Below are 61995 nucleotides of genomic sequence, written 5' to 3'. Positions count from 1 at the left end.
TGCCATAATCGTGTGTTTGATCTTGTGTAAATAAATCCATTGGTTTTTAATGACTCTATACCCTTATACTGCCCTCAGGAAATATTTTTAGCTCTGAGAATAGCTGAATCATCACATCAAAACATTTAATTGTGTAGGTGCTGCACACAAAAACTCATACTAATTGTTTTTAATTAATATTGTGTGTTATTGAGCCAGGATCAATGCATGTGGTTTGTTGAAAAATAATGTGTTATACCTCCAGATATACACAACTGACACTAAACTCTTAGCTCATCGATTTGCCTGTCCCTCCCCCTACATGCTGTCCCCAGAATAGATGGATTTCTGCAGGGAGGAGTTGACAGCCGTTCTATTTTAAAACACACACTGTAAGAGTCAGTGTAATGTGAGCCTTCCTGGCTCTGTTAGTGGTACCAAAACAGTTTCCCACATCCTCTGTCAATTCTCACCTCTACATGCATCAAGAAAGAGGTTGGTGACAGGAACCTCTGATATACCTCCTAAACTAAGCTTAAAGACGTGATTATAGTGAATAAATATACTTATTATACTCTTTTTGGCCACTGTTGTGATGCCGGTGACGCAGACAACACAAAAGCTGGTTGCATTTTTGGGAAGGTCTTTATACGTGTGTGTGTAATAAGAAAAGCAGGGCAGAAGACTGAATGAGCAAAGGTCAGTCTCTGCAGTGTGTCAGTGTTTTTAATATCAACATGTAATTTATAGATGGAAGTCATAGCATGCATGATGTTGGCAACAAATGTTGGCAACAAATCCCAGCCCTGCACACTCAATAAAAAGGAGAATTAACCTTAAAGCCTTGTAGAGAATCAAATGTACAGTAATCAGCAAAGTTTGAGAACAAGTTCCCATGAAGTTCTGAATACTGATTAGATCGTGGCAGTGAGAAACAGCTGAGCTGCAAAGAGTTAAGGACAGAATGAGCGAAGAGACCAAACTGAAATGAGGAGTGCAAAGTGGTTGAAAGTGGAGATGAGCTCAGACATACCAGAGACATTTCTTCTATCTTAGTTTGGCCCGTGGTTGTCGCTGCAGTGACCCATTTATACCTCAACCGTTAATTTTCTTATTCCCGTATTGTAATGAAAAAAAACCCTCAACTCAGTTCAGTTTTATTTATATTGCACTGAATCACAACAACAGCTGCCTCGATGCGTTTCAGTTATAAGACTGGAAAACACACGTTGGACACTTCTTCCACAGAATGAGGCAGAGAGCACATACCGATCCAACAGGTCTTGGTAAAGGAAAAAAAAGGTGTTATTGGAGGTGTTGGGCAGGGAATAGCAGTGAATTAGAGAGGTGACAGCTAATACACTTCTTCTGCTCATTAATCACCTAGATATGACATTCCCCAGCTGGATTGATTTTCCTCTATGAATTTAGTCCAGTGCCAAATTCATCCCAAGCTCTTTCCATGTAAGGACTGTCTAAAGAAGGAAATCGGTTTCCATGATACAGTTACTGAAGGGGAGTGGTGCATGTGTATGTGGGTGTACGAGCGAAAGCTAAAATATTCAACTTAACACTTTAAAGCCTGAACTGTGAAATTAATTGACAGAACATTAAAATGTTTTGGAGAGGGAGTAATTATGGATCCTCACATTCAAATGACGTATCAGTGTCATCATTTATTCATTTATAGATTACATTTTTGCCAGTCATCTTTATAATTCTTGACCAATAGAAGGAAAATAGGAAAAAAGTGATATTTTTGAAGCAACTGGTATATAATGCGTGTATCTGAAGAACAGCATAGGACACTTCCCTGCAACTGTGCAACTGTCAAAAAATGAGCATTGCTTAAAGGAGTGAATAAATCTGGAGAAATGTGATGTTTATAGACTGCTATCCTCAGAGACTGGCTGAGACATTTTCTTCTCAAAGGTAAAAAACGTCTTAGATGCTACGAAAAATCTGTGACGGCCCTAGGAAGCCAGGTTCCTCCCTGACATGACATTTTGTTTAGTTTTGCTGAGTTCATTCTTTGTTTAAGCCATGTGTAGTTTAAAGTTACACATCTACACAGAGAGAAAAGAGAAAGCACAAAGCAGACGATGACGACCCCAGTTTAAACTACATATGTTTCCAGCCCGTTCTCACTCCCGAGGCGTAATATAATGACGATTTGTCACCTAGCTAAAAATGTTACGCTTTAGGAGTGAGAACGTGTTGAGGTTTCTGTTTTGCATTTGTGCACAGAAACATTTCCATTTTCATTCTTGGAGGCACAATGTTGTTTTCTCGCCGGAGAATATGATATGATACTGAAAGCAATATTTGCAGTCACGTGCTACATGTTTTAAAAGTTTCTCCTTAGCTAGCTAAGTGTAGACCTAATGCTAAATCTTTATTTAATGTGCAAGTCTCTTAACATGATGTTGTTCTGTGTTGTTTGGTGTCTTTCTTACATTCACTTCTATTTCAGCAGCTTAAAAAATCCCTTAACACATCATTCACTATGGCTTGTAAAACAGCAGGGCTGCTCGTTAACCCAAAAGGCGCTACCAAGTACTTGAAGTGACCAAGAGGCGTGTCGTATGCAGTTTAACACTCGTCCTCTTCGTGAATGTGGACGAGGTGGTAAGCAATGTGAAGATCAAGTTTGTGAACATGGTGGCGTAGTGGATGGGTTCAAAAGCTGAGTTTATTAGTGTCAAAGGATATATATGTTTTTACAGTGATGTCGTTTAGGCCTAGATAATCAATACATCCTTCTTCCCTAAGAACAAGAATTCAGCCTCAACTGGAGAAGAAGATAGCCAAATGATTCCTGCCACGAGAGACTCCCAAATGTAATCTCCAGTGCGGCCAGCATTCAGGTGAGCAAAAGGCAAACTGCAAACGTTGAGTATGATGAATCCGAAGAGATACTAGGAGCACAAGGAAAACAAGGTGAGGAAAAAGAAACAAAGCATGGAGAGTTAAGGCGGCCTATACTAACAGAGGTTATTGGACGAACTGGTGAAGAATAGTTGACAACCCTGGCCTTAAATACCACTGGTTGATTACCAGCGGTATTTAAGGTCACCCACTCACCCAGCCCATGACAGGTGGTGGTGGTGAAGATGAAGCCTGAACCTTGAACAGAGCTCTAGCTAAGGTGCCTGAGGTGGAGATGGGGAGGAGGTAGGTTACATGAAGGACGGAGAGCACAGATTTACAGTGGGGCAAAAAAGTATTTAGTCAGCCACCGATTGTGCAAGTTCCCCCACCTAAAATGATGACAGAGGTCAGTAATTTGCACCAGAGGTACACTTCAACTGTGAGAGACAGAATGTGAAAAAAAAATCCATGAATCCACATGGTAGGATTTGTAAAGAATTTATTCGTAAATCAGGGTGGAAAATAAGTATTTGGTCATTAACAAAAATACAACTCAATACTTTGTAACATAACCTTTGTTGGCAATAACAGAGGTCAGTGCATATGAGAGCATGAGGGTGGGAATGGATGTTTGTATATGTGTGTGCCTGTATGTCTGTGTCTATATGTCAGGTTGGGTGTCAGACGCCACCTCTCTGGGGACATCTCAGGCCCTCCAAGGTTTGGAGGTCTATCTCCTCCCACCACCACTCCCCCTGCCAGTGGCGGACTCCCTCAGACATCGGTGCGTTGGTGGTTCTTTGTGTCCGGGGATGGGCGTCCAGTTACACACCGGCTCACTCCTTGGCGGCCGCTTATCGGGGCCTGGAGCCTGGGGCTCGCTCGGGCCACTTCGGAGGTGGGGTGCCCCCGGCCTCTCGGCCTGGGGCTCGGTCACTCAGGCACGGCTGGCTGCCGGCGGAGCTCACGGGCGCGTCACTGCAACTCCCCCTGGCTTCTGCTCCGCGGCTGCTGAGTGAGCCCTCATCTGGGACTCTCCTCAGCTCTTTCTGGGACAGTGGCGCGGCTGCCCCTCTGTTGGTCTTCCTTGGTCTCTTGTGTTCTGGGGGCCTCTGGATGTCTGGAGTTTTGATCTCCTCCATACCTGCTTCATGCCCTGGAGGACGGGGCTGTGGCCCCCCCACACCCTCTAGCAGATCATTACATGAAGGAACCTTTTAAAAACAAGCGCGTCCATGTTCACAGGTGTACACACTAGAGATGGACCGATCCGATATTACGTATCGGTATCGGTCCGATACTGACCTAAATTACTGGATCGGATATCGGAGAAAAATAAAAAATGTAATCCGATCCATTAAATATCACGAAAGCACCTCACAAAACTTGCAACACGCCGTAACTCACCTCAGAACGTTAGCACGTCGGAGCAGTGTGGTCACGTGATAGAGCGGCTGTGGCATGCGGGACCTGTGGTCTGGATAGCATTTGGAGCTTCGCTAGCAACCCGGCATTTCATCTCCGACAAAGTTATCCCGAGAGAAGTAAAGCAAGTGTGTAAGTCCATCTCTGAATGTTTGTAAAGCATTCCTGCGTTAATCTTAACAAGCGACTGCCTCTCGCTCTCCGGCTGCTACTTCAATCGTGAAACTGCTTAACGATCAGCTGATCGGCTTTTCTGTCGCGAGTCCGTGTCTCTGGTTTGCTTTTGGCCCACTTTGCACCAGAAAGAGGAAACCAGTGGCTGAACAACAGCAGCACGTTTAAGCTTGATCAGCTGTTGTTAGAATGTATTTAATATTACTTTCTACTCGAGGATCTTTTTCTACGTAGCTGACGCTGGTAACTGTGCAGGGGCGGATCTAGCAAAGTTTAGCCAGGGGGGCCGATAGGGCATTAACAGGGAAAAGGGGCACAAAGACATACTTTTCTTTCTTATTCTCATTTAAAATGTCGAGCTTTTAATAAATAATTATCTGACACCCAAAGTTTTAATTTGATGTAAAATGAATAGAAGTCAATTACTGTATATAGTGACTATTAAGTCTAATATATACCCTAGTAAGCTATAGTACTTTTTCCTTTGGGAAGGTACCATCTGTGCAGTCTGCAATTTTGTTGAAGAAAGATGTTGAATCTATTTAATATTTCTTGAAAAATAATTGATTTCTGTGCATTTTTTTCACACTGCATCAAATTAAGGTTGATTACGTCGATTAAGCATCATGAGGTGGAGCGTGAGGGGTGGTTCCCTATTTTTTATTTATTTATTTTTGTTGTTGCTGGGAGTTGGAACCCTATTAGTTAGGTTGCTTAATATTTACGCTAAGTACTCTTTAAAATACCAGAATAGGGAGGATGGTGTAGGTTTAAGTTTATTAGATTGATCAGTATTGCTGAACTATGAAATATTTTTTTTGTATACAGGTATAACAGAATAGCTTTAGTGTAGTTGTTGTTTTAAACTTGAGTATGAACTTGCAGACTTGCAAAATGCAGCAAGATATTTTAAAAAACAGTTTTGTTGATTAAAAAACACTATATCGGATTCATATCGGTATCGGCAGATATCCAAATTTATGATATCGGTATCGGTATCGGACATAAAAAAGTGGTATCGTGCCATCTCTAGTACACACGGGTGATCACACCCACAAACTACACCCTTTTTGGCTCCTACCTCAAAGCACACTGTGTTCTGTCGATCTTACGTGCTGCACAATAATGTTTAATATTTAGTATTTACTGTCATATTCCCATATATCATTGTGATGTTGTTTATTCTGTTACTCTTGTTCTCTTCTGCTTGTTTTCTTTTTTCTTTCTCAGCAGGTGATCCAGGTGATCGATATATGCATTTTTTTTCTCTGCCCGTTCTGTTGGTTTTTGTCTTTTGCCCTTCTCCCCCGTCCCTCTTCTCAGCTGTTTCTCTTTCCCTCTTTCTTTCTCCCCTTCTTTCCCCCAGTCAAGTCTGTCCCGTATTCAGTAAGTGAAAATAAAATAAACAATAAAAGGTGAATCAAATGGACCATTACGGCAAAGCTGGGATGGTCAATTTGGTAAAGTAAATCCGTTGGGCATCTTTCTTTGCCTTTAGACAACAATTCTGATGGCAAAAGAGCCAAACGGGACAGGCAAAAAAATAAATAAAAAAAATAACAGAGGTTAAACGTTTACTATAGGTCTTTACCAGGTTTGCACACACAGTAGCTGGTATTTTGGCCCATTCCTCCATGCAGATCTTCTCGAGAGCAGTGATGTTTTGGGGCTGTCGCCGAGCAACACGGACTTTCAACTCCCGCCACAGATTTTCTATGGGGTTGAGGTCTGGAGACTGGCTAGGCCACTCCAGGACTTTCAAATGCTTCTTACGGAGCCACTCCTTTGTTGCCCGGGCGGTGTGTTTTGGATCATTGTCATGTTGGAAGACCCAGCCTCGTTTCATCTTCAAAGTTCTCACTGATGGAAGGAGGTTTTGGCTCAAAATCTCACGATACATGGCCCCATTCATTCTGTCCTTAACACGGATCAGTCGTCCTGTCCCCTTGGCAGAAAAACAGCCCCATAGCATGATGTTTCCACCCCCATGCTTCACAGTAGGTATGGTGTTCTTGGGATGCAACTCAGTATTCTTCTTCCTCCAAACACGACGAGTTGAGTTTATACCAAAAAGTTCTACTTTGGTTTCATCTGACCACATGACATTCTCCCAATCCTCTGCTGTATCATCCATGTGCTCTCTGGCAAACTTCAGACGGGCCTGGACATGCACTGGCTTCAGCAGCGGAACACGTCTGGCACTGCGGGATTTGATTCCCTGCCGTTGTAGTGTGTTACTGATGGTGACCTTTGTTACTTTGGTCCCAGCTCTCTGCAGGTCATTCACCAGGTCCCCCCGTGTGGTTCTGGGATCTTTGCTCACCGTTCTCATCATCATTTTGACCCCACGGGATGAGATCTTGCGTGGAGCCCCAGATCGAGGGAGATTATCAGTGGTCTTGTATGTCTTCCATTTTCTGATGATTGCTCCCACAGTTGATTTTTTCACACCAAGCTGCTTGCCTATTGTAGATTCACTCTTCCCAGTCTGGTGCAGGTCTACAATACTTTTCCTGGTGTCCTTCGAAAGCTCTTTGGTCTTGGCCATGGCGGAGTTTGGAGTCTGACTGTTTGAGGCTGTGGACAGGTGTCTTTTATACAGATGATGAGTTCAAACAGGTGCCATTCATACAGGTAACGAGTGGGGGACAGAAAAGCTTCTTACAGAAGACGTTACAGGTCTGTGAGAGCCAGAGATTTTCCTTGTTTGAGGTGACCAAATACTTATTTTCCACCCTGATTTACAAATAAATTCTTTACAAATCCTACCATGTGGATTCATGGATTTTTTTTTCACATTCTGTCTCTCACAGTTGAAGTGTACCTCTGGTGCAAATTACTGACCTCTGTCATCATTTTAGGTGGGGGAACTTGCACAATCGGTGGCTGACTAAATACTTTTTTGCCCCACTGTACACCATGCAAAGCTGAGGCTGATTGGCTAGAAGAAGCCAAGCAAAAAGATGACTGGACAAGCGTAATGAAGTCAGTACTGAGACTTACAGCGTGGGTAGACATGTGGTAGACATGTTAAACAAAAAAGCAGATGAACACCAAAGAAAGCAGGCAGATGAGTGATTACCGATCTTCCTTACTGAACTTAGGCATAAGCTAAACAGCCCATGCAACAGCTTGGCCTTCCATGACGTTTCCTCTTCCTCATCATCATCTGTCTTCCACTTCTTGAGGCCCTCTTGGAGGAGATCATCTCTGAGATGCCATCTTCCTGATGTTTTCATGGGTGCTACTTCTTTCCTCCTAGATGGGGCCCCAAATGGCTGCCTCGGTACTTCGCTCTCCCCCACACACAGACCATCAGCATCAGCCTACCACAGGGATGTGTTCTCTCCCCACTGCTCTTCTTCCTCTACACTTCCTCCCCACGTCAGGGGAACCATCTGTAGAACTCCTGAAGTTCGCAGATGACATCACAGTCATTGGTCTGATCCACGAATAACGACCAGTCCGCACACAGAAACTTTGGATGTAAGGCTCTGTGCTCTGTTAGTAGTTTTCATGTTGTTGCATCACTGGCATCTACACTACCACTTAAAAGTTTAGAACACCCCAGTCAAGTCCAACGAATAGCTGGAAATGGTCCAAAAGTAAGGGAAAAAAACTGTCAAACGTGGAGGAGGAAGTGTGATGGTCTGGGGCTGTTTGCTGGATCCAGGGTCGATGACTCGTACACAGTCAGGTAACCTGAACCAAAACAACTATGACAGCATTCTGCAGCACCATGCAGTGCCCTCTGCTTGGTCAGGGGTTCATCCTACCGCAAGATAATGACCCCAAACATAAGTCAGAGTTATGCCAGAACTACCTCGGGAAAAAAGAACAAATGGTGAGCTTGAAAACATGGAGTGTCCAGCACAGTCTCCAGACTTAAACCCCATCGCGCTGGTTTGGGATAAACTGGACAGAAGAGTGAAAGCAAAGCAAACTACAAGGTCCACATTTATGGAACTTCTGCTACAGATATGGGAGAATACTTGATTTCTATTTTAGAAAGAATGCCACGGCTGTGTTCAGCTGTTATATCTGCCAAAGGGGGCGACTTTGATGGGTCAAAGTTTAGAATACATTTTGGTCCATGATTCCATTAATTCTTTTTTAACTCGAGTTTGTTATTTGTACTATGCTTTCATTTCAGATTGCAACAAGACATTAAACTGCATAGTTTTCAATAAAAAACTGGAAAATTGGGGTGTTCTAAAACTTTTGACTGGTAGTGTATGTCCTTCTGTGGCCATTTTATTATCTGTATCTGTATATGACCAGGAGGGCAGATGTATTGATAGCTCATTCCTACTGTTGAGCTGAGTTCTCAGCACCTGTCTTGCCTTCTGGTTATGTGGCTGTGGCTAATGCTTGTGGCCTATGAGAATACCCAGGTAATGGTAGCTATTCTGAGTGGCACCAGATCACCTCCTGGATCACCTTCTCTCACTTTGCAACCAATTGGCTGCATTTTCCAGTCCAAAACTGGAGATAATATCTGAAATTCAGGAAGGAGACCACACCTTCATACACACCCCTTCAAGTTCTCTGTCCATCCCGTCTCTATAGTCTGTTCGTTCTCATCTGTTCGGTCAGGACTTCTGTAAATATTTTTTCCGTTAAGGATTCAGATTGGACTGTAGCCCTTCTACAAAGGGGCACGCAAAAGAGAGTCATTTTATTTCACAGCTATTCTAACTGTATTTAGCTTCTTAAAACTCACATATTCAAACATCATGCAGAAGCAAAGATAGCACCTGAAACAGCAAAGCTACTGCCTACCTTGGAGGTCCACACCCACCAGCACCAGGTAGAAGAGCAGAAGAGCCTCACTCAGGGCAACATAATAAGAAATCTGCCTTCACCCCACAGAGGGTATGTGTGTGTGTGTGTGGCTAGGCCTGGGTCTGGGGCTTACCGGGCCTTGATCCCTCTGGGACATTGTTATTAAGGGGGATTCTTCTCCCTGCTACTCCCCACTGGTTGTACAACACAATCCAGTTCATGTGCTGGTGGGGTTGGGGCAGTCAGTGAAAAGGCAATAGTGGCGGTTCAGAGTTTTGTATGATTAGGGGTTGGGGGGTTCAGAGGGTAGAGATGAATGCAGGTCTGGAGTTGGTGTGTGTGAGAGCAGGGAGTGAATTCAGCATCCTGGCAGCCTGATGGATAAAGCTGTCTCTCAGTCTGCTGGTTCTGGCCCAGAGGCTCTTCAGTCTCCTTCCTGATAGCAGCAAACTGAAGAAGCTGTTGGACGGATGAGTGGAGTCACCTGTAATGCAGAGGGCTTTGGTTAGTGGGGTTTGCAGGGTGTGAGTTCTCCTGAAATCTGTGATGATCTCCTTTGTTTTCTCTACATTCAGGGACAGGTAGTTGTTGCTGCACTACTTGGTCAGATGTTTAGTCTGAGTCTGCAGAGGGTCCCAGTGCTGTGGAAGACGTCATGCGTCATTCCTGTACCAAAGACGCCACGTCCCACGGCCCCCTAGATTACAGGCCTGTGGGACTGATATCCCACGTCATGAAGACTCTGAAAAGACTCATCCTGGAATAGCTCCAACCCATAGTCAGACCACATCAGGTTCTCCTTCAGTTTGCTTACCAGCTCTGCCTCGGAGCTGAGGATGCCACCTGCTCAATCGTATCTACACCCATCTGGACCAGCCGGCGAGCACTGTGAGGGTCATGTTCTCTTACTTTTCCACTGTATTAAACACCATCAGGCCGACCTTCCTGGGTGATAAGCTAACAGTGATGCAAGTGGATGCGTCTCTGGTGTCCTGGATTGTTGATTACCTGACAGGAAGACCACAATACGTGCATCTTCCACAGTGTGTGTCTGAAAAGGTAATCAGCAACACAGGGGCACCACAAGGGACTGTCCTCTCCCCCTTCCTCTTCACTGTCTACACCACAGACTTCAGCCACCGCACAGAGACCTCCATCTTCAGAAGTTTTCTGTTAACTCTCCGGCATAGCCTTAAAACACAAACACTTAATTTGAAATAACAACTCTCCCTGAGCACAATAAACAAAAGAAAACGTTACTATGATGAGGGTAATGAACACGAATAGGGTGAACCACACTACGAGGACAAGATCCTGCGCGATGCGAGCAAAACACACTAAAACTTAACAGTCTGAAACAAGTGAAACAACCAGTTTTACTGAGTACTGGAAGGGGTCCGAGAGGGAGCCTTGGGGCTGTCGCAGTCGGGGAGGAGAACCCGACACTGGGTATGTTCCAGTGCAGGAACTCCGGGGAAGAGGGAAAGAGGTAAGGAAGTGTCACTATGAAGAGCAGGGAGAGAGTACTGATTAGCGGATTGTTCAAGTAAATGTCTACAAACTCACAGGATAATGCCACAGTCTTACTTTAGCATGAGCGGGGCTAAGCCAGAGGGGGGCAGTGGAGTAGCTGGACAGGGAGGCAGGCAGGTGAGCGTGGAAGTGGTAGAAGCGATCCAGCCTAATAATCCAAAAGGTCCTCAGAGAACAAATCCTGCCAGAGAGCTGAGCCAAACCGGCTTCACCTGAGACACATGGGACACCGGATGGACACGTAAGGCAGGCAGCAATGAAAGTTTGAGAGCAGTAGAACTGAGTACCTCTGTGATCTTGAATGGCCCGATGTAATGAGGAGATAGCTTATGAGAAACCGCCTGAAGGGGAATGTCCTTGGCAGTAAGCCAAGCCTCCTGACCAGCGGTGTACACCGGGGCCGGAGTCCGTCGCTGATTGGCGTAGTACTGCTGGCGAACAGGCGTCCTCGTCAACGCCTCCTGAGTCCTACTCCAAGTCCGCCGGCAACGTTGGAGATGGTGTCGCACCGAAGGCACCGCCAGCTCTGCCTCCTGCTCAGGGAACAATGGAGGCTGATATCCCACTGAGGCTTCAAATGGAGACAAACCAGTGGCAGAGGAAGTCAAGGTATTATGTGCGTACTCAAACCAAGGTAAGTAGGAGGCCCAGGTGGATGGAATGTGGGAGGTAACGCAGCGAAGTGTGGATTCTAACTCTTGGTTTAAACACTCAGTCTGTCCATCAGATTGAGGGTGGTAGCCTGAACTCAATGATGGTTTAGCCCCTAGGGCAGTACAAAAAGCCCTCCAAACTTGTGAAGTAAACTGAGGACCTCTGTCTGACACTATATCCGTGGGAATTCCGTGAAGTCTAAAAACATGTTCCACCAAAAGTTTAAAGGTCTCTGACACTGTGGGAAGCTTTTTCAGTGCCACAAAATGGGCTATCTTAGAGAATATGTCTATAATAGTGAGAATTACCGTGTTCCCCGAGGAATCAGGGAGCCCAGTGACAAAGTCCAAGGCGATGTGGGACCATGGACGGTGAGGTGTTAGCAAAGGATGTACAGTGGGGCAAAAAAGTATTTAGTCAGCCACCGATTGTGCAAGTTCCCCCACTTAAAATGATGACAGAGGTCAGTAATTTGCACCAGAGGTACACTTCAACTGTGAGAGACAGAATGTGAAAAAAAATCCATGAATCCACATGGTAGGATTTGTAAAGAATTTATTCGTAAATCAGGGTGGAAAATAAGTATTTGGTCACCTCAAACACGGAAAATCTCTGGCTCTCACAGACCTGTAACGTCTTCTGTAAGAAGCTTTTCTGTCCCCCACTCGTTACCTGTATGAATGGCACCTGTTTGAACTCATCATCTGTATAAAAGACACCTGTCCACAGCCTCAAACAGTCAGACTCCAAACTCCGCCATGGCCAAGACCAAAGAGCTTTCGAAGGACACCAGGAAAAGTATTGTAGACCTGCACCAGACTGGGAAGAGTGAATCTACAATAGGCAAGCAGCTTGGTGATACAGCAGAGGATTGGGAGAATGTCATGTGGTCAGATGAAACCAAAGTAGAACTTTTTGGTATAAACTCAACTCGTCGTGTTTGGTGGAAGAAGAATACTGAGTTGCATCCCAAGAACACCATACCTACTGTGAAGCATGGGGGTGGAAACATCATGCTATGGGGCATTACCATAGCATGAGGTTTAATACTTGTAAATAAACGGTTAATCACACAAATCACTGTAACAGTAATAGTAAACATTGTTTAATGTTAATCCCTGGACCCCTCCTCTTGACTCATGGACACTCCCACGAGTCAACTCATCAAACCTGGATCCCTGTCATAAAGAAAAAGGTTAGCTAGACCATATCCCAGGCAACATCAGGGCATCTCCGCTGGAGTAGCCCCGTAACCCTGCAATAAAAGATGTTAGTGTGTTTTGCATATTAAATTTGCTTAACACCTGGCTCTCCCAGGAGCCTGCACACACACCATCATGGCCTGGAAAGCAAAATCTGGAAGTGAAATCAAACTTCACACTTGTAAACAATTATATCATAAGAGCAATAAGCATTCAACATCAGCAAGACAAGTGTCATGTGCAGATTTTCTCAAATCAGTAAACTACAACTATTACCCTAATTTGCCTCAGACATGGATAATCCCATGTACTCAGTCAACATTAATGTAATCGGTGACTGCTCTTAAGCAAAGTCACTCCGCTCATATATTACTATGGGCTCAAAAGTGGCCAGCTAATGAGCCCATATTCAACTTTTCCATAAACACTGCATCTCCTATTTGTTTTTCTCATGTCACTTGTCCGCTTCTGCCGAATCCTCTACACGCAGTCATAGAAAAACAAACATTAGCAACACACAGTGACCATTGGTGGTCAGACGCAGGTCGACAGGTTCCAGAGGTGCCATAAAAAGACCATAAAGTTAGCCATCCATTGCTGTGGAAAGAAGTGACACTAGTTTCCAACACAGGAAATTTCTCACATGTTATTCACATCATCAAAGTAACCTTCACATTTTCCCAAAAACACAGTGTAACAGCATCACCACTCATAACCTGTAAACACAGTTTCTTCACACACAAACCCAGAAATCCTGTAGTAGGAAAAAACATCAACCAGTTGTCCTGGTATAAATCGCATCATCAATTCACATGAAGAACTGGCATGCTGTAAGAATGTAAAAGAAATGCAAATGTTAGCGTTGCGCAGGCGTATGCATACTTTGTCACAGTTACCTCTGTAAGCAACACAAGGTAGTGAATAACACCCCTGGTAGATGCACAGACACAGAAAGTGGCATTTAACAGGTTAAATCATCACGCAACCTCGAATGTGGCTGTCATCTTTCTGCTCCTGTAAAAGGAAACACACATAGATTCATCTGCACCTTTGTCAAGTGGGGGTTAACTTCGCACAGTCGTGTTACATCAGTAAAGTCTTGTCAACTTTTGTCAGCTTTTACCAGTCAGTCAGTTTTTTTCCTCTTTCATTCATTCATGCATTCATTTTTTCTTTGCTGATAGTGGAACCTGTCGTCGCATTTAGTTTCCACTCTCAGCAAAATGACGTCATTTCAAAAAGAAAAAGAAGAACTTTTAGATCGGATTTCCTCGCTGAATCCTTTTTAGGAAGGGACGCTCATCTAATAATTGTCCCAAATAAGCGGCTTTCTCCTGAGCCCATTTTAATGTGGAGAAACTCACTTGTAACAATTTCCTCGACGACGTGTCGTACAGCACTTTCTGTTCTAATCGTGCAGATCTGCTCAAACGACAGAGATTATCAAACAAAACTTTCAGTACACTGTGAAAGTATCAAAATAAAAAGGCCTTGTTAAGTCATGACACAAAATCATACCAGTAGCATGGTTCATCATACCATCATACTAATTGGCAGGCTCAACTTCACAACTAAAGAAGAATCATCAGTTAGATTCACTCCAAACCAACCATCAGCTGCACAACATAACCCTAATGTCATATTAGCTATGAGTTTAATCACCAGGCCTGTGCTCTTCACTCATTTAGGCCACAGATCTATTTTATTCAGTTTTCCTTTTTTATTTATTTATTTATTAACCTTTATTTAACCAGGAAGATCCCATTGAGATTAAAAACCTCTTTTTCAAGGGAGACCTGGCCAAGATAGGCAGCAGCAGATGTCTCACAGTTACAGAAATTACTCAAACACAGGCAGCAACAACACACATGCAACAATAAGTGAAAGAATACAAATAAAATAAAAATAAAATTCAATAAAATTCAAATAAAATAAAAAGTCAGTTAAAATGACAATCAATCTAATTGAAACAGTTGCATGTTATGGACTTGGCCTCAAGGATTCGTAGTTTAGATTTAAAATCACTTAATGAAATGAATTCAGTCATTTTCCATTCCTTCTGCAGTTTGTTCCAGGCCGAGGGTGCTAAATGGACAAAAGCTCTTTTACCAAGTTCAGTTCGGGCAAATGGAACAGAAAGCAACAAGTAACCATGCGGACGAAGAGAATACCGACCAGCATGTTTCATTACAAGCAGGGAACATATATAAGAAGGCAGCAACCCAAGTATCGCCTTATATATAAAACTGTATAAATGAGAGTTCCTCCGACTTACCAAAGCAGGCCATCCTACCTGAGAGTATAACTCACAGTGGTGAGTCTGAAATTTACAGTTAGTGATGAACCTCAGAGAAGCACGATACACAGAATCAACCATTCGAAGACATTGAGCAGAAGCATTCATATATAGAATATCACCATAATCCAGCACAGGCAAGAATGTTGCAGCAACAAGCCGCTTCTTTGTATTAAAAGAGAAACACAACTTATTTTGAAAATAAAATCTCAGTTTTAACTTCAGGTTTTTCACAAGATTCTCTACATGTGGTTTGAAGGTAAGCGAGTCATCAATTAAGATTCCCAGATATTTATAGGTGTGAACCAACTCTATTTTATTACCTTCAAGAGTGGTTACTGATGGGATTGTTTGGGCTCGTCTCCTTGATTTAGAAAACAACATGAGCTTTGTTTTGTCTGCGTTGAGAACAAGTTTAAGCTGATGTAATGAGTGCTGGACAGCAGAAAAGGCTTTCTGCAAGGAGTCGATGGCTTGGACAAGAGTTGAACCACAGCTGTAAATAACTGTATCATCAGCATAGAAGTGCAAGTTTGCATCTGGCACATGTAGACTAAGATTGTTTACGTAAATGATAAATAGAAGGGGACCTAATACAGAACCCTGTGGCACTCCGCTGTGCACTGTAACAAAGTCAGAACATAGACCGTCAGATTTAATGCACTGAGTCCTGTTACTGAGGTAGTTTGAGAACCATGCCACTGCTCTCTCAGAGAGTCCTGACTGGAAGAGTCTAAGTTTTAAAATACAATGATCAACAGTGTCAAATGCTTTTGACAAATCAATTTCCCTTCATCATAAAACATGTGACATGTTGTCATGCACTTCACAAAAGAAGTTTGTTCTGACGTATTCAGAGTTGTGTATCTAGGTACAGGATTCACTCGCACATCAAAACAGGAAACTCAGTGTTTTAGAGTCTCCACTCAACACACAACAAACTCCAACACATCCCATTCACTCGTGCTAGAATTCAGTCACCTTTCCTTAATCTAAGAACGATCAACGATCAACTAATTTGCATATCAGCTATTAACCCACTAGGATGACAGGACGACAGAAATGCATGTTCAAAATGTTATCACAAAAATAGAATTTCCCTCATACAGTAAATTACTTGCTGCATCAATCAAGCAGGAAGCATCTCTCAATTTACTATATCAACAACTAAATTTATTGTCTGATCACTGGTTGGTCAAACCAGAATCTTTTTTCCCACAAAAGTTAAATTGTTGTCCTGCAACCTAGAGAGTCAATTTTTTGCATTGGATAAATTCAGTATTTGATAACAAGTGTCTGCTAAATTGACACTATTTTAACACTGATGAAAGATAAAAAGCTGATTTTCATTGCATGGGTGTTTGTGTTATTAGGCAGGTCTAATGCATGTCTGTGGAGCTGCATCTCCAGCAGAGCATGTTCTTAAAGCTGCCTTTCCTACACACTTCTCTGCTATTATTTAATCATTTCTTAACTAATGTGCTATGAGTCCACTGGTCTTTGCATCACACTAAGTGACCTGGACAAGATGACAAACAGACTCACATGCTGAAGATGTTGTCTAATCTTCATAAGCTCTCTTGTGTTTGGAAGTGTCAGTAGGGTTAATGCATGTTCTGCTTGTGTGTGTGATATTGTATATGTTTCTATTTTCGCAGTGTTTCAGACTCCTTCACAATTTTCCAACTTAAGCAGTCAGTTTTCTTTTCCCCAGGTTTGCTAACCCAAATTTTGATTTCCCACATTTAATAACAGCATTCCTCTGTGTTTCCACTTACTCTCACTCTGTTGTCCTCTCACTCTGTTGTCCTCTCCCACTTCAACAGTCCAATAGCCGGCAGTTCTCCTTCAGCTTTGTCCCGTGTCTCTCTTTGTCCCACTGTCTCTTTTATTGCCATCTCGCTCCAAACATGGCAAATATCAAACTCAGACAGTCTTCTCAAAAGTCCTTCACACACAGTGAGGTTGCAGCTGGCTGGAAACGCATCTCCATCCATCCAATCTAGATGGTGGTTCTTCTCTTTCTGATGCCGTTTGCCCACAGCGCTGCTGGACCTCTCTGCTCAGGACTCTGGTATTGTCTCTTGGACTCCTGTCCACTGTTGATGTTCATGCTCGTGCTTCTGAAACTGCACTCGGTGTCTTCAGGGAGAGATTAGTTTCCTTGGAGCTTGCTTGTTCAGGATGAGGACGGGAAGCTGCAAAACAATTCAGCCAAAAAAATTCTGGCTGGGTGTTTTCTATTTTTTCTAATGATTTCAACCTATAATTTTCTTCCGACTGCTGCCCGTGGAGAATTGATTCAGGTCTGCTTTTCACCTGAAAGTGACAAACTAAGACATGTTCATTATTATCATCACTGCTTAATCAACACACATCTCTCTCTCTCTCTGTGTGTGTTTGTGAACAATCCTTTCTTAAAAGCAGAAAATAAGATTGTAGTTGTTCTTGGCTGATCAACACAAAACCTTTTTCCTATAATTATTTTCCATCTACAATGTAAATTTTGTCTCTTTTTCACTCTTTTTTTTCTTTTCTTTACAATAGCTGGTGACCTGCAGAATTACCGCTCTCACAATCTGAGGCAATTACTTTTACACAGCGCACAAAAACACTGTGACGTCAAACACATTCACACTCACTTTTTCATCTGCATAAATAAATCATGTGGCTGGTGATATGTGCCATAGTAATCCATATGTCATGGTCCTGGGTCGTTGACCCAGCGTTTTGTGTTTATTCTGATTTGTATTAGTTTAGGGGTTAACCTGAAGTTTGGTGTATTGTCAGCCCTACCTGTGTCTGTCCTTGGTGCTCTGTTCATGTCCCCGTGTAGTGTTGTAAATCAGTCTGTGTTTCCTGTTTTACTTTGAAGGCTCGTGTTCTGGATTTCCTGTTCCATTCTGAAGGTCTGTGTCTGTGTCATTGTGTTCAGCTTGTGTCCTCCAGTCATTACGTGTATTCAGATCAGCTGTTCTTCCCTCCTGTGTGCGATCACCCGATTACCGCGTGTGTGTGTGTATATATATAGTGGGTGTCGGTCTGTGTTCGTTGTCGGCTCGTCTGCGTTCCTCCGTGTGTCTCTGCATTCATCTGCGTTCCATGGTGTCCTGTCTCTGCGTCTCTCTGCCCCGCACCCCTTTTGTATGGTCTCAGGTTTGCTTTTTAGTTTCTCCCAGTTTAGGTTTCCGTTTGTAATTGTTCATGCTGAGTTGCCTGTTTTTGCCACCACCACCTTGTAAATAAACATCACTCTGTCATCAGTTTGCTGCATCTTGGGTCCTCCTTCTTCCAACTCCACACGGCTCGCCTCGGCAGCCGTGACACCATAGGCATGATCACAAGTTTATTTAATTATTTTCGACCCAACAAAACAAATAACAAAAACATGATGCTGATGCTATGAACACTCTACACACATGAGTCAAGATGCAGGAAAACTGCTCACGGAAACGCTGCACATTCCAGTTATCACAGTTATCAGAGCTCTGTTTCCCTTTCTTTGAGTAGTTCTCAGACAGCTCTCGATCTGATAATGTGTAGCTTGCTCATCAGCCCAGAAGAGACTGCAACGCAACATCACACAGTAGTTGCATGCTCTGCCCACAGTGGCAAAGACTTGCACTTCCATATTCAATTCAGCTTCTCCATCATGTACTTTTAGATGTTTCATACAGGGTTCAGCATATTAGTTGTTTTCACAGGTGTGCTCCATATCTCAACAATGGCTCATAATAAGACGACAGTCTTTCACACAGGTCAAGTGCCTCTATGCACTTCATTAGTTTAAATATTTGCCTATATCACTTCTCCTCATATGTCATTGTACTGAATTTGAGCAACCACAAGCTTAATGTAGATTACTTTTAACAACTATCCACCTAAATTACGTCTATGGTCTGGCACACAGGCTGCTGTCGATCAGGACAAGTTAAAGAATAAACATTTTGTGTCAGCAAGGGGTGGGGGGAAAGCCATTCACCACAGCACATCTCAAGTGCTGCTGATAAGATAAGATAAGATAACCTTTATTAGTCCCACACGTGGGAAATTTGTTTTGTCACAGCAGGAAGTGGACAGTGCAAAAGTTATGACGCAAAAATTAGAATACAATAAGAATAAATACAGTACACAGCTGTACAGAATAGAATAAAATAATATACTATATACAGTAGAATAAAATAGAATAAAAATATACAATAAGATAAAAATAGAATACGAATGCTATATACAACTGAGTAAAAATACAACGATGCCAGAAAGGATTATTGCACTTAGTGTTATTGCACATGTGTGGATGTGTGTGCTTGTTCAGTTAAAGTCTTATGTGGCAGGCCTTCTCCACACGGTCTTCAAGGCTGGTGTGTTTCCTGAAAACTTCTAACATAAGCCTGCGATTGACCGCACGGCTCAGGTCCGCGTGAAACCCGCGCGACCGTGCTCACGTGAACGCGCGCAGCTTTTGAGCCGCCGCTCTCTCACATTTTTATTTAAATACTTTGTGCTGCCAGGAGCAAAGTCCAGCACAAACGTCTGTCTCCCTCCGACTCACTCTTGGTTGCTTTGAAACCCATGATAACAACAACAGTCGGTGTCACAGACCACGTGTTCTGCTCCGCACACACTCACACAACAACAACGACGATGACAACAACGACAACAACACAAAATAGGCCTACTCCGGACTCACACCGGACCTCTCGGGACCCTGACCCAGTTGTGGGACGCTCACCCATTTTCAAATTTCAAAACCTCTTTTTCGGGACACTAACCCAGTTCTGCGGTTATAGAGTCGCTCTCTCAACTTACTCGGCGTTGCTTAGCGTGTAATATAGCCTCGAATCCCGCCGATCGTCATTCATCGAGGAGAAAAGATAGACAGTTAATCCACAGGAACTTCCTGGCTGACGTCAGTCTTTCAGCGTGCCCGTTCTCGGTGAATGTTGACTCCAGGGATCCGACATCGAAGGACCAATTAATGATAGGTTTGTAGCTTGAACCTATCCGCTGGAACGTTGAAGACAATATAATTACACAGCAAAGCAAGACACGAGTAGGCAAAGTTCTTCATGTTTCTCGTGCACGGGAGAGACCGGACAAACGCCGTTCTTTCGCTTGACCCCAGTTGCTCTCGTCCGTTCCCCCGTACCACTGCCCTTTTATTGAGGTCACATGAATATGCATCGGTTCATTAACATATGACATCTACATACAAACAAAGAGTACCTTGCGTGTGTGTGTGTGTGTGTGTGTGTGTGTGTGTGGTGTGATTTGTGTGAGGTCAAGATGTGACCCTGTGAAGACTCCCCAAAGCTGGTGCCAGGCGTCTAGCAGATCTATCTAAACAAAAGGCTCTTATACTTAAAGAGATATACGTGTGTTTGCTATACCATATATCAACAAAGAGAAGATAGGACCTCTCTGATGTTCCTAGACTGTGGGTGTGCATTCTAGTGTGGAATACACACCAAGCCTTTGCAGCCTGCTAAAGATCACAGTCCTATCACTACACAATTGATTATACACCTCTAAGCATATATGGTTCAATATTTCTAAGCATAAATGACAATCAACAATACAAAACCTAACATTTTCTCTTAGTATTTAAGTATGAACATGAAGTCAACTGCACAAAACAAAGATGAAAACCAGCACAAAGACAATTCAAAGTGATCGCATCATTGCACACCTGCCTACCGGTTATATATTTACAACAATCTTTAACAGTTATTACTTCTTCTAAGGGGTGCCTTCTTTGTTTATCTGCCCGAGAGCTGCCACCAGTCCCATCTGAAGCCTTCCCCACACCGCAGTCTCAATTCATGCTCAAGCCACCTGACATTATTTACTAGAAATGCTGTCAAACCTAAAATGAAGATGTGGTCCCAGTCTTAGTTATGAGCTGGCTTAGGGGCCTATACAGAGCAGCAATGGACACAGTGCATCACCTTGGTACATACTTGATGGTGACTTGTGTGATTGGCTTGGAGTTGGCCTCCATTGTTGTAATCCACAGTCCCTTTGAGTTCCTGATAAATGCTATTAACATGCTTTTAGCCGTGTACAGTGGACAAGCACTCCACTATCTGTGTCAGGGACATTCGGTCATAGTGGGTTTCTGAGGATGGTCTGCCTGATCTTGGAGTCCCAAACAACATCAGATTTGAATTGACGGTTGCACCAAATGATATACATCAGAGTAACATATGGTTAGATAATATAGGGTTAGGGTATAGGTAAATGACACATCGCCCAATTACCATCCCGAGCTGAAAAGAAGAACACGACTTACTAGAGTAAGTCATCTACTAATCAGGAGGTTGGAGATCCAATCCCCGGCTGCTCCAGTCTCCGGGTTGCATGCCCACTTAGGTATGTTCATTGAAGTATGACTCTGGGGCACTTTGCTTTCTTTCACTTTGAAGATGAATCTAATTCAGGAGTCGGATAAATCGGTTGAAATATAAAGTAGTGAAAAACAGTCAATGAAACCCTGGACCCCAGAGGGTCAATGCACATATTTGTAATTCATCCATTCATTCTGTACTATATAAACAAATTTAGAAGTGCTCAATAAAGCATTACATGTAAAGACCACAAAGGACCTAACAAAGAGGTTTACACTTTAGCTCATTTATTTGTTAAACATATTTACCTTAATCAAAAGTCCAAACAAAACAGGGGATAAAAAGTTACAGTTATTTGATACACCAGAGGTCACTAACAGGCGGACTGCGGTCTGGATCCAGACCCACAAGCTGTCCCATATGGACCTGGACCTGCAGCCAAAACACAAGGTTATGATCTAAGAGCTGAGGGGAGCTTTTAAAGCTGAAATCGATGAATGTGTACGTAAATGATCCCCATTATTCATATTTGGACATATGGATTTAAAATAGCTTTACTCGTGGTCAGATTTATAATAATGGCAGGATATAAAAATAACATTGAAAGTTTTCATTCAGTTTCATCCCCCAAAAATCAAAGTAAGTCCCAAAGAATGAATGAAGTAGATGTTTTTGTATGAAGCATTTAGTCAAACTGGTGATCACCAGCCTGTGCTGAGAGCGAATTGGAGACATTTGCTCCCAGCAAACTTCTGAGCAGGCAAGCTTGCTCAACAGCTATCAGTAGACACACCTACTGTTCTTTCACTCCCTTCAACAATAACACAGTCATATTCTTCACCAGGACACAGTGCACAGCTCCTGTCGTGCAGACAGTCTCATGAGTACAACTCTGAACGCTCTTCTACTACCTGACCACACAGACACAGGGTAAGTAATAATTTCAGCCCTAATTATTTTGTATCAAATCTGAGCAACTTGTTAAGTTTCAGATTGTTTAAACAGAACAAAAGTAGAAGCTGGAATTTAGGTGATATGTTATTGGGCTTAAAACTTTTTCAGTGTAGTCTGTTGTTGTGTATTCAGAAACAAACGCTGACAAGTCTGTCGTTCACCTCCAGATTTGTCTGCATTAGATCTGATAAAGTTGTTATCTCCCAGTCGTTATTCATTCAACTAACTATTAATTACACTAAAGCTATTCCAGAGTCCCTTCTTGAAACCTGATTTCTAATAAAACCCTCAAACAGAGAAAAGTATAAACAACGAACCATTTCTGCTTTATTTAAGAAAACTGTTTCTCAAACAAAGTGTACCCTGTTTTTTCTCTCCCTTTCATCCTGGAACATGCAGCAGCCCATCTTTACAACAACTGTGACAGCAGCAGCATTCCAGCAGTCTGTCTTGCCTCTGTTCAGACATGTCGCTGTACAGTTTTGGACTGGAGCCGCTGTCCTGCCATACCTGGAACAAAGATAGGACCCGTAGGTGAAATACCAGAAAAAATAGTCATGCTCCATTTCCATATATAGAGTAGCTCACACATAAATGCACATATATGGATTGCATTAATGTGGTTCAGAGAAACGTTGGCAATCTTATTATCAGTACAGGAAATTGACTCAGAGAGCTTTAATGCATACATGTATGTATACACCTGGAGGTGATCTGGGCCTTTGAATAACATTGCACTTCACTACCTTTTTTTTAATGTTATATAGAAAGCACTTGGGTGTAGAAGAAATTGCTTGTATGAATGGGTGTGAACAGGTGAATGAGGCATGTTATACAACGATCAAGTACCTGCAGAGGGTCAGGCAAGTCCTGAAGAGTCAGCTGAACGGCAAGTACAAGATCCAGGCTATCAACACCTACGCCCTGCCCGTGATCAGGTACCCTGCTGGGGTAATAGGCTGGCCAAAGGGGGAGACAGAAACTACTGACATCAAGACCAGGAAGCTCCTGACCATGCATGGAGGGTTTCACCCCAAGTCCAGCACCCTGAGGCTGTACGCTAAACAGAAGGAAGGGGGCCGGGGACTGGTGAGTGTCAGCACCACAGTCCAGGATGAGACAAGGAACATCCAAGAATACATTGGGAAGATGGCCCCAACTGACCGAGTGCTCAGTGAATACCTCAGGCAGCAGAAACCCAAGAAAGAGGAGGGAGACGAGGAACCATCATGGAAGGACAGGCCCCTGCACGGTATGTACCACCGGCAGATAGAGGAGGTGGCTGATATCCAGAAATCCTACCAGTGGCTGGACAAAGCTGGACTGAAAGACAGCACAGAGGCACTAATCATGGCAGCACAAGAACAAGCTCTGAGCACAAGATCCATAGAGGCTGGGGTCTATCACAGCAGGCAAGACCCCAGGTGCAGGCTGTGTAAAGATGCCCCAGAGACAATCCAGCACATGGAAGAGCACAGGAAGAAGGAACACGAGAAGCTGGAGAGGTCCCAAGGCCTGGAGAACATGTGGAGGGTGAAGGTAACAGTGGTCCCAGGGTAATCGGAGCACTCAGTGCAGTGACTCCCAAGCGAGTGGCTCCAGCAGATCCCAGGAACAACATCGGAGATCTCTGTCCAGAAGAGCGCAGTCCTAGGAACAGCTAAGATACTGTGCGGGACCCTCAAGCTCCCAGGCCTCTGGTAGAGGACCCGAGCTTGAAGGATAAACCGCCCGCAGGGGCGAGAGGGAATAAAAAAAAAAGAAAAAGTATATATATATATATGTATATATATATATATATATATATATATATATATGCACATGGGGCGATCGTGGCTCAAGAGTTGGGAGTTCGCCTTGTAATCGGAAGGTTGCCGGTTCGAGCCCCGGCTTGGACAGTCTCGGTCGTTGTGTCCTTGGGCAAGACACCTCACCCGTTGCCTACTGGTGGTGGTCAGAGGGCCCGGTGGCGCCAGTGTCCGGCAGCCTCGCCTCTGTCAGTGCGCCCCAGGGTGGCTGTGGCTACAATGTAGCTGCCATCACCAGTGTGTGAATGTGTGAGTGAATGGGTGGATGACTGGATATGTAAAGCGCTTTGGGGTCCTTAGGGACTAGTAAAGCGCTATATAAATACAGGCCATTTACCATATATATATATATATATATATGACAATGTATGTATGTGAAGCAAGAGAGAGGAATTTATATATATCTCTTTATATCTCTCTTAGATGTTTCTTACATAAATGCCTTTCTGTGGTTCATATTTCTTCATTATTGTTTGACTACTGAAACAAAGTGATGACATATTTGCTTCCAGAGATTGCTGTGAGTCCTAACAACAATGCGGTGAACATCTATGAAAAGAATGGCAAAGACTGGGTCAAGATCCATGAGCTGACTGAGCACAGCGGACGAATCACAGGTACCATATCTGTAATGGAAAGATTTAATCTGTTAAAATCCATTATGACTTTCAAAACGTTCCCATTTTCAAAGTATTAAAGAGGCTGGCTCAGAAGTACATCAGTTAATTATTAATGCCTAACCCCTCGTGTGCCTAAGCATTTGCTTTGCTCTTTATTTCAAGGTTAGCAAACAAAAGTGGAAAAGTCTGCCCATTGAAATTAGATCATTTTTAAAATATCTTCTTATAAAATGATCATCCTTGATAGCCTTTCATAAATATTTGATATGTATAATATTTCTATCCCGTTTTTGTGTTTTTAGTTAATGAGTTTTATTTTTGTTATTTTTATTCCATAATGTTGTTATTTTTTTTCCCAATTAAAAAGATGTTCATTGTTTTAGCTTTAACCCTCTGGGCTCTATCCTGGCTATTTGTTCACTTTTCTTTTTTCAACCATTTTCGCTCTGTTAATGCAAATGGAATGAAACTTCCCAAAGGTCTATATTTTTTTAATTTTCAACATCAGCTCCTTAATAAGATCAATAATATTCACTATACACCAAATTGTTCCTCTTGACTCTATCGTGGCCATTTTTGGCCAATTGAAATCCATTATAACCACCTTTTTTGATTCCTTGTTATTGACAGTACTATATCGTGCGATTTAGGTAGAATTGCTTTCATTCTGAAGTCAACACATGAAAATTGTAGTTTTTAATGTTTTTTACCAAATTACATCATTTACCCATTTTTGGCCAAACAAGCAATTTCATGTAATATTCTGAGTTTCTAGTAGCGGCCTTTGATGGCCTACCACACTCCAATGGACCAAAATAATGACACAATTTTGACACAGGTTTGATCTTAAGGATCTAATAGTTTGTGTTTGTGCATGACATTGCAGCACAAACATGTATTTGCAAGATAGACTGGAATAAATAATGATGCATCAAACATTACATAGGCTGCAGTGAGTTTCTGTGGATGCAGGTTGTTGAGCTTTGAGTTTCCCAGTCAAACTCAGCTTTGAAGCACATGTTAAAAGCACTTTTACTCTTGTATTTTTCATCAAAAGATACCATACCCAAAATATTAACTCTAGAAACAAAAACAAACCCAATCACAGGACATTTTGCAGAGTTCAAACCTGCAGCTGCAGCTGCAGCGCAAACAACAACAAACACTGTAAACGTGTCCTGGAGTTTCTGCAGGTGCAGACAGAGCTACTGCTGTAAGTCAGCCTAACAGCTTCCAGATCATTTATTATGGCTATATGGCAAGAAGGTCATCACTGCTTCAAGCACTGTCTGTATGATCTGGTCAGAGAGCAAGGACAGCAGCAGTCCTCTGCCCTTGAAGAAAAGTCATCTGCCCAAGATGAAGAAACTTCCTCTCCAGAAGATGAGGGGCCAATCTCCAAAGAGGCTGACTGCATCACCACTGATGAAGAGTACTAGCCAGTGCCTGAATCCTCTTCTTTGGGGGAAGATTGGGGTTGGGGGGCATGGAGGTGGAGGCCGAGCAGCTGATGGAAAAGAACATAGGAGCATTTTCTGAAACCGAGGAGCCGGTGACTGAGTGGATCCCTCATGAAAGGAAAACCATGTGGGTCCCACCACTGAAGAGAGACTGCTCTACAATCCAGTACCCACTGGTATCAAACCAGGGCTCAGCCTGTATGCAGTTTCCTGCATTAGCAGCCTGAGATCTACTTTTGACTTTTTTATAACAAAGGAGATCTTTTAGCTGCTGTGCACCCTTACAAAGCTGCACGTGAAGCCAAGGTGTGAGGATTGGAGGATTATAGATGAAGTGAAGATGTGAGCCTAAACCAGAATAAAGCAATGCATAGCATGTTGGATGACAACACTGGAAGTTCTCAGGAAGTTAAAAAGGGAAAGGGGTTCAGACTCCAACTGACGGAGGAGCTCCGAGGACAACGTCTTTCCTTCAGGCACCTTGGCAGAGGAACTCCTCAGATGAAAACATGCACAGGGGAAACAACCCAGAGCTTCCCCCCCAGCTCCTCCAGTTGCAACAGAGGAAGATTTTGTTGTCTGTCTTTGGCTTCACCAAAACTACCATGGCAATATCCCACATGCCAAAGCAACGGAGGAATGTGCTTCTTTCTCTAAGCACATTTTCTAAGTGCTTTCTAACTAACATTCACACAGATTCATACTCCGATGGAGGCATCGAAAAGCAATTTAGGGTTAGTATCTTGCCCAAGGATATTTGTCATGCAGTCTAGGGGAAGCCAGGAATCGAACCACCAACCTTCCAATCAGTAGATCTGCTCTACCACCTGAGCTACAGCCACCAACAGCTCTAGCGCAGTGTCTTTCACCTAGCAGAGTGGACAAACAAACTGATGTTTAAAGGGTTAAAATTTTAAAACAGTAATAAGTATTTTACATTTATGAAAAGACCTGAAGTTAGTTAAAACCTTTATGCAGAAAAAATGGCAAAAAACCCCATAAAAATAATAAAAATTACAGACCTAATCAATTGGTGGTCACTTTTGGCCACGAACAAGCTGAAAGTGTGGTGATTTTGAACAAACCCAAAGGGTTAATTATGGGGTTACAGGTTTAATAATCTTCCTCTAAAAATGTTGTACACGCACAAATGTTTGGGTGCTGTGAAGTGTATTATTATAATTAGGTCATGTACTTGTCACTTGTGTAAGTTAGTTAGTAAGCCTTGAGGCGACTTATGTTGTGATTTGGCGCTATATAAATAAAATTGAATTGAATTGAATTGAGCTACAAGGGAACCCCTTCTAAAACGGCAACAGCAGCAGGGGATGATCACGGGAACAGAAAGAAATGTAAAATCTGGTAAAATATATACTTTATTTACAGCATAAAAATGTATCCGGAATCATTCGATCAATCAATTTTCCTGTAGACTCCTGGTGGAGCATAGGTCCGCAACATCACCACGCCAACGGACTCTGTTCTGGGCTGTTCTCTTCAGCTGGGTCCACGTCATTCCGGCGGCCGTCACTTCGCTCTCGACAGATCTTCTCCATGTCTGTTTGGGTCTCCCCACTTTCCTTTTTCCTTGTGGGTTCCAGTTCAGTGCTTGCCTTGTGACATTGTTGGATGGTTTTCGGAGTGTGTGGCCTATCCAGCCTGATTTTCTCCTCTTGATGCTTTGACCAACCGGGTTCTGGCTGGTTGTCTTCCACAGGTCTGTATTCGAGATCTTCTCAGGCCATTTGATGTTAAGGCTGTGTCGCAAGCACTTGTTGATGAAAATCTGCATCTTGCTGGTAATGGTGTTGGTCACCTGCCACGTCTCGGACCCATACAGGAGGACTGCTTTCATATTGGTGTTGAAGATGCGGATCTTGCTGCGCTGGGATAGGGGTTTGGAGTTCCAGATTGGTTGCAGGGAGTTGAATGCAAGCCTTGCTTTGTTGATCCGGCTCCTAATGTCTTCATCTGCGCCGCCATCTGTGTTGACTATGCTTCCTAGGTAGACGAAGAGGTCGGTTTCCACCAAGTAGCTGCAGTGGATGTTCTTGTCGGTTGTTCAGCTGCATCACCTCTGTTTTTCTGACGTTGATCTTCAGGCCGGTCTTTTCTGCCTCCTCAGCGAGCCGGGTGAGCTTGGACTGTGCATGTTGCTGCTTGTGGGACAGAAGGCTGATGCCTTCTGCAAAATCCAGGTCCTCCAGCTGTTTGGTGAAGGTCCACTGGATACCGGTGTTGCTCTGTGGTTCTTCTCATGATCCAGTCCATGATGATCAGGAAGATTGCTGACAGCAATGAGCCTTGCCTCATTGCAGTTTTCACTGCGAAGGAGTTGGTCAGTTTTCCATTGTTCAAATCAATTAAATTCAATTTTATTCAATTCAATTTTATTTATATAGCGCCAAATCACAACAAAAGTCACCTCAAGGCGCTTCATAGATACAGAGAAAAACCCAACAATCATATGACCCCCTATGAGCAAGCACTTTGGCGACAGTGGGAAGGAAAAACTCCCTTTTAACAGGAAGAAACCTCCAGCAGAACCAGGCTCAGGGAGGGGCGGGGCCATCTGCTGTGATTGGTTGGGGTGAGAGAAGGAAGACAGGATAAAGACATGCTGTGGAAGAGAGACAGAGGTTAATAACAGATATGATTCAATGCAGAGAGGTCTGTTAACACATAGTGAGTGAGAAAGGTGACTGGAAAGGAAAAACTCAATGCATCATGGGAATCCCCGGCAGCCTACGTCTATTGCAGCATAACTAAGGGAGGATTCAGGGTCACCTGGTCCAGCCCTAACTATATGCTTTAGCAAAAAGGAAAGTTTGAAGCCTAATCTTGAAAGTAGAGATAGTGTCTGTCTCCTGAATCCAAACTGGAAGCTGGTTCCACAGAAGAGGGGCCTGAAAACTGAAGGCTCTGCCTCCCATTCTACTTTTAAATACTCTAGGAACAACAAGTAGGCCTGCAGAGCGAGAGCGAAGTGCTCTAATAGGGTGATATGGTACTACAAGGTCATTTTATTTTTTTTTTATTTATTTATTTATTTATTTTTTATACATTAAGATAAGATGGGGCCTGATTATTTAAGACCTTGTATGTGAGGAGCAGGATTTTGAATTCTGGATTTAACAGGAAGCCAAAACAGGAGAAATCTGCTCTCTCTTTCTAGTCCCTGTCAGGACTCTTGCTGCAGCATTTTGGATCAGCTGAAGGCTTTTCAGGGAGTTTTTAGGACTTCCTGATAATAATGAATTACAGTCGTCCAGCCTGGAAGTAATAAATGCATGAACTAGTTTTTCAACGTCACTCTGAGACAGGATATTTCTAATTTTAGAGATGTTGCACAAATGGAAGAAAGCAGTCTTACATATTTGTTTAATATGTGCGTTGAAGGACATGTCCTGGTCAAAAATGACTCCAAGGTTCCTCACAGCGTTACTGGAGGCCAAGGTAATGCCATCCAGAGTAAGGATCTGCTTAGATACCATATTTCTAAGATTTTCAGGGCCGAGTCCAATAACCTCATTTTGATCTGAATGAAGAAGCAGAAAGTTAGCGGCCATCCAGGTCTTTATGTCTTTAAGACATTCCTGCAGTTTAACTCATTGGTGTGTGTCATCTGGCTTCATGGACAGATAGAGCTGGGTGTCATCTGCATAGCAGTGTAAATGTATGCTATGTCTTCTAATGATGCTGCCTAAGGGAAGCATGTATAATGAAAACAGAATTGGTCCTAGCACTGAACCCTGTGGAACTCCATAATTAACCTCAGTGTGTGAAGAGGACTCTCCATTTACATACACAAACTGGAGTCTATTATTAAACCACTGCAGCACAGTACCTGTAATACCTACAGCATGTTCTAATCGCTCTAATAGGATATTATGGTCGACAGTATCGAACGCTGCACTGAGGTCTAGCAGGACAAGCACAGAGATGAGTCCACTGTCAGAGGCCATAAGAAGATCATTTGTAACCTTCACTAAAGCTGTTTCTGTGCTGTGATGAGCTCTGAAACCTGACTGAAACTCTTCAAATAAGCCATTCCTCTGCAGATGATCTGTTAGCTGTTTGACAACTACTCTTTCAAGGATGTTTGATATGAAAGGAAGGTTGGAGATTGGCCTATGATTAGCTAAGACTGCTGGGTCTAGAGATGCTTTTTGAGTAAAGGTTTAACTACAGCCAGCTTGAAGGCCTGTGGTACATAGCCGATCATTAGAGATAGGTTGATCATATTTAAGATCGAAGAATTAATTAATGGCAGGACTTCTTTGAGCAGTTTTGTAGGAATGGGGTCTAAAAGACACGTTGATAGTTTGGAGGAAGTAATTATTGAAGTTAACTCAGAAAGATCAATTGGAGAAAAAGAGTCTAACTTAACATCAATGGTACTGAAAGTAGCTGTAGATAATATTACAGTGGGGCAAAAAAGTATTTAGTCAGCCACCGATTGTGCAAGTTCCCCCACTTAAAATGATGACAGAGGTCAGTAATTTGCACCAGAGGTACACTTCAACTGTGAGAGACAGAATGTGAAAAAAAAAATCCATGAATCCACATGGTAGGATTTGTAAAGAATTTATTCGTAAATCAGGGTGGAAAATAAGTATTTGGTCACCTCAAACATGGAAAATCTCTGGCTCTCACAGACCTGTAACGTCTTCTGTAAGAAGCTTTTCTGTCCCCCACTCGTTACCTGTATGAATGGCACCTGTTTGAACTCATCATCTGTATAAAAGACACCTGTCCACAGCCTCAAACAGTCAGACTCCAAACTCCGCCATGGCCAAGACCAAAGAGCTTTCGAAGGACACCAGGAAAAGTATTGTAGACCTGCACCAGACTGGGAAGAGTGAATCTACAATAGGCAAGCAGCTTGGTGTGAAAAAATCAACTGTGGGAGCAATCATCAGAAAATGGAAGACATACAAGACCACTGATAATCTCCCTCGATCTGGGGCTCCACGCAAGATCTCATCCCATGGGGTCAAAATGATCATGAGAACGGTGAGCAAAGATCCCAGAACCACACGGGGGGACCTGGTGAATGACCTGCAGAGAGCTGGGACCAAAGTAACAAAGGTCACCATCAGTAACACACAACAACGGCAGGGAATCAAATCCCGCAGTGCCAGACGTGTTCCGCTGCTGAAGCCAGTGCATGTCCAGGCCCGTCTGAAGTTTGCCAGAGAGCACATGGATGATACAGCAGAGGATTGGGAGAATGTCATGTGGTCAGATGAAACCAAAGTTGAACTTTTTGGTATAAACTCAACTCGTCGTGTTTGGAGGAAGAAGAATACTGAGTTGCATCCCAAGAACACCATACCTACTGTGAAGCATGGGGGTGGAAACATCATGCTATGGGGCTGTTTTTCTGCCAAGGGGACAGGACGACTGATCCGTGTTAAGGACAGAATGAATGGGGCCATGTACCGTGAGATTTTGAGCCAAAACCTCCTTCCGTCAGTGAGAACTTTGAAGATGAAACGAGGCTGGGTCTTCCAACATGACAATGATCCAAAACACACCGCCCGGGCAACAAAGGAGTGGCTCCGTAAGAAGCATTTGAAAGTCCTGGAGTGGCCTAGCCAGTCTCCAGACCTCAACCCCATAGAAAATCTGTGGCGGGAGTTGAAAGTCCGTGTTGCTCGGCGACAGCCCCAAAACATCACTGCTCTCGAGAAGATCTGCATGGAGGAATGGGCCAAAATACCAGCTACTGTGTGTGCAAACCTGGTAAAGACCTATAGTAAACGTTTGACCTCTGTTATTGCCAACAGAGGTTATGTTACAAAGTATTGAGTTGTATTTTTGTTATTGACCAAATACTTATTTTCCACCCTGATTTACGAATAAATTCTTTACAAATCCTACCATGTGGATTCATGGATTTTTTTTTTCACATTCTGTCTCTCACAGTTGAAGTGTACCTCTGGTGCAAATTACTGACCTCTGTCATCATTTTAGGTGGGGGAACTTGCACAATCGGTGGCTGACTAAATACTTTTTTGCCCCACTGTACATCTGTGGGATGATTATTGGTAATTTTTTCTCTAATGTTATTCGTGAAGAAGTTCATGAAGTCATTACTAGTTAATGTTAAAGGGATGGTTGGCTCAACAGAGCTCTGACTGTTTGTCAGCCTGGCTACAGAGCTGAAGAGAAACCTGGGGTTGTTCTTATTTTCTTCAATCAGTGATGAATAGTAAGATGTTCTGGCTTTGCGGAGGGCTTTCTTATAAAGCAGCAATCTATTTCTCTAGGCTAAATGATGATCCTGTAAATTTGTGACACGCCATTTCCTCTCCAGCTTACGAGTCATCTGCTTTAGGGTACGTGTTTGAGAATTATACCACGGAGTCAGGTACTTCTGATTTGAGACCTTAGTTTTCAAGGAGCTACATTATCCAGAGTCGTACGTAGTGAGGAGGTAAAATTATTAACAAGATAATCGACCTCTGTTGGGGTAGCGTTCAGATAGCTGCTTTGCTCTGTGTTGGTACAGGGCATTGAAGATGATAACAGTCGGTGGATTATATTCTTAAACTTAGTTACAGCGCTTTCAGAAAGACATCTACTTTGATAAAGTCTACCCTCCACCGCTGTGTAATCAATTATTGTAAATGTAAATGTTATCAGGAAATGATCAGACAGGAGAGGGTTTTCAGGAAACACTGTTAAATGTTCAGTTTCTATGCCATATGTTAAAACAAGATCTAGAGTGTGATTAAAGTGGTGGGTGGGTTCTTTTACATTTCTGAGTCTTAGAAATCAGACAGAAACTCTGTGTAAGGCCCAGGTGGACGATAGGTGATAACAAGTAAGACTGGTTTCTGAGTTTTACAGCTCGGGTGGACGAGGCTAAGCATCAGGCTTTCAAATGAATTAAAAGTCTGTCTGGGTCTTTGGTTGATTAATAGGCTGGTGTGAAAAATTGCTGCCACACCTCCCCCTCGGCCTGTGCTTCGAGGTTTCTGGTAGTTAGAATGACTCGGGGGTGTTGATTCATTTAAACTAACATAATCATCCTGCTGCAACCAGGTTTCTGTAAGGCAGAGTAAATCGATTTGTTGATCAATTCATGTACTAACAGAGACTTGGAGGAGAGAGACCTAATATTTAATAATCCACATTTCACTGTTTTACTCTTTGGTTCTGATGTGGATACTGTATTGTTGTCAAAGGAGCTTGCAAAGAAAAGCATCTGGACTTCGTTAAGTTACTTGAAGACATTTCACCTCTCATCCGAGAAGCTTCTTCAGTTCTAAGGTCAAATGGTGGAGAGTCCCAGATATAAACCTAGTGGGAGTGACCCCCCACAGAGAGACAAAAGGACCCCCTGATGATCCTCTAATCGCCTGAGCCAAGGTGTGAAACTGGGTGTGGGTCCCAATCAGCCAGGGTTTCGGGTGAGTTCATTGTGAAACCTGGCCCCACCCTATCATGCGAATTCCTGAGGTCAGATGGCCCAGGATGTGAGTGGGCGTTAAGGCGTCTGGGAAGGGAACTCAAAACTGGATTATAGATGGCAGAGAGTTGGTGTCGTAAACCCCGCCTCTGTTCAAAGATGGTCGCTCACAGTGGACATAGATGCTTCTTTCACTCCTCTTTCAAACCATCTGTCGTCTCTGTCCAAAATGTGAACACTGGCATCCTCGATACTGTATTGTTCTTTCTTTGTGATTGTTTATGTTTAAGTTGTTTGTTGCTGGTTTTTAGTTTGTTTTTTGTCTTTTTGGAAGCTGACACGGTCTCTGTGGAGATGGGTTTTTGGGGGGCGGTAGCAGGAGGAGAGAAGCTGCAGAGAGGCGTGTAAGACTGCAACTCTGCTTCCTGGTCCCAACTCTGGATAGTCATATTTTGGGGGGTTTAATAAATTTGTCCATATTTCTAGAAATGAGAGCTGCTCCGTCCAAAGTGGGATGGATGCCGTCTCTGCTAACAAGACCAGGTTTCCTCCAGAAGGTTTGCCAATTATCTATGAAGCCCACATCGTTTCTGGGACACCACTCAGACAGCCAGCAATTTAAGGAGAACATGTGGCTAAACATGTCACTCCTGGTCTGATTGGGGAGGGGACCAGAGAAAACTACAGAGTCCAACATTGTTTTGGCAAAGTTACACATCGATTCAATATTGATTTTAGTGACCTCCGATTGGCGTAACCGGGTGTCATTACTGCCGACGTGAATTATGATTTTACTGAATTTACGTTTACCCTTAGCCAGCAGTTTTAAATTTCCTTCAATGTCGCCTGCTCTGGCCCCTGGAAGACAATTGACTATGGTTGTAGGTGTCTCTAGCTTCACATGTCTGAGAACAGAATCACCAATTACCAGAGTTTGACCCCCGGCGGGTGTGTCGCCGAGTGGGGAAAAACGGTTAGACACATGAACGGGTTGGTGGTGTACCTGGGGCTTCTGTTTAGGACTATGCTTCCTCCTCACTGTCACCCAGCCGCCCTCTTTCCCCTGCTGCTTGGGGTCTGCCAGGGAACAGCTAACGGGGCCTACGCTATCTTCGGCTGCACCAGCTACAGGGGCCTGGCTAGCTACGGGTGAATGAAGGGTGCGAAGCCGAGTCTCCAATTCAGTAATCCTGGCCTCCAGAGCTGCAAATATGCTACATTTGTTACAGATAACATTTGTACATATCATTACTGCTAAAGGAGGCCGAGGAGTAACTAAACATCTGACACAATGAGCAAGAAAGTGCAGGAGGGACAGGTGAAGTAGCCATGGTGCTAACGAGTCGGCTACGAGCTAAGCTAAGCTACAGAAACAGTACAGAGACAGTGAGTGAATACTTTGGCTATAAATTAGGTAGTGAGTACACAGAAATTGTGCTTCGGATGAAGCATGTGAAGATTATACTATGAAAAAAAGAATGTATTTAAAGTTTTTAATTAAATTGCTAAGCAGATAAGCTACTCAGAAACAACAATGTGTTTGAGCAGGAACAGGAAGTGATACTCTACCACAGAGCGAGTGAACACCAAGTGACAGCGCCACCAAGAGTCAGGATGATCTGGCAGGATGAGTCTTCGTATAGCTGTTGGATGATGTTGATGAGCTTCTGCGGGATTCCGTAGTGCTGCGTCAGTTTCCACATGGTCTCCCTGTCAACGCTGTCGAAGGCTTTTTCAAAGTCAACAAAGATTGTGTACAAGGGAGACTGCCATTCAATAGACTGCTTGATGATGTGGTCTGTACATGATCTGTCTTGTCTAAATCCTGCCTGCTCTGATCTCAGTCTCTTGTCCAGTGCCTTCGTCAGTCTCTGCAAGATCATTCTGGTCAACACCTTGCTGGGGAATGACAGCAGCATAATTCCTCACCAGTTGCTGCACTGGGATAGGTCGCCTTTCTTATGGAGCTTCATCAGGTACCCATGCTTCCAGTTCGCAGGCACTTGCTCCTGTTCACATATCTTCACTAGGAGAGGATGTAGCATCTCCCCTGCTGCTGCCGCGTCTGGCTTGAGAGCTTCTGGAGGGATGCCATCAGGCCCTGTGTCGGGAACTGTTTGCGGTGGTGGTGGATTCAGGATCTCTTCAAAATGTTCCACCTATCTTTCCTGACAAGGACACTCTCTTCATGTTGTTCTGCTTGGCTGCTGTTTCTGCCTCTTCTGTCATACTGTGCACAAATTGTCCTTTGTCCCGTCTGGCACTCTTCTTCACTTCTCGGTTCACCTCCCAATATTGTGCTCTGAGGTCTGTTTTCTCATGTTGATCCTGACATCTGTTAATTTTCTGCCTCACCTCCTTCCTCTTCCCTACCTTCTCCCATGTCTCTTTTGTCATCCACTCTTTCTGCCCCTTCTCCTTCTTCCCCCGGACTTTGGTGCAAACGGCCTTCCAGGTCTTCTGTATTTCTGTCCAGGAGTTCTCTATTGTCTCTTCGACCAGATCCCCAAGGGCTTCAAACCTGTTCCTGACTTCACAGTTGAACTCTTTTTCTTGCTTGCCCTCTTTCAAAAACTGTATGTTGAATTTCAGTTCAATTCAATTCAATTCAATTTTATTTATATTATATATATAATTTGTGGGGTGGTCTTCCTGAAGAGTTGCATAAGGATCTCAATTTGGTCTTCAGTGTTGCCACTAGCAACTGATGGTCTGAGGCTGCATCAGCACCGCGCCTTGCTCTGACGTCCAGCATACTTCGTCTCCACTTCTGGTCGATGGTGAAGTGGTCGATCTGGTTGTCAGTCTTCCCATTTGGTGAAGTCGGAGTGGTCTTTTGGATCTTCCTGTGTGGGTAGATGGTGCCACCCATGGATAGGTCATAAAAGGAACAGAAGTCAGTGAACAGCTCTCCATTCTTGTTGCAGATGCCTATGCCGTGTCTACCCATGATGAGTTCTCTGTCTGTGTTGTCGCCTCCCACCTTGGCGTTCAAGTCACCCATGACGATGCACCCACTAACGCGCTGCATTAGTGGATGCATAACATTGGATGATAGTGGGTTCAACTGCCCTTGCAGACTTGCCAGCGAGCTGGCTTCCCAATGGCTTTCACTGGCACGCGTCATGGGCCCCACTGAAGAGGAGTCTACCTGTCCAGGCAGTTGTAGGGATGTATTTGTTGTTGCAGTTTCTGTAGCATGACTTTTTTTTTTTAAGAGGATGGGGTTGCTAGACCCACGCCCAACCCTCCTCCTTTCTCATCCTGGACTTGACACCAGGCAATGGCGGAGTTGGAAAGAATCATTAAAAGAACATAAAACTAAAGACAATAAAGATCTGCAGTCTGGGAGCTGAAGCCCCCCTAAGAGTCCTGTAGCATCCAGTCGAACTGAGAAGGCCAGAACTGATGGTTGTTGAATGACCTTTATTATTCCTTGCCGTGTATCAGACAACGAACCAACGTAAGAGCTAGACAAACAAATAAAACAATTACCATGTTATTTATGTAACACCATTTTAACCGCCATTACGCTGGTCTAACCGTTTTCTATTAAACTATATAATACATATTATGCATTTCAGATTGCTCAAATTAAATCATGTACATTACAAACCTTGTTCCCCTGTCGACTGTAGCTAGAACCATTCGTTTTTGTACAATTTAACCATGTTTTTCTCTCCCTTTTCTCCGTTAGCATTAGTTTTCCGTTTTCTTCCGTCTTTTTTGGGGTGGCTGTAGCTCAGGTGGCAGAGCAGGTCAGCCACTAATCAGAAGGTCGGTGGTTCGATCCCAGGCTGCCTCCTGGCTGCATGTCAAATATCCTTGGGCAAGATACTAACCCCATGTTTGCCTACTGGTGGTGGTCAGAGGGCCCGGTGGCGCCTGTGTCCGGCAGCCTCGCCTCTGTCAGTGCGCCCCAGGGCAGCTGTGGCTACAATGTAGCTTGCCATCGCCAGTGTGTGAATGTGTGTGTGAATGGGTGAATGACTGAATGTAGTGTAAAGCGCTTTGGGGTCCTATGGACTAGAAAAGCGCTATACAAAAAATGCAGGCCATTTTTTGTACATCAAGTTGGTTACCGTTACATCATTCACTTCCGGTTACACGGGAAGTTACCAAAATAAAAGAACAAGCATTATATTACGTGTATATGAATTAGCTTTACATATCCGCTGTTACAGGTCCCAATCAGTCTCAGTCCACTGAACTCCACCAATGGGGCCAGGCCGTCAGCGTCCTCCAGTAGTGTCCTCCGCCACTCCGCTCTGCTTCCGCTAAACACAGTGAAGCAGGAGCACCCATCCTAATGTACCAGGGATGTCTCTATACATTTTTACAATGGGACTTACCCCACAAGTGCAGAGCTCTAAACCCCGCCTGCCGCTGCTCTGTGCCTAAAGCGTTTTAGCTGGCGTCTTGCTGCCACTTGGACAAAGTCTGCCATTGATGAACCGAAGGCCCTCTCTCCTTCTCCTGCGACTGCGGCCCCACCCTGCCGCCAGTTACTGTTCCACGGCTCGTGCTGCCTACGGCTGCGTCCTTTCGCACAGTCACCTCCTGTGGCTGCACCTCCCGCCACGCTCCTCCATGGCTCTCTCCTTCTCCTCTGCGTCCGGCCACACCTCTCTTCTCTGACCTGCCAGGCCCTCCTATTGGCTGCTGCCAACAAGGGAGGCCTGATTGATTTCTGTCCCCTGTGCCCTCCAGGTGTGTCTAATTAGGGAAAGCAGGGGGCGGAGTCTCTCTGAAAGAAGATCCAATTAATACAATAAAAGCACGCAACACTAAAATACACTCAACATTAAAACACAACAAAGCATGCAACACTAGAAAAGAAATCCTTCTTCCCCAGATGACATACTTCTCTCAGTACATAGACCCTTTAACAGCAGTGAACTTCTTTGTGTAGGACATAACGTTGAAGACAACATTTATTTACCAAATTAAAGCTGAAACATTTTGTTAGAATTCTAAGTGTGTTTACTGAAAATCAAAGTGTCAGTGAGTACAGTCTCCACCAATATGCACTCAGAAACTGGGGAAACTCACACAGGAAGTGGTCTGGCAGACCCAAAGCAACAACAGAATCAGAATACAGGTTTGTGAGAGTCAACAGCAGGTGTGATAGCTGGAGATTGCAGCTCAATAGTAGTTAAAGGGTGCAAGTCTTTGCTTCAGTTATACAGAGAAGACTGCAACATGTAGGTCTGACACGGTGAATTGCTAAGATGTCAGAAAGGGGGATTGTTTGGGCCATGAACCAAGGCCAGTGGACTAAAGAATACCTATAAGACCTATAAGACCTCTAATAAGTCCATAAGAAGGGTTTATAGACCAATGAAACAAAATCTAATTGACTGCAGATGAATTACACCAAAAGTATGTGCTTCATGAGATGTATGATTTCTATTTTATATTAGAGCTTTAAATGGAGTTTACTGCAAAGGTATAATTTGTGTTTTTAAATAAATCAAAAAATCCTTATGAAAGTAATTGGATAAATTCTAATGCACATTTTAAAGCTCTTATCCAGTCATGGTATGTTAGTTTCATGTGTTTGCAACAGATGTAGCACCTTTTGGGAGGTTTAAATGTCTGTATTTTGGCCAAGTATAACTGACTGTCAGTGAGTAGCTAAGTTCAAGTATCTGGTACCTCTGCTAGACCATAAATTCCAACACATGAATACCATTACAGACGGCGTCACCGACTATATAAATATCTGCAAGTATACCATCATATCAAGCAATGACCTGAAGGCGTACTGAATGATAAGAAGAGGGTCATTAGGTCAGGGAACAAAGGGGAGTTGCAAAAAATGAAGGTGGAGTATTAAGGGAGGAGTAAGGAGATGGAGTCCAGGGAGCTGGTGAGGAGGTCTGTGAAGCAATAAGTCAGAAATCACCTCCTTCTGAATGTCAGCAACATAAAAGAGATGGTAAAGAGAGGGGAAAAGAATGTGACTAGGCCCATTAGAATCATAGGTGAGGAGGTGGACAGCTACAGGTACCTGAGGTACACCTCATTTTATTTTCTCAGGAAGCTCAGATCCTGCAGCAACATCTTGGAGATCTTTTAGCAGTCTGTCGCAAATGCCATTTACTTTTCTGATCAATTCACAATGCTGGAACCATCACTGGCCAGAATCATTTTAGTCAGTGATGGACAAACTGCTTCCTATCATGTACAGCCCATCTCACCTGATCCATTCCACACTACTGACATAGTAGAGAGCCGTCTTCCTCAGACTTACTGAACTCCTCTGCCATAAAGAATGCTTCAGGAAATTATTTCTACCATTATCTATAAATCAATTCAATAAATCTGTTTTGTGTGTGATGGGTGAGGATACCTATCAACTATAAGATTCCATGCACATATTTCTGTGTTATACCTTCTTGCAGCTGTTTCTCAGATATATAGTGTCCATATCTGTCATCCATAGGCATAGACTGGGCCCCGCAGTCTAATCGCATAGTGACATGTGCCTCCGACCGCAATGCCTATGTGTGGACCCTGAAGGATGGTGTCTGGAAACCTACCTTAGTCTTGGTACGCATCAACCGTGCAGCCACATGTGTGAAGTGGTCCCCACTGGAGAACAAGTTTGCCCTGGGCAGTGGAGCCCGTCTTATCTCTATCTGCTACTTCGAGCAGGAAAATGACTGGTGAGCAATATAAGATCTCATTTAAAAGACTTGTGTTTGGTACATAAGACGTGATGATGTTGATTTTTGTTAGTATGATAGGAATGGTTCTAACATTCCTCCTCCACTTTAGGTGGCTGAGTAAGCACATCAAGAAGTCAATTTGCTCTACAGTGCTGAGTCTGGACTGGCATCCCAACAACATTCTCCTGGCAGCAGGGTCTGCAGACCTTCACTGCAGGTGAAACTACAACGAAACCTGTGGTCGATCTTTGCATGATGAAGACACACAATGACTGCATCTTTCTCACATATTTGCACTTCTTATTTCAGTATAAATTTGTTTTAGACAAATCTTCAAGCCACACTGTTGCACTGGATCTTGCTCCTTGATTAACACATACTAATACAGTGGAATTTATTTTGACTTAATCACACTTACAGTCTTCTGTTGCCCTCATCAGTGAGGGTTAGGATTTCCTTTGTGTAAATCTTAAGGGGTGGCTGTAGCTCAGGAGGTAGTGCACGTCATCTGCCAATCGGAAGGTTGGTGGGTCAATTACTGGCTCCCCCAGTCTGCATGCCAAATATCCTTGGGCAAGATACTAACCCCCATGCAACCATTGGAGTATGAATGTGCATGAGTGTGAGAGGCATAGAGTACTTGTGTGAATGGGTGAGTATGGGTGAATGCGGCGTGTTGTATAGAGCGCTTTGAGTACTCCAGGACAGTAGAAAAGCGCTATATAAGAATCAGTCCATTTACACAAAGTTTGACTAAGTCTAGAGTTAGCAGGTGTTGGGAATTTCAGTTTAAAGCCATGATCAGGATAAAGAAGACACATTACTTTCATAAGAAAGTGTGCCAAATCATCTCTGGCAGTGCCAGTTTGACTGTTGTTTGGTGTCATTCATTGAACTGGATCATTGAAGTCTGAATTACCATACATAGCCACAACAGCCTGTTACCTCCTCCTAATGCTGGTCACTGGCTTGGTCACACACTGCTGTGGATCGGCGTCCCATTCTTCAACCAGCATTTGTCTCTCTTGCGCAAACATCGCATCCAAACTGATCCCGCAAATGTTCAATGTGGTTGTGGTCAGGACTGCAGGTAGGCCAATCGACCCACTCTCCTCCCGAGTTCTGGAGGTTTCTGGTAAACTGCGCTCTGTGGGGACGAGCACTGTCATCTTGGAGAATAGAGTTTGGTCCCGGACTGTGGAGATATGGGATTGCCTGGTGGCACAACCTCATCTCGATACCTCTCAGCATTGAAACTGCCTCCAGTGAGGAGAAGCCTCGCCACCACCATTGCACTGCCTCAACCAAAATCTCTGGCTGGTGAAGAAATCAGCTCAGTGTTCTTTGCGTCTTCACACTACCATATAATCCAACTGCTGTAGGCAGAATCTGGACTCATCGCTAATGTTCCTCCACATGTTCAAGTCCAGTGCATGTGTCGCCAGCACCACTGCAACTGGTCCTAACAGTGAAGGGCAGCCATAGCAGACCTCCTGGCTCGCCTGGCTGACAGGGTGAGGAAATGGTCTTCTTGTCGTGTCATCTTCTTGGCATGCCCACTTCACAGCCTATCTTCGACATCCTGCATTACATGGAGCTTGACCATCAGTTTATAGATGGTACTAGGGATCACGCGAAATAATGTTGCAGCTCGGTTTTGCAGAACACCAGCTTGAATTTGCCTGATCAGTCAAACATGGCATACTTGGATGAGAAGCAAACTGACTGTTGTAGCCAGTGTTGCTAGTCTGGTGTCGATTAATCACCTTATTGTCACCAGAAGCTCAAAACAAAAGTCAGTAGCAGAATAAGTTTTCAATGGCACAGCCCAAATACTCAACTCTGCTGCATAAGTCACACATTCTCCTTAAAGATGTAGCACCATTTAAGGAGAAATAAATAACTGCCATCAAGCATCAATCTGGTTTTTGTGCTAAGTTTAATTTTATACTATATTTCCTTTAACCTAATATTGATTTGTGTAAAAATGTTTAAATAATAAAAGTAAAAAGTCAGATATGTCAAGCATGAAAGGCAACCACAAGGTTTTATGTTATAAAATAATGTCAGTACACTTGAACCAAAGATGTCTTATTCATTTTGGTTATGGGCCATACAGGCTTTATGGGTAATGAAAAAGTAGACAAAACACACTGATTCACTATTTAAGAACTAACAAAGAGATATTTGTGTTTCCCAGGATTTTCTCAACCTACATCAAGGACATTGAGGAAAAGCCCGGGCCCACTGCCTGGGGGGCCAAGATGCCTTTTGGGGAGATGATGCTGGAGCATAAAGACTGTGGTGGGTGGGTACACAGTGTTTCTTTCTCTCCCAGTGGAGACCAGTTGGCCTGGGTGGCCCACAACAGCAGCATCAGTGTCGCTGATGCCACACAGGGGAAGGAGTAAGTATTGCTACCGAACCACTTACTTCATTAATATGAGGAGTATTATTTTATTCACTTAAACATATAGCCATTACTGTAAACCTTTCCTTGTATATAGGAGTGCCACAGGTGCATGACCTTATATCATTTCACCTGTTCGCCTGTTAGGGTAATCCAGCTGACCAGTGACAGCCTGCCACTGCTGAGCGTCCTCTATATCAGCCCTACTGAGATTGTTGCTGCGGTAACTATGCCCCGCTCCATGTGTTTGTCTGTGTAAATCAAAATTATTCAACTGTGTAAAGATGTAAAATCTCCATATTATCAATAGATTAAATGACTGTGAGTCATGTGAAAGGCATGTTCAAGACAGAAAGACAAAACTGAAGCCTTGACAAATAAAACAAAAAAAATTATACTAAATTGTGTCTGAGCTTTGCTGCTCCATGGCCATTGGTCACGCAATATCACATTGAAAAACCGAATATCCGAAATGATCAGATATTATTTTGTGCTTTTTCTGCACCCAGGGACATGACTGTTGCCCCTACCAGTACACGTATGAGGGCCCACGCTCTCTGGAGTTTGTGAAGAAGCTTGATATCCCAAAGCAGACCTCCAAAGGGAATATGTCAGCAATGCAACACTTTCGCAACCTGGACAAAAAGGCCACTGACGAGGAAATCGGTGACCTGGACGCACTTCATCAAAACAGCATCACGTGAGGAATACTGCTTTTTAATTTGAAAAGGCACAATAACCTTTGCTGAGGAGGTTCTGTTCTTAAACAACTGAGTGAAGGAAGCATGTTTTAAATATTTTATACTATTTGTCATCCTACAGCTCTCACCCACTTTATTTTCTGCCAACATTTCCAAAGCTGAGTGTTTCTTCTTCACTCACTATGTGTTGATAGACCTCTCTCTGTTTAATCATTAGTTATTATTAATCTCTGGCTCCCCAACCAATCACAGCAGATGGCCCCGCCCCTCCCTGAGCCTGGTTCTGCTGGAGGTTTCTTCCTGTTAAAAGGGAGTTTTTCCTTCCCACTGTCGCCAAAGTGCTTGCTCATAGGGGGTCATATGATTGTTGTGGTTTCTCTCTATTATTTACAAAGTAAAGTGTGCTGAGGTGACTGTTGTTGTGATTTGGTGCTATGTAAATACAATTCAAGTGAACTGACAAATTAAAATGGAAACTGATTTTAAAACCATCATTAATACCCGTTGATCTCACTTTGCTCACAGAAGAGCATCTGTTAGTACGCGTCAGACATTTTGTCTGTCCAAATATTTTCACCTATGTTGTCATTTCCTTTCTTAGCTGTTACTTTGTGCTCTGCAGGCAGCTGCGTATTGTATCACTGGACAAAGCCAAAGTTGTGCAGTACAGCAGCGTGGGTCTGGATGGAGCTATGGTGATCTGGGATTTTAAGGTACTGTCTTCAGTAAAAATACAAAAAGATGAAGTGGATGTAGTAATTATTTTTGAAACAATCTTTTTTGAATCGCTCTGATGATGAGAAACTGAGCAAGCTCAGCTCACTGAAGTCGGGCTTCTCGATGAAGTAAAAGTAGGATGCACACATTTAGTGCAAATTTACCAATGTTTCTTAAATATCTCACATTACAGGCTCAGACCAGTTTTCTGATTTCAGATCTCCAAAACACTCAAAGTGATTTGTCGCTGCACTTGAATGTAAATTTGAATTGTTAAATTTGTTACTAAGAGTTATATAAACCTTAGAAGGCTGGGAAATATGAATTTCATGCCTGAGAGTATTAATGGAGATCCACACTGATAATACACTCAGGTGTATTGGATCTCTGTGCTCAGTGTTAGCCATCAGCTATAATGGAACAAGAAACACATAATTTGATGATCCTTGTGTGTCATTCACATCTTAAAGGCTCATATGTTCTAATATGCTTTTGTTTTTGCTCTCCTTTGCAGCCCTGACTCCACATTTGTCCTTGAGCTGAGTCAGAGATCAAACACATCCTTGGTTCATTCATTCATCTGTGTTTTCCAGTAACTGGGAAATGCTGTTAGCACATGTGATTTGTGATATTTGACAAAAAACTAATTGTTTACTAAAATAAATGGGTAATGTATTGCCTGTTGTGGATCCACTGTGCTTTACATAACTTACTCTGCCAGTACATATGGAGGCCAGTGTAGCTAATCCTGTGTTACGGCTGGTTTCCTTGACTTTAGGGTTTTAGACCTGCGGTCATGTATTTGGCGCAAACTGGACTTTAAATTCAGACCCAGCACACCAGAAGTTTAAAAGCTTTATTTACAGACTAAGTGTAACTTACTGAGAACAAACAGGAGACTGGTATGGCAAAACTGACTGTGGGAACTAAAGCAGAAGCTCATTTGAGTGAGGAGAAACAATTTTAGCTGGGACTGGGAGAAGTGTGGAAGACTTGCTAAACTGTTTTGGGTACATCTGGTTATCTCACTCGAGGGAGTTCCAGAACAGAAACTTCGGAGGGATCTGAGGAGAGCCCACAGGTTTCCAGACAGGGAGAGTGAATAAGCTGTTGAGTTATAGGTAATACGGTTATTAAGGCCCCATAATACTGGCTGGACTCTCGTTGCATGGGACCATCAAGCTTGCTGTGTTGTGGGTGTCTCACACCAATGTTGACATCACATCATGTGTCGCGTGATTAGAAAATTACCTTCACTCTAGTTGGATACCTTCAAGTGGGGATGTTCTGGTGACTAATTTCTAACCATGGAAAAGAATGAGACTAAATGACAGGTCTTTGGTAAACGGCCTGTATTTATATAGCGCTTTTACTAGTCCCTAAGGACCCCAAAGCGCTTTACACATCCAGTCATCCACCCATTCACACACACATTCACACACTGGTGATGGCAGCTACATTGTAGCCACAGACACCCTGGGGCGCACTGACAGAGGCGAGGCTGCCGGACACTGGCGCCACCGGGCCCTCTGACCACCACCAGTAGGCAACGGGTGAAGTGTCTTGCCCAAGTACACAACGACAGAGACTGTCCGAGCCGGGGCTCGAACCGGCAACCTTCCGATTACAAGGCGAACTCCCAACTCTTGAGCCACGATCGCCCAGGTCTATAACTAAGAGACACTCAGATATGAAGTTAAATTTGAGAACTGTTTAATTGGAGATAAATTATCTGAATTTCAGGAGTGGGACCATGCCTCCAAACAGGCCCCTTCCGTGTCTTATCTATATATGGTTGATTTCATTGGTTTAGATGTCCACTTGGTCAAAAAACAAACAATGATCTTAGTCTCACTATCAGCCAATAGTAAGAGGCAGATAAACCTTTGACCTTAGCCCCGAACTGTTCTTATTTTACGTCTTTGTGGGAGGGTTTTTCTTCTCCATGGTCTGGATGACCGACCTCTGAAATACCTGCAATAAAACTGAAATTAAAGTTATTTCTAATGGAGAAAGCCCTCGCCTTTGATTTGGGTACTCATCCACACATTAACAGCTCCATATTTCTTCCAAATTGGAGCATTCTTCTATCCTACCAACATCTGGTGACAAATGACCAGGCCTCCAGTCCAAGTCCAAGGAAGAGAAGGAGGCCTCTGGACATGAGGATGGAGACCACTGTTCCCCTGGAGTTCTTCAAATTCTTATAACCAAAGGACAAACCAGCTTTTCCAACACTTCTTAACATGTCATAAGGCTGTGTTACCTGAGTCACACTTTGAGGACCATTTACAGTGCATGGAAAAAAGACAGAAGTCTTTTCCATGCACTGTCTTAGAGTCTTAGTCCTTCCCTGCAGTGGTGTGAGGAGAAGCATGAGGACACTCCAGGTGAGAGGAGTTAATGCAACAGGTATTTAAAAGAAATGAGACATTCTTGACGAGTCATTGTAATGTAATGTTAAACAGGTCACCTTGTTGTATTTTATGATGTTAGGTGGTCAAATTCTCTAAAAGGCAGAATAACAACAGTACAACGCAGTAAAAGAGACATATGAGTTGTAATTTGTACCTTGAAAGAATGTGATGTATAAGAGAGCTACTGTAAATTCAACAAGCTATGGAGACATTAGACAGCTTTATTATTGGACTGTATGCCTTGGCTGAAAACAGCAACTATAGTGCTTTGCATGACAAATTTATCAGACATCATACAGTGGTAGGACTGAAGTAAACCTGCCTATCTGAGCTGCTGGATAAAGACTTAACTCTGCAGTCCAAAGCTGTCAACACAGCAAGGCAGTCTGAAGCCATTAAAAGTCAGCAAACTGACCTGACGGTGGATAATAACTGGGACACTGATCCAGTGACCATTACGCAGAAGATGTAAAAGCAATCACCACACAAAACCCTACATCAAACACCTGCTGAATGACGGCATGCTACAGATGTGCCAGCTTCCCCAACTATTGGAAATCAAGTAATGAGGTGACAAGATATAACTGCAGCAAGAGAGGACGCTACAGGAAAGTGTGTCCATGCTAAATGGACTGGTTCTTATAGAACTCTTTTCTACTCTGAGCTTTACATTTTACACAATCCCTCAGTCGCCTATTCCCTCAAGCACTTTTTTTTCTATGCTCTTTCTATGTAGGTGCTTCTATGTACCATTCACACACATGCATACTCCGATAGAAGCATCAGAGAGCATGTTGGGGTTAGTATCTTGCCCACTGAGACTGGTGCACGCAGGCAAATCGAACCACCTGCTCTACCATCTGAGCTACAGTCACCACAGAGCCAAATCTTCTGCTTCATCGCAAAAACAAGAATGTCCCCCCCCCTCCTCTCTGGACATACAATCACTTGATGTCCAGCCCAATGGCGTGTCCAGCGGGGTGGCCTGGGGGGGCACAGGCCACCCCCCAAACCAGACTGGCCACCCCAGGTGCCACCCCAAAGGCAAAACAATAAAATTCAATCAAATATCAAATGTCCGATTATGTTTTCACGGTGAAGCTCAGATATCCGAGTGTAATTGAATGCAGCATCGCTTCTGCGCTATGCGCATCACGTTAGCAAAGGTAGGAGAGCCAAGCGCGAAAGACGGCACTGCAGGAAACAATTTTTCGGTGAAAGAAAATGAGGACAGAATAAATGTCCCGGTAAGTAATATTAAGTTTGTTGAGTTTAGTAAACTTCGGTGAAATTAGAATACCAAGGAAAAAATAACACTTAAAGAATTATTGCAGCTGTGGAATATTTCAGACAGTATGCTACTGAGGGCAGCTAACATAAGAGTTATGAGTTATAAGATATAATCTAAGTCGTAACATTGCTGTATGGAGCTGCAGATTTGGTTGCAGGTTAACATAGCTGGACTGGCCATCGGGCTTATTTGACTTATTTTTTATTTATTTTGTAATGGCATGAACAATGAGAGGTGGTAGATTGGCCAGATGCAGGTCGATGTGTAGAAATAACTCCGTTGTTTGGTGGTGGCTATGACGGGGCTTCCACAGAGGCAACAGGTGGATGAGGGAAGGGGAGGCAGGAGGAGAGACCCGAAGCAGCCACCAGTCCGAGTGTCAGGTGAACTGAACTTCAGGTAAGAAGTTATGACCTGCAGTCTATCTGGGTCAGATATAAACCAAGTTTAGGTGGAGTTTATTTTCATGTTGCTGACTTTTTACTGTCAGTTGCAATAACTCATACTGCGTTCTAGCCAGTTTGACGGAGTTTTTATACAGCTGTGGGTGCTATGATGTTACTGATAGTGAACTTTATTTTATTCATAAGGTTAGTTAGTAGAGTTGCCAACGGCTCCTTAAAAAAATGGAATGGTCCCTCATTCAGAGAAAATATTACACGTTTCGTATTGAGCTGAGAAGAGACGCAGTTTGTCCCGAACTTTAGCTAGAATGGAAAAAGACACAAAGCTGGATTTATTCTGTCTTTACGCTGCACAGCTGCCTCTTCTCCTCTCATTCTCTCCTCCCTCTCCTGTTTCTACTTCAATCATGAAACTGATCAATGATCAGCTGATCGGCTTTTCTCTCTTGTTTATCGCCCACTTTTCGCCAGAAAGAGGAAACCAGCGGATGTCGCGCTAAACAACAGCAGCAGGTTTAAGCTTGATCAGCTGTTGTTAGAATGTATTTAATATTAATTTCTAGTATCAGCTGATGTTTGCTGGAGCCACAGCTGTAAAGCTGCTGGTCATGATGTCTGTTTAGATATGTGGTGAGAGGGAAACATGAAGATGAAACCAGGAGATGTCCTTACTGGATCATCAGAGCTGAACAGGTGATGGAGAAACAGGTTTACCTTTTAGGTGACATGAATGAGTTGAAGTTATGAACTGTTTCTGAGAGACAAATAACACCAGGATCCTTTTTTATGTAGCTGACAGCTGGTAACTGTGCAGGGGCGGGTCTAGCAAAGTGTTGCCAGGGGGGCAGGTAGGGCATTAACAGGGAGAGGGGGGCACAAAGAAATACTTTTCTTTCTTATTCTCATTTAAAATACCTAGTTTTTATTAAATAATTATCTAAATCTTACAACCAGTTTTTAGCTGATGTAAAATGTATAGAAATCATACATATACCAACAAGACTGTACATCACTGTCACCACAGCGTTTGTTTTCATTCAAAGTCTTTATGGCTTTAATACCTGGTGGGTCGGTCTGTAGTAAAAATGCCCAATTTTTTTGTCCCAGTCCAGCCCTGCAGGTTAATACTGGCAGTGTCACCATGCCAGCTGACTGTATTTCATCATCAGCCAGTGCTGTTCTTTATCAATATTACCAAAGTTTACCATAAGGCAGCATAGAAAGTATTTACTTGCTTTCAGGTTTTATTCAAATGTTAGTCTTTTCAGTTGTTTCCCCACTTTTTTCCTGTTTCAAAATCAAACACCAGTTTGTGAGAAGATTATCTTCTTTTTTTAACAGGCAGATAAAGTTTTGCATTGGCATTGGCTAATTTGTCAATTGTTTGTTACAAATGTTCGTATTTTAATATTCAAAAATGTTTTTGCCCAAAACATATGTGCACTATATGTCAGTAAAAATACTATGCAAATATTGATGTCCTTGAATGCTGAGTAAACACTGACAAAGCACTGATTGTATCTCTTGTACTTTATCAACGCAGTATCTAAAAACTTTGCACCATAGTGGTTAAAATCTCATTCTAATAAGAGTTAAAAGTGCATTTGGTTATTAGGTTTATAGGGTTATTGAATTATGGTTAAGGGTTGGTAGAATTTTTTTTTTAAACATTATCTGCCAATTACATCTGCCACCCTTCTCCAAATCTGTGCCCCTACCTGGCCCCCCCAACAAAAATTTTCTAGACACGCCACTGGTCCAGCCACACCTTATCACCTTCTCCTTCTCCCACTTTTTCACATAAACACTTTAAGAAAAGTTTTAACATATCATTCCATTTCCGTCTTTTCTATGCTGTACTTAAATATGACTGGCAGGGCGTGGTCTGCGGCGCCACTGCATGGCATCTACAGTCATGCCTCACCGGCATAAAAAGTTTTGCTTTTTGTCTGTCGTGGTTGTTGTTGGTATGTTGAGCTGGCAGGGGGTTGGCTGCAGCTGTGGTGTGAACAGCAACTGTGTGAGATTTAATAAACGATGCATAAAAGCATAAAAATGTCACCGGGTCTGCCGTGGTTTGTTACAATGACATGTCAATAATTCCAGTACATATGAGTATATCGTGTGTTTCATTCAGTTTATGCAATTTCACTTCAATTAGATTTATTATTAGCTCACATGACCATTTCAGCATAACCTCTTTTTAAAACAGTGAAATACTTCATCTCACATTTTTGTTCAACACTCTGTGTTTTGTCATTTACAATATACCGAATCCATTTTCTTCTATTGAATCATACATGTTAGCCGTTCTTGAAATCAAATGCAACAGGTGTGAATTTATGAAAATGGTGAGGAAATCAAAAAGCACAAGCGTAGATCAAAAAATTAAATGTCTTAACCAGATGGATGGTGGCAGAAGTGTCCCTAGCGGGACTGTCTATTGAGGACATCAAAGACATCTACCTATTCTGAACCATGATAACTGGGTTCGTGCTGATTGGAACTGGCTTGGCCCTGGCTAATCGGAAATTGAAGAAAGCAGTTACAGCTGTTCAAAACCCCACAAGGCTAGCTGCAATGATCGAAGGGCTGGGACGAGCTGTGAGTACTAACACCGTTCTTATGCAACGCAATGTGGGAAAGATCCTGGCGTAGCTCACGGCTCTTCAACAGGAAATTGATACACCTGCGAACCAGTGATGGATATTCTGTTTGTCCTAAACAACATGACCACCATGATCATCTCACTGTGGCAGGCAACTGCAAGTGACAAATAAAGGGTTTAATCAATCAATCATGCTGCTTGCAAAAATTAAGTCTTGAAAATGAACAAACTCCATGCTCGGATATCCAAGCTAAAAGACATTCAGGAGTGCTCCATACTGTGTTTCTGTGAAACCTGGCCGGGGGAGAGGACACCTGATACGGCAATATCACCAGATGGCTATATGGTGTTCAGAGCGGACCAAAGCTGTACGGGCACCGGCAAGAGCCGCAGCGGAGGAATTGCCGCCCTCGTCAAGCAATCATGGTGTACTGACTGTAAGATAACTTCAAAATCCTGCCCTGAAAATGTGGAATTTCTGACTGTGAGGTTAAGGCCTTTTTACTTGCCTGGAGAACTGGAGTGCATCATTGTGAGTGTTGGATATAAGGAGGCTGAGATGAGGGGGCTGCACGACATGATAAATGAGCATGAAAATTAACATGTTGACTTGGCCCTGGCTGAATTGTTCTGGGAGACTTTTATCGTTGTCATTTCCAGAAAAATATGCCTGAACTGCATCAGTTTGTAACCTTTCCACCAGGGGAAATAAATCACATCTACAACGAAAAGCTCAAGACGAAGCCCGTCACAGTCAGGACTATTAACAACTGAACTGACAGTGCAAAAGCCAGCCTGCGGGGCTGCTTAGAGGCTACAGGCTGGAGCATCTTCAAAGGAACAGCTAACGACATCCACGAGTACACAGAGACTGTGAGCGACTACACAAACTGGTGTACGTCTGTTTGTGCCCCTCCCAGGACTGTGCGTAGGGTCCCCAACCAAAACCCTGGTTTAATGGAGACATTAAACTGAAAATCAGGGAGAGGAGGGAGGGCTTCAAGGCAGGAAATCAGGTGGAGTAAAAGAGAGCCTGCTACTAACTGCAAAAACCATCAGAGCAGCAAAGAGGCCCACTCAGAAAAGCTTAAAGGCTAATACCTCAACAACAACATACGCAGCATGTGGCAGGGAATTCAAGCTGTCACAACCTACAGGGGAACCACAACAACCACAGACCCCTGAGACACCACCCTTCCAGACAGCCTCAACACCTTCTGTGCCAGGTTTGACAGAGTGAACACAGACGCTCCATCAAAGACCTCCTGTGACCCCACAGATAGCGTCTTTCAGGTGACACACACACAGGTCCTGAAAGCTCTGAATAAGGGGAATCCCTGCAAGGCTGTGGGACCCTGGGAGTTCCTCCCAGAGTACTGAAGGCCTGTGGGGAACAACTAGCTGGTGTGTACTCTGACATCTTCAACCTGTCACTTTCCCACATATTTTTAAATCCTCTATCATCATACCAGTTCCCAAAAGACCAGACACCTCCACTCTGAATGACTTCAGGCCAGTGGCACTCACACCAGTCGTCACATCAATCACATGGTCCCAGACACTATACACCCCCTCCAGTTTGCATACTGTCCCCATCGATCAGTGGATGATGCAACAGCAATAGCCCTGAAACACGTTTGGCTCTCGGCGAAGGCGGTCGCACTTTTCTCCTCTCCTCCTTCCCCTTAGCTTCCCTGCTTAGCCTCTTGTGTCCTTGTCTTGTCTTGTGTTTTTACTTTCCCTGGAACAATCTCTCACAGTCGGTCTCTAAAACCTAAAAGAGAATTATGGATTTGATCAGCTGGTCTCTGAATGCTATTGACACCCTTTTCTCAACAAGAAGTCTGGGCTCAGGAGAGCTTTCTAAGAAAGCCCTCCACAAAGCCAGAACATCTTACTATTCATCACTGATTGAAGAAAATAAGAACAACCCCAGGTTTCTCTGGTTGCTCTTTTGAGCCAACAATCCCTTTAACGTTAACTAGTAATGACTTCATGAACTTCTTCACAAATAACATTTTTATCATTAGAGAAAAAATTACCAATAATCATCCCACAGATGTAATATTATCTACAGCTACTCTTAGTACCATTGATGTTAAGTTAGACTCTTTTTCTCCAATTGATCTTTCTGAGTTAACTTCAATAATTACTTCCTCCAAACCATCAACGTGTCTTTTAGACCCCATTCCTACAAAACTGCTCAAAGAAGTCCTGCCATTAATTAATTCTTCAATCTTAAATATGATCAACCTATCTCTAATGATCGGCTATGTACCACAGGCCTTCAAGCTGGCTGTAGTTAAACCTTTACTCAAAAAGCATCTCTAGACCCAGCAGTCTTAGCTAATTATAGGCCAATCTCCAACCTTCCTTTATATCAAACATCCTTGAAAGAGTAGTTGTCAAACAGCTAACAGATCATCTGCAGAGGTTTATTTGAAGAGTTTCAGTCTTGGTCTCGTCATGTTTGATTACTCCCTGCTATGTTCCCCTATTGTTTCCCATTCCCCCATTATCCCTCTGTGTCTATTTGTAGGTGCTCCCAGTTTAGGTTTAGTTTAGTTTTTGCCATGTTCTGTTTTTGTTTTCTGTCCCCACCGCAGATGAAAGCTTATTCACAGTTAAGTTTGTTGTCAGTGTCTGCACTTGGGTCCTATTTCTCTCCACACCTTTCCCTTACAGCCTCTTGATGTGATTTGGTGGTATATAAATAAAACTGAACTGAATTAAAACATTTATTTTCCTTCTTCCTTTCTTCAGTGACCATTGGTCTTCAGTTACTTACTGTCACCCGGTTGCAAGGAAACTTTGTTGTAATTGGGGTAATTCATTCTTTTGTTACCGCTCGCAGAGACTATTGTAATTCTTTATATGTTGGCTCTGTTCAGTCATTACTTTGTTGAATGCAGGTCATACAAAGAGAAGCAGCTCAACTTTTCACAGGAAGGAAATGTTAAACTGTATCTTATAATGAACTGGAAGCCAGTGTAAAAAGTCAAATTTACACATATGTGAACACACAGTTTAACATTTTATTCCTTGTTTTTAAGAATCTGAGAGGTTTAGGCTTAGGAGATTTAACAGACCTCTCTGCATTGAATCATATCTGTTATTAACCTCTGTCTCTCTTCCACAGCATGTCTTTATCCTGTCTTCCTTCTCTCACCCCAACCAATCACAGCAGATGGCCCCGCCCCTCCCTGAGCCTGGTTCTGCTGGAGGTTTCTTCCTGTTAAAAGGGAGTTTTTCCTTCCCACTGTCGCCAAAGTGCTGCTCATAGGGGGTCATATGATTGTTGTGGTTTTTCTCTATTATTTACAAAGTAAAGTGTGCTGAGGTGACTGTTGTTGTGATTTGGTGCTATGTAAATACAATTCAAGTGAACTGACAAATTAAAATGGAAACTGATTTTAAAACCATCATTAATACCCGTTGATCTCACTTTGCTCACAGAAGAGCATCTGTTAGTACGCGTCAGACATTTTGTCTGTCCAAATATTTTCACCTATGTTGTCATTTCCTTTCTTAGCTGTTACTTTGTGCTCTACAGGCAGCTGCGTATTGTATCACTGGACAAAGCCAAAGTTGTGCAGTACAGCAGTGTGGGTCTGGATGGAGCTATGGTGATCTGGGATTTTAAGGTACTGTCTTCAGTAAAAATACAAAAAGATGAAGTGGATGTAGTAATTATTTTTGAAACAATCTTTTTTGAATCGCTCTGATGATGAGAAACTGAGCAAGCTCAGCTCACTGAAGTCGGGCTTCTCGATGAAGTAAAAGTAGGATGCACACATTTAGTGCAAATTTACCAATGTTTCTTAAATATCTCACATTACAGGCTCAGACCAGTTTTCTGATTTCAGATCTCCAAAACACTCAAAGTGATTTGTCGCTGCACTTGAATGTAAATTTGAATTGTTAAATTTGTTACTAAGAGTTATATAAACCTTAGAAGGCTGGGAAATATGAATTTCATGCCTGAGAGTATTAATGGAGATCCACACTGATAATACACTCAGGTGTATTGGATCTCTGTGCTCAGTGTTAGCCATCAGCTATAATGGAACAAGAAACACATAATTTGATGATCCTTGTGTGTCATTCACATCTTAAAGGCTCATATGTTCTAATATGCTTTTGTTTTTGCTCTCCTTTGCAGCCCTGACTCCACATTTGTCCTTGAGCTGAGTCAGAGATCAAACACATCCTTGGTTCATTCATTCATCTGTGTTTTCCAGTAACTGGGAAATGCTGTTAGCACATGTGATTTGTGATATTTGACAAAAAACTAATTGTTTACTAAAATAAATGGGTAATGTATTGCCTGTTGTGGATCCACTGTGCTTTACATAACTTACTCTGCCAGTACATATGGAGGCCAGTGTAGCTAATCCTGTGTTACGGCTGGTTTCCTTGACTTTAGGGTTTTAGACCTGCGGTCATGTATTTGGCGCAAACTGGACTTTAAATTCAGACCCAGCACACCAGAAGTTTAAAAGCTTTATTTACAGACTAAGTGTAACTTACTGAGAACAAACAGGAGACTGGTATGGCAAAACTGACTGTGGGAACTAAAGCAGAAGCTCATTTGAGTGAGGAGAAACAATGGTAGCTGGGACTGGGAAAAGTGTGGAAGACTTGCTAAACTGTTTTGGGTACATCTGGTTATCTCACTCAAGGGAGTTCCAGAACAGAAACTTCGGAGGGATCTGAGGAGAGCCCACAGGTTTCCAGACAGGGAGAGTGAATAAGCTGTTGAGTTATAGGTAATACGGTTATTAAGGCCCCATAATACTGGCTGGACTCTCGTTGCATGGGACCATCAAGCTTGCTGTGTTGTGGGTGTCTCACACCAATGTTGACATCACATCATGTGTCGCGTGATTAGAAAATTACCTTCACTCTAGTTGGATACCTTCAAGTGGGGATGTTCTTTTGTTACCGCTCGCAGAGACTATTGTAATTCTTTATATGTTGGCTCTGTTCAGTCATTACTTTGTTGAATGCAGGTCATACAAAGAGAAGCAGCTCAACTTTTCACAGGAAGGAAATGTTAAACTGTATCTTATAATGAACTGGAAGCCAGTGTAAAAAGTCAAATTTACACGTATGTGAACACACAGTTTAACATTTTATTCCTTGTTTTTAAGAATCTGAGAGGTTTAGGCTTAGGAGATTTAACAGACCTCTCTGCATTGAATCACACTTGTTATTAATCTCTGTCTCTCTTCCACAGCATGTCTTTATCCTGTCTTCCTTCTCTCACCCCAACCAATCACAGCAGATGGCCCCGCCCCTCCCTGAGCCTGGTTCTGCTGGAGGTTTCTTCCTGTTAAAAGGGAGTTTTTCCTTCCCACTGTCGCCAAAGTGCTGCTCATAGGGGGTCATATGATTGTTGGGTTTTGCTCTGTATCTATTATTGTAGGATCTACTGTACAGTATAAAGCGCCTTGAGGCGACTGTTGTTGTGATTTGGCGTTGTTTACATAAAATTGAATTGAATTAAATTGAATTGAATTTAGGCTCCACCTTACTTTACTGAATTTTTGCAACCCTGCACTCCAACCAGAGAACCTAGGTCTATGAACCAACTTCTATCCTAGATATCTCCTCCAGCTTATCTGGGAGAACACAAGGCGTTTACAGATGAGCTGAGAGATATAACCTCTCCAGTGTGTCCTGGGTCTGCCCCAGGGCCTCCTTTCAGTGGGATATGTCCGGAAATGTAGAGAAGTGTGGGGATCGGTCTGCCAGGGACTCCACCCTTGGCGGCCACCAGACACAGCAGTAGGCCGCCCTTCTGTAGGCCTACTGCACCTGTAGGCCTACAGAAGGGCGGGACCATGTCTACTCTTCAGGCTGACAGGTCAAACAATGTAAAGCATCTCAAAGGTCAGGAAAAAAAACACACATTGAAACAAATGCTTAAGTCTTAAACTCTTGCAAATTAATAATCCACACAAATCAGGCAACCACACATTCTGTATAAGCAAAATGTACTTATTTGTTATGTATGTTGTATTTTCATAATTAATTGATTGCAACAGATTTTTTTCTCACAACATTTTTAAGGGAGTGGTGCTGTAGCGCCCTCTATTGATGAGCCAGCACCAGTAAAGTAGCTTAACTGCACATTTAATCCCCAGATAGCTCAATATGAGAATAAGAAATGCAATGACAAAACTATATGTAAATGGCCTGTATTTATATAGCGCTTTACTAGTCCCTAAGGACCCCAAAGCGCTTTACATATCCAGTCATCCACCCATTCACACACACATTCACACACTGGTGATGGCAGCTACATTGTAGCCACAGCCACCCTGGGGCGCACTGACAGAGGCGAGGCTGCCGGACACTGGCGCCACCGGGCCCTCTGACCACCACCAGTAGGCAACGGGTGAAGTGTCTTGCCCAAGGACACAACGACCGAGACTGTCGGAGCCGGGGCTCGAACCAGCAACCTTCCGATTACAAGGCGAACTCCCAACTCTTGAGCCACGATCGCCCCATGTCTCAGTTTATCTGCATGATAAAGAAATGCTGCTGTGGTTAATGAAAGAAATCTGTTTGCTCTTTGAACTTAAAATATAAGAAATTAATATATAAAATCACTGATAATTCTGGTAGCTCATTACCCAGACTGCCCCATAAATATAAAGTGGAACGTTTGTTTTTAATTCACAGAGAATGTCCTATTATATGTTTTTATTTTGATGTGGATACATTGTAAAAAAAATCCTGACATTTCTAAATTTAAAAAGATTACATGTCGTTCATGCAACGTCCTTAAGTGTAAGAGGAGTCATGGGGATGCTGTGATCCTGTGGTCCTTGTCTGCATTTTGTAGGACATTCACCTAAACTGAACTTGCTTCCAGAACAAAGGCCACCTGAGCAAAGGCATCAATATTGTTTTCTCTAATAATCTCTAAGTTCTGAGAATTTGCTCCTTCTTCTTTCTGTGTTTGTTTTTCTGACACTTTTCAGAAATAATACTGACTGAGGTCTCAGAGTGTCCTGAAATATATTATAACAGTATACTATTACAGGCCATTGTTAATGGGTCTAGGGTGAACTGTTAATAAAAATAAAGATTGTATTGTAACTTAGGTACAGTGTAGTATATAGTATTCTAACAGGTATGACTAAGCAGTTGTGATACTGTAAGATAAGCCACATGATACTGTGATAATAATCCACTGTTGCAGAGTACACTGTGCACTCACAGAAGTGAACTCTATGGTTTCCTCTGGTAGCTATAACTCTGCCTCTGGCTTCGTTGAAACTATAGTATGTCAGCTGAGATCGCTATTATGTGGACTCAAACAAAGAAGGTCTCTTTCTCTGGATTTTCTTACAGTACAGCCAGTTCCAGTTCATTTAAACAGCATTTCATGACTCAGATTTTCATGCACAAAAAAAGTGCAGATATTTTTAAGGGGTCTTTGAAACATGGATGATCTTCTATTGTCAATATGTAGATTCACTACTTTTATCGAATATTCCTTGTGTCATTTCAAATGACTGTGACAGTGACCCCAGCTCCTGACAGTCCTCTGGCAGCTCTCGCTGTTGTATAACGCTGTGGCAGGCAGGAGTAGGACCCAAATACAGGACTCACGAGCAACAAAGGGATGAACTCAGGGAGGCAGCTTTAATGCTATATCAAAACTCAAATAATACGAACAGGGGAAAAGAAAAGAAAACCTAAACAGCTAGAAACTGGCAAACTAAGAACCTAGCAGGGTGCGCTGACTTCTGGTGGAGATGGAGCTGGACCACGCGATGTGGACACCTCTGGCACAGACAGAGCTAGCTGTAGCTGTGCAGGACGCACAGCCGGCTCAGGATACTTCTCAGGCACTGACAGTAATGAGGAGTCTGTAGCTGGCTGGATAAGCTCGCCCGAGCTCCCAGCAGATGATGCAGGAGGCTAGGTTGGCTCACCTGAGCTCCCAGTGGAGACAGGTGGCTGGGACGGCTCTGCTGAGCTCTCAGCAGTGGCAGATGATGACTGGACAGGCTGCAAAACCTGCGGGGGTCCAGAGGCCCCAGGTTCAGCCTCTGGGTAGGCTGCTTCTCCGAAACACTGTTTACACCGTCCGAGCTGCTAATCAGTCCCTGTAGTGATAACTCGCTCAGAAGGAGCAGGATGATTGCCCCTCTGTTGGTCTTCCTTGGTCTCTTGTGCTGTGAGGGCCTCTGCATGTCTGGAGTCTTGTTCTCCTCCATACCAGCTTCATGCCCTGGAGGACGGGGCTGTGGCCCCCCCACACCCTTTTTGGCTCCTACCTCAAAGCACACTGTGCGCTGTCGATCTTACGTGCTGCACAACAGAGGCGGAGCCAGACATTTGAAACACCCGGGGCTTAGCCCTAAAGGGTAGTATGCATGTGGGATTATTTCTTTTTCTTTTTTCTTTTTTTTTTTTTGGGGGGGGGGGGGGGGGGGGTAGAAATGACTGAAAGATTAATTGGCTCTGTTCTGAGTTTTGTTCAAAAAAGAATGACTTCATATAGGGAAAAATATATATCACATATGCAGGACACCTTAAACTAGTTTTTTTAATTAAGCAGCAAGGCAGAACAAGGTCGGGGCTGTATCAAGACACAGGGACTAAACCCCAGTTCAACCAGACCCAGAACTGATCCAGAATTAAAACAGGACTACAACAGTTCAAAATCAGGAGTACTGAGGACTTAACCAAGACATAACCACAATCAGAACTAGATGATAGTAGCACTAAAAATCATCATAGACCTGCACTACACTTATTTTTTTAATTCTACCAAAGTCCACTATTTAGATTGAGAAAAGTTTATATAATTATTTAGCCTTGAAATATAACAAACCTAAAAAGAAACACTAGGTACGAGATACATGAGGACCTGTGATACGCTGATACTTTTGGTAAACAACCATTTGACTAACATGTGTGTCTCACCTGCTCTTGTTCCACCTCTGTTCTGTCCTCATTCTCCTCTCTCTCCCTCTTTGTGCTGACAGTCATCAAATATACAGTTGAAACCACATATTTACAAACTCTTCAGATCAAAACACAAACACTTTTTTAATTGTAACATCAAATCAGACTAAATGTTTATTTTTTTTAGATTGATAAATATAAAAAAACATATTTGTTAACTTTAAGAGAGAGAAACTATCTGTATTTCTTAATTGCAAATGGCACCAAATTGTATTCAAACTGAGCCACACTTATGGAGCTCCACAGTTCTGTTCCTGGTGTTTTGGTTGACATCTCTTGATGTTCCCATTTCAAAGAAACAGGCTCTGTGTTTTGCCTTACATGCATCCACAGCTGTGCCACCAATTTACTCACATGGACTCTACGAACCTATCAGAAGCTTCAGCTCAGAATGGAATCGTCAGGAGTTTTCTTATTAATTAACAATAAACTTAGTGTATATGTACTCCTACATGAAAGTGATAATAAATAGACAGATCTCTCTCTCTTTATTCTGACATTTAACTAATTCAAAAGATATTTCAATATTTATCTAAAACAAAAGTTTACTCTAAATTGATGTTGTACAGTAAAAATGTTTTATGTTTTCTCCCTAAAGTGTAAATATCTGGTTACAAATGTGAATATCCTGCTGTGTACTGAAATCCCTCTTGTTTTGCATAGAAATATACTGAACAACATACAAAGCATAATATATAAAATAACATTTACCTGAGTTTTTTCTTTGAAAGAAGCCTCTAATGTCCATTCTTATATTTCAGTACATAACTGAAACCGATTTAGTCGGGGAGGGTAAGAACTGAAAATATGAAATAAACACACGTAAGCTAAGACTCTCTAAAAAAATAGCATTTGTTCGGCTTTTCATTTCGCCATTTGTTGATTCACTTGAAGAGCAAGTAAGGTAATATTGGTCAAGTGATCAGTTTCATATCAATCTTTCGTGATTCACCGTCACATTTACATTATTTGTACGGTACAAATGATTTGCTTTGGTACCTGGTCAAACTTAAGCTCTCCTTAGTACGGCTGGCTCCGTTTCTCCAACAGCGCACTCACGGGCAGCAGCTGCCCCGCCCCCTCGCTCAGTCGCTTAGTGCCTGAGCTCGGATCATACCAATATCAGGGGGGATTCACGCACAGTCGTAAATTCCCACAGTGTGCACTATGTGCTTCGAATATTGTGTGTACTTTTTGTTTTATACAGTTGTCAGCCAGGCATCTAACTATGAAAAAATTGCACTCCAAAATACCCCGGGCTTCTGACAAAACAACCCGGGCTTAAGCCCAGTAAGCCACCCCCACGCTCTGCCCCTGCTGCACAATAATGTTTAATATTTAGTATTTACTGTTATATTCACATAGATCATCGCGATTATGTTGTTTATTGTATTGCTCTCATTTTCTGCTTGTTTTCTCTTTTTTCTTTCTCAACCGGTGATCCAGCTGATTGATAGATGTATTTTTTGTCTGTTTTTGTTTTTTGCCCTTTATCACCGTTCCTCTTCCCCGCTGTTTTTCTTTCCCCCTGTCATGTCTGTCCTGTGTGTAGCAAGTGAAAATAAAATCAAATAAACAATAAAAGCAAAGGTCAATCAAATGGACCAATGCGACAAGGCTGGGATGGTCCGTTTGGTAAAGTAAATCCGTTGGGCATCTTTCTTTGCCTTTAGACAATAATTCTGATGCAAAAGAGCCAAACGGGACAGGCAGGAAAAGAAAAAGAAAAGAGAAAGAAGAAGGAGCAGGATGAAAACAGTCTATAATGTCATTAAACGTGGTATAAACAGTCTCTGTAGAAATAATTCCAAGCTTGGAAACACCAGGAAGAAAGGTGTCTTTTATGTAGGCTGAAGAGCAGAATACAAAAGCTTACGCAAAGGAAAAACACAACTTACTGAAAACCAGAACAATAGTATATAAACTAGGGGTATGAAACACTGGACCAGGAGAAGTGACTTAACGCTGTGACAAAGAGAGACTGAGATAATGAGAGAGCTGGGAACACAGCAGGGACGAATCAGGATTAACAAGACAGGGGATTTTCGGCAGGGCACTGAAATTCGTAATTCTCGGGAGGGTTGGCATGTATGGTCTGCTCTGACACCTGGGACTGCACAGGGCTGGAAGAGTACACCAACAGAGACTGTTAGGATCATACATGCCAACCCTCCCAATTTCAGTGCCCCTCCCAAAAATCTCCCGGCGCCACCATTCTCCTGAATTTCTCCCAATTTTCCACCCGGACAACAAA

General features: G+C 43.0%; 1 protein-coding gene across 2 annotated transcripts; it reads left to right on the top strand.

Annotated features, from left to right (window-relative positions):
- Window positions 1-22077: 22077 nt before the first annotated feature.
- LOC309704981 (actin-related protein 2/3 complex subunit 1A-A) lies at window positions 22078-55074 on the top strand. 2 transcript variants are annotated; one of them, XM_082530554.1, is made up of 10 exons: window positions 22078-22196; window positions 22620-22750; window positions 24541-24645; window positions 39977-40199; window positions 40312-40419; window positions 42403-42609; window positions 42760-42835; window positions 43122-43312; window positions 54304-54394; window positions 54913-55074. In XM_082530554.1, the coding sequence occupies exons 2-10, from the start codon at window positions 22687-22689 to the stop codon at window positions 54916-54918; spliced, it is 1071 nt and encodes a 356-aa protein (XP_082386680.1). In that variant the 5' UTR covers window positions 22078-22196; window positions 22620-22686; the 3' UTR covers window positions 54919-55074. The 2 variants fall into 2 exon arrangements, with proteins under 2 accessions (XP_082386680.1, XP_082386679.1); XM_082530553.1 differs by lacking the exons at window positions 54304-54394; window positions 54913-55074 and adding exons at window positions 43936-44026; window positions 44545-44706.
- Window positions 55075-61995: the final 6921 nt, after the last annotated feature.

Source organism: Aulonocara stuartgranti, assembly GCF_965226115.1.
Source record: "Aulonocara stuartgranti genome assembly, chromosome: 4".
Taxonomy (NCBI): Eukaryota; Metazoa; Chordata; class Actinopteri; order Cichliformes; family Cichlidae; genus Aulonocara; species Aulonocara stuartgranti.
This window is presented reverse-complemented; position numbering and strand designations above follow the sequence as displayed.

What these genes read in the sequence shown, in the direction of transcription:
- LOC309704981 (XM_082530554.1), top strand. Translation starts at nt 22,687, where the DNA reads ATGTCGCTGTACAGTTTTGGACTGGAGCCGCTGTCCTGCCATACCTGG. An exon ending in TTCGAGCAGGAAAATGACTG is followed by an intron (nt 40,200 to 40,311) that starts GTGAGCAATATA and finishes CCTCCACTTTAG; the next exon opens with GTGGCTGAGTAAGCACATCA. An exon ending in CTACTGAGATTGTTGCTGCG is followed by an intron (nt 42,836 to 43,121) that starts GTAACTATGCCC and finishes TTCTGCACCCAG; the next exon opens with GGACATGACTGTTGCCCCTA.